The sequence below is a fragment of the Coenobita brevimanus genome, chromosome 77 (assembly GCF_032717465.1).
Source record: "Coenobita brevimanus isolate Jiangsu-jjx chromosome 77, ASM3271746v2, whole genome shotgun sequence".
In the NCBI taxonomy this organism is placed as follows: Eukaryota; Metazoa; Arthropoda; class Malacostraca; order Decapoda; family Coenobitidae; genus Coenobita; species Coenobita brevimanus.
The window spans coordinates 8,563,295-8,635,383 of NC_137030.1; the positions used below are offsets into that span (position 1 = coordinate 8,563,295).

At 40.9% G+C, this 72,089-nt stretch overlaps 1 protein-coding gene across 1 annotated transcript; it reads right to left on the reverse strand.

The window, feature by feature from the left end:
• Positions 1-5,000: 5,000 nt before the first annotated feature.
• Positions 5,001-24,301, reverse strand: LOC145408444 (uncharacterized). Its single transcript, XM_080279172.1, has 4 exons — positions 23,145-24,301; positions 17,167-18,683; positions 15,248-16,089; positions 5,001-5,478 (listed from the first exon to the last, which is right to left on the reverse strand). The coding sequence occupies exons 1-4, from the start codon at positions 24,245-24,247 to the stop codon at positions 5,293-5,295; spliced, it is 3,648 nt and encodes a 1,215-aa protein (XP_080135298.1). The 5' UTR covers positions 24,248-24,301; the 3' UTR covers positions 5,001-5,292.
• Between the last annotated feature and the right edge of the window lie 47,788 nt (positions 24,302-72,089).

The window sequence follows — 72,089 nt, forward strand, 5'->3', positions numbered from 1 at the left end:
AATCATGTTTTTAGTGTATATAAATGATATAAACAGTAACACTGGAAATGAGAGCTATCTGAATATGTTTGCAGATGATGCAAAAATACAAAGGAGAATTACTAGCACAGACTCTTGTAGGGAGCTACAAGAAGAATTAAATAAACTTCATGAATGGAGTAGTACATGGCAAATGGAATTCAGTGTGGACAAGTGTCATGTAATCAAGTTTGGTAAAAGTGGAAAAAGACCTGATTGGGATTATAAGTTAGGAAATAAAACCCTATACACATCAGAAAGAGAGAAAGACCTAGGTGTGATTATCAATAACAGACTATCTCCGGCTGACCACATCAGCAAGAAGGTACGGAACATATATACACTGCTTGCAAATATGAGAATAGCATTCACATACATAAATGAAGACATGCTAAGAAGGATAATAACATCATTCATTAGACCAAGCCTGGAATATGCATCAGTAGTCTGGAGTCCTCATCTCAAAAAGCATATAGACAAGATTGAAAAAGTTCAAAGGGCCGCTACAAGATGGATACCAAGCTTAAGGGACCTAAGCTACGAAGAAAGACTAAATAAATTGAATCTACCAACACTACAGGAGAGAAGGAAAAGAGGTGACATGATAATGCTATATAAGTGCATATCAGGGAAGGAGAAAATAGACATAAATGATTACTTAACATATGGAGAAGCATCAGCAAGAGGACATTGCAAAAAACTGCATAAGAAGAGAGGTGATAAAGACGTAAGGAAATTCAGTTTCCCAAACAGAGCAATTGATCAGTGGAATGCACTGCTGAATGAAATAGTGTGTGCCAAAACAATTCACAAATTTAAGGATATGTACGATAAATATGGTTTAAGACACGGGACAGTACGAGCTTGACTCATTCCTGTAAAGATACAATTAGGTAAGGTAAGAACACACACACACACACACACACACACACACACACACACACACACACACACACACACACACACACACACACACACACACACACACACACAACCTGATAATAACAGTGATCCAGTTTCCCAACTGAACAACACAGTCCTCAGCATGTTTAACTGAAGTTTGCATAAATTCCCACTACAGTATTTGGCGTACTGACTTTAATCCCACATACAGTACAGTCACTACTCGTTATACGTTGATTCAGTAAACGATAATTCGCTACAACGATAACAGAAAAGTTCCACCCCAAAATCCGATTTGCGATGAATTTCCCGCCATAACAATATTGCCCTCGGGAAATTTTGTACGAAGCGCCAGGCACACGCAAGGCAACAATCACTTGTCTTAGGCATAGATGGCGGCCCCAGCATGCAGAGCATTGTTTTGGTTCAGTTGCGGTCCCGCCACCCCTTCAAAGCCCTGTCTTTTCCACTTGTTTACGTGTGCCCCCCTGCTATCGTCACCTCTCAGCCAAGCATCGTGCTACAGTAGGCCTATACATTGTGTAGCACTAGGCCAACATTACTCAAGTGTGATTGTTGTGTTGTTGCAATGATTTACTGTACGTGAGCAGTGCTGGCTGTATTGGTGTGATAGTGTTTGTTTTGGTCTTGGAGACAACTTGGACCGACACAGGAAGTGATTAAGGTGGGTTGTCGTTTTTTTCAGCCTGGGTAGGTGACTTTGAGAAGTTGAGTTGACATAACCCCCCTTTTATAATATGTTTCAATCTCCCGATTTATGATAAAATCGTTATATGTTGAGGTATGACCTGACGTAACCCCATCGTATAACGAGTAGTGACTGTACAGTATTTGATAATGACAGTGGCACACTTCTCTTCAACCCTTTGACTACTAGGATATGGCTTGAATGTTTAAATTTGTTAGGTTTTAGCCTAAGTACTGTACAGAACTTAAAGATTCCATAGCTAATGAAGATCAATTTTAATCCATATAGTACCTAAGCTGAGTTTTTAAGGTCACTTGGTATTCTGTAAATAGTGTCCCCCCTGAAAACTCACAAGAAGGCATCTTACAGTGTTGTGTGGATGGCTTAGTCTCCTGTATGGGCAATGGTATGGCACTATCAAGCATCAAAAGGGTTGTGAGAAGCAGGAAATAAGTAAATGATGCAGGGTGAACAGGATAATACAGGCATACCCTGGTTTAACAATGTAATTGGTTACGTAAAACCTGTTAATAATGATAATCTATCTGTCGTATATTGGGGTACTTTTAACATGTAAAGCAGTGTGGTGTGTTTACCAGCCTTGGGTTTCCCCCCAAACCAAGCCCAAAACCCACCCAAATGAGCCCAAAAACAAGTTTAAAGCCAATCTAAATGTCCTAACAGCTGTCAGGGAATTTAACCTAAGCCTAACACCTGTAAATAACTCACTAAAACCAATAAATAAAGTCTGAAAATCATCAAATATGTCGGGAAAAAATCAAGCTTAGTAAACTGTATCCCAATATGACAATGTTTCCCCACCTATGGCTAAAATACATTAATCTAAGTCTAAAAACAGTTTATAAATCAACCTAAACACAATTTTAGACTAAAATATAATAAAAATCGGTTAAAAAAAAATTAGTTAAACTGGGGTTTGGTCATCATTAGGCGGGGTGTGGTGGTATTTCTATCCCCATCGTTAAGCCAGGGTATTGTATCTAGGGGTATCGTATATCGAGGTATTTCTCTACTGTACTAATAGAGCCATATCTGAAACACTGAAGAAATCTTGTGGTGGAGTGTAAGAATGTTATATATCAACCACTTTGCATAGAACGATGCACCAAGGCCGTACGGGTTATTCAGATTGTTCCTAACATTTTGACAGCCTGAATTTCTTGCAGATGAACAAAATCATATGGTGTCATCCTGAATGAAATACTGTATGCAGGATTCTTTCCTCTTCCTTCTGTCTGTGGGTGACTGTACACTGAGTAACAAGTCAAATGGCTTCCAGTATGCCAGGAAACCATTTACTATGCTGAGTGGTAACCATATAACCAAATTATGGTGCGTGGTGGTTTAGTGAGTAGTTAAGGTGCTCCAGTCAGATTGAGCCGGTGCAGGTTTACATCCAGGGGGTGGTTGGGGCTTATTGCTCGCGTAATGCCAATCAGGGGTGAGGGAGGCTGGTCACTCTCATCTTAAATGTCAGGACCAACTTGCCTAGCCCTGGGTTTCTATGCTTCTCATGGGGCAACATAGGATTGGATGATGAATGGATAGATGGATGATGGAGACTCTACAGTAACAAAATGATTAGTGGAAAATGTGTCCATAGAAATGACAGTAATATATATAACATGGTACTCATATAGCACTGTAGTCATAGTCACATTAAAAACTTTCATAACAAATATACAGAATATGATGCACTGTACAAAGGTGTAAACTTAACCTATTCAGTGTAATGATAAACATTTATTTTTTATTTTTGCTGCTACCAGATCATTTAATTTAACTTAGGAGGGCACCCTAATAGCAGAGGGGTAAGTGAAATCCATATGTAACCTCTCCAGCTCAAAAACCTATCCTTAAAAAAAAAAAAAAAAAAAAAAAAAAAAAAAAATGGAGATAGCAAGAATAAAATGTCATTGGATCGAAAGGGTTACTAGATTCTTAACAAAGCTGAATTACCCTAATAATATACATCTGTGTTGTATATTCTTATAACTGTGAGAGAGAAATGGCTTAGTCTAAATACTCATATAAAGACTAGTTTAATGATAAAGAAATAGTACAGTACTGGACACTGTATTAATTATGTACAGTTTTTTATTGCTATATTATTTCAGTTGAGTTTATACCTAGTATTTAAAAGGGGTGGATAGGATGCAGATATTGTATGGGAAAAGGCAGACACAAAAGCTGAAGCTTTGATCATCATCATCATCATCATCATCATCACACAATTTCCCCCAATGGAAATGGGTGGGTAGGGTTCAGAAATTTGGAAAGGTAAACACAGAAGTATGGATAACTGTCATCATCATCATCATCATCATCATTGTAATCATCATCACCCAGTTATTCACCATTATGAAGGGGGTGGGTAGGACTGAAAAACATGAACATGTGAAAGCAATAGTATGGAATTCATCATTGAGTTACACCTATATAAAAAGGACTGGGTAGGATGCAGGTAAAGGGACAGGTAAATACAGAAATAAGCAATACAGTAATATAATCTCTGTAAAATTGTACAGTATATCATAAAGCTTTGTTACCATTATAATGCTAAATACAATTCCTGCAATGTCTGGAACATGTACTGTACAGTATTTGCCACATCATCCTGTTGTCTAAATTCTGTATATATACTGTACTCATATCCAACCAGGATTTTGTTGTAATTCTCTACATAATCTAGATGGACTTAGGGTTTATTGGTAGCTATATTGTTGTGCCTGAATTTAACTATACTATCTGCACAGTCACCTCAGTATAAATCAAGGATGCATTCTAAAATACATTATCATAAGTCTCATTCCCGGGACTAGCACATACTATCAAATGGATAAGGCTGAAAATCCACTTTGTGTGGAGATGATTCAGCATTAATAGAATTTGTTCTGTAATATATCTGAGACTTGATAGCAATAATAAACTTAAATACAGGCTTCCTATAACAAGAAGTAACCATACTGTACTTCCCTTCTCAGAAGCACAAGCATTCTTACACATATAAAATGACCTATCCCTTACTTTTCAGCATGTGTTGTATGGTACATTGGTCTGTCATAGTGCCAGTGGGATGCTGGTTGGGCTCCACCATGAGATAACTGACCCTGTTAGGCAGAATTATCCATATCTTTTATGTTGTTGACTTGGTGGTATAGTTGGGTAATCAGTAATCTTCCCAGTTTTGTGTGATGGTCTCTTACAATCAGTGAAGCAACCAATTTCATTCACTCGGGTACCGTATTGGTATGTCTTGGATGGATCGACCTTTCTGCATTGAACTGACCAGGCAACAGGAAAAACTTGCAGTTTCCTGACTGTACTGTGCAAAGGAGGCAAGAGGAATTGGGGTTTGATTCCTTGGGTACAGAGCATATGAAACCTTTCTCAAGGCTGAAATATCACTTGCATTGGTAAACTATGGCAAGCTAATATTTATAAGGCACAGAAATTAAGATTTTCAAGTACTTCATTCAGTACTGTACAGTGGTATAAATTACATAACTTTCATATATCATGCATGGAGCTTATCACTTTACTTCTGCAAATGAATTCATGGTCAAGATATTCTTGTAAGTGAAACACTGTTAGTATGCTAACAAAAGGGGCTACTTATTATTCAGTATCACTTCCGTTAGTTAATTTTTTATCTTTGGTGGTGGTGGTCGTGGTGGAGGTGGTCGCTTTGGAGGTGTGTTGGCGGTGGTGGAGGGTGGTGTTGTAAGAGAGGTGGTGGAGCCAGACCCCCCTTTGGTAAGGCTGGACATTGATGATCCCCTGGATAGGCTCTCTAGGCTCTCATTTCGTACTCTGTCTTGAGCATTCTGTAAGTTAGGAGCATTTGAATAAATATCGTAGTAACAACTAATAATACAGTACAGTACTTGTAATACTGTAATACAGTATTTCACTGGGCATGCTATTTTCTTGTGTTTTCTCTTTGCATTGTGGTCCCTACCTCATCCTACCATTAAGTGAGGAAAAAATGGGGATTTTTCATCATCATCATCATCATACTTCCTAGTAAGGCAATTTTTAAAACTCATTTTTTCATAATTCTTTTTATATATATTGTTACATAGCCTATGATTTCATCATCCTTTGTGTAATTCTAACGTACAGTATGCTGCATGTTTGATCACGAGCGTGTTCTACCTCACTCCCCCCCTCCTCCCTTATAGTAGAGTAAGTCGTTCTTTCTGTTGTTCAGAGCAGGATTGTCAACTCTTTGTCCCCATGGCTTCATTTGCGCGTCCTTCTTACAAGTTGTATCAAGCTCTGCCGGCCCCTATATAATGAGCTCAGTCTCTGCATTAGTGCCACTTAGATCTACTCCTCATTTTGCTCACATCTCTGTCCTCCCCTGTACAGTTGTTATTATTGTGAGTGCTCAGGAAGTCTCCAACCATCTAGCAGCTGTGTAATTTGAGTATAAGTGTTATTACATTTTGTTCTTGTACTGTATAGCATAAGGTGTTGATTCGTAGGCCTAGTAAAGTTTTTGTAATTCATATTGTCAGCCAGTGGTAATAATATTTTGTATCTGAAATAATATATCATGCATTCACTGAGTATTATCTGGTTTTCTCATTTTATCAGGGCTGACTTATCTACATTCTTTTTGCTCTCTTTCTTTCCCTTGTACTTTGTCTGTCCAAACCCTCTGCATTTTACTTTCATTTAGTTAATTTCCTCTCTCCACTGTCTGGTTCCTGCGAGTCACTGGCATTGGCTCCAGGGTAAAAGATTTTTACTGCCTAAGAAATCTTGATGAACTTTGGTGACGAAGCAATGGCCCTCAGTTCCGTGCAGCCCTTAAGTGGGCAGGGGGTGCTAAGAATCCCACGGTGTAGAAATAAGTTCATAAATCCAAAAAGAACCTTAAGAATAGGAAACTGGAATGTTCGAACTCTCAATCAGGCTGGTAAAATGGAAGAACTTATTTCAGTGTTCAAGGAATACAAGATGGATATTTGTGCTCTTACAGAAACGAGGTTGCTTGGAGTTGATAAAATGAATTTGGAAGATGGTATTACTATGTTGGTTTCTGGTAGGAGTGATGGAAATCATTACCAAGGAGTAGGCTTACTGCTGAGTAGAGATGCTTGCAAGGCACTATGTGAGTTTGAACCAATTAATGAGCGCTAGCTTTATGCTCGCTTAAAATCTGACCATGGTAATATCAGTATGGTTGTAGGGTACGCTCTGACAAATGTGGCTGCTGATGAAATGAAGGATGACTTTTATGAGAAGCTGCAGGATGTAGTGAATAGAGTGGCAAGACATGATGTGTTAGTTTGCATTGGTGATTTTAATGCGATTGTTGGCAGTAGTAGGGATGGCTTTGAAGATTGTATGGGTAAGGAGGGTGTTGGTATAAGAAACGAAAATGGGGTGCGACTTGCAAGCTTTTGTTTGGCAAATGACCTTATCATTGGTGGAACTATCTTTGAGCATAGAAAAATACATAAGACTACTTGGATTTCACCATGTGGTAAATATTGTAACCAGATTGACCACATTGCAAGTAGCAGAAGGCATAGAAGTTATTTGCAAGATGTTTGCGTAAGGAGGGGAGCAGATATAGGTAGTGATCATCAACTTGTTGTGTCAAAGATTAAAATAAAACTTAAGAGAAACGTTAATGGTAATTGTACAGGAGGTAATAATTATGATTTTGATGAGCTGAGAAGTGATGAGAGCACGAGGGAAAAGTTTCGGTGCGAATGTAGAAACAGGTTTCTAGTCCTGCAGACTTTGATGGAATCTGAAGACAATGATATTAATCAAATGTGGAGAGAGGTAAAAGAGGTTTTGCATGAGAGTGCTAAGGTTACTATTAAGAAAAAGGGAAAAGCGAGAAGGAAAAAGTGGATGTCAGATGAAACATGGAATGTAATTCAGAAAAGGAAAGAGGCTAAGTTAAGAAGTGAAGAATAACATGTTGATGGCCAGGTAGTTGAAGTACTTAGAGCAAAGTACTGGAGTTTACATTCTGAAGTAAAAAGACTCGTTAGACGTGATAAGAGGAGACTATATGATGAAAAGGCGACAGAGACAGAAATTAAATTAAGTAAAAATTGACGGGCAGAGCACAAGAGTAGCGTATCAGGCCATAAAGGAGTTAACTGGGACTGAAAGGAGAAGGAAGGAAATACCTGTACGAGATAGAAATGGTAATTTGATGACTAAAGATTTGGATATAAAAGGAAGATGGAATGAGCACTTTGAATCTGTTCTAAATAGACCAATCCCAGCTGAAAAGGACATTTTGCCAGCCGAGAGAGATTTGCAGATAGAAACAGGGGATATAACTTTGGAAGAGGTAGCAAAATCTATAAAGGAGTTAAAGAATTTTAAGGCTCCAGGTGAGGATGGAATATTCCCTGAAATGCTTAAGGTGGAAAATGACGAGTTGATGAATGCGCTTTTGAAACTTTTTAATGTGGCTTGGGATAATGGTTGAATTCCAGAAGAGTGGAAAAGTGGAGTGATTATAAAAATACCAAAAAAGGGAGATTTAAGTGTGTGTGGCAATTGGAGGGGGATAACTTTGACACCTGTAGTTGCAAAAGTCTTTTCCAAAATCTTGTTGAATAGAATAGAGCCAGTAATTGATAAAATTTTAAGAGAAGAACAAGCGGGATTTAGAAAGGGTCGAGGTTGTAATGATCAGATTTTTATTGTAAGGCATCTAATGCAACAAGCTAATGAGATGAAAATGCCACTTAACATGTATTTTGTGGATTTTGAAAAGGCGTTTGATAGTGTTTCACGTGGAGCTATGTTGAAAATTATGAGATTCTATGGTATACCAGAAAAGTTTGTAAATATTATTAGAAGCCTGCATGAAGGTACTTTTTGTAAGGTAATGGTGGGTGGTTCTTTGAGTGATCCATTTCAAGTTAGGTCAGGAGTGATTCAAGGAGGAGTTCTTTCGCCATTGTTGTTTGTTTTGGTTATGGATTATGTTATGAAAAAGGTTGTAAGGAGAACAGGTGCAGGAATTAACTGGACAGAAAATAAGAAGCTGATGGATTTGGACTATGCTGATGATATTGTACTGATTTGTGGAAGTATTTACGAGATGCAGAGGGTGCTCGATTGTCTGGTGGAGGAAGGAGAAAAAGTGGGATTGGTAATAAATTGTGGAAAGACTGAAATTATTAATATGAACGTGGAGAACCAAATCGATTGTGTAATTGGGAATAATGTGGTGAAGAATGTAGAAAACTTTAAATATCTGGGAACGATTGTATCATCTAATGGATCATTAAACAATGAAATTGAGGAGAGGATTAGACAGGCTTGGCAAGCTGCTGGAATGTTGAAATCTGTTTGGAATAATAATATGCTTTCGGTACATACTAAAGTGAAAATTTACAAGTCCATGGTTAGACCAATTTTAATTTACGGGCATGAGTCATGGTACAGTACAATTGCAACAGATCAGGAAGTATTAGGATTTGAGAATAAAATACTGAGAAGGATTCTTGGGGTAAAGTGGCAAGACAGAGTTACAAATGAAAGACTAAGGGATATTACGAGAGTGGAACCAGTTAATGAATATGTGAGACTGTCTCGCTGGAAGTGGCTGGGGCACATATACAGAAAAGAAGGTTGTTTAATACAGGATGTGCCAGAGTGGATTACTAGAGGAAGAAGAGGTAGAGGTAGGCCGAGGGAAACCTGGTTGAGGACAATGAAAAAAGAAGCAGGAGAGGAGTGTTGGTGGGACCTGAAGGAGATGGCAAGAGACAAGTATTGGTGGAGAGAGTTCATTGAGGCCCTATGCATCCCGTGGGGTGCCACAGGAAATGATTGATTGATTGATTGATTGACTTAGATAAATTTACTCTTGCTAATTTCGTGTTAATAGAGGCTATTGCAGTTAACCATATATTTAACCTGTTTTTTGCCATTACATTATCCTTATGAGTCCTGAATGTTTAGTTGTTAGCATTAAACTTTAACTTGTAATTTTACCTAACTCTTTTGTTTTGAACCTGGAACTTTACGGGACAGTAGAGATTTTTAGTATTCTCACTTAAAGTGTACATTATCTTTCTCTGTTCCGTAACAATATATATATAGATAGATAGATAGATAGATAGATAGCCTCTTTCCCACATACGGGTGGGGTGAGGTAGGATCCAGAAAATAAGAGAGAGAGAGAGAGAGAGAGAGGCCTAATGGACCCCATAGTCATTCATGAACCATTAAAGCCCTTGGAATCCTGATTCCTCCACAGGCACACCACTTTATGCACAGGCACTTCATAATTACCTGCCAGACAAAGTCAACTCTATGAATGTCATATTAAAAGGGGTTGCTAAGCCCCTGTCATGCACTTCTCCATACAGAATTCATGCAACAAGTTTGGTCCCATGTCATTTCCCTTGCCTCATCAGCCTCCATACTTTTATTTCTCACGCACTTATTTTTTACCACATCTATCCACCTGCTTCTTAGCATACTATGCCTCCTGCCACCCTCAAACTCACATATATCCTTTCCACCACCCCTTTTATACACATTATCTCCATATGTTCATACCTTCTTAGAGTGCTGTATTCAACTGGGTTGTCCACAGACTTTCTTATTCCACATCATTTATGAATCACATTATTTCCTATCGTATATGCTCTCCACTTTCCACACGCATTTCTCAATAACATCACCATTGCTCTAACTCTTGACTTTCATTTGCATGCCACACCATATGTTTCTCTGGACACAAACTCTTCATGCAACCCTCTTCCAGCCACCATAATTGGACCTTTGTTTAATATCAAGCCCTTCACATCACCAGACACCTCCCTTCCCTGTGCCACACAACATTCCACTACCTTTGCATGTTTACCATTCTTTTTTATGACTGCACCTGCATACTTAAACTCTCACACCATTCCAAATTTCATTCCATTCACCACAACATCACACTGGGAGTCAATCTCTCTCTCTCTCTCTCTCTCTCTCAATGCTCATCACTCCATTCTTATCAACACATACTTTCCAACATGTCACCTACAAACATCAACAGAATTCTGTACCAGTCTGTAAAGCCGTTATTCACTATTAGCATGTAGCAACGCATCATCAGATATACTGCTTTCCCTAGACAGTTTTATTTACAGTAAACCTTCACGGCAACAAACCGCAATATAGTGAATATTGGATTTTATGAACACCAAGCCCACTGAACAACTGAACAGTTCATTGGGTAAACAGCACCAATGTTCATTAAATGTGGTGCATCACTCAACCTTTCCAAATGCCTTTGAGCCTGCTAAACAGTTTTTTTCGTTATAATGTACATTATCTGTTAAATGTGGTGCATCACAGGGCCCTTTTGAATCACTCACATGTGGGTGACTCAGAATACCAGTACCGTTACCAAAGTTAGAGGCAGTTTTTCCCACCCACTTGGGCTAGGTTGGAGATCTGCTTGTGGAAATAGGTGACAGGTTGGGCTATTTTGGGGCCACTTCTGGTTGACCAGGGGAATCTGGACATATGTACTGTATTGCATGTGACTGGCCTGTCTTGGTGCATCTTTTGTTGCTTCAGACAACCTTGTGCATGTCTCATGTCTCTTGACTGTGCCAAATGTTTTCCCATTGTAATTGTGAAAAATGGCTTTTAGTCAGAATTCTCCAATCCCCTCCTTTTCTGAAAAGTCACCAGAAACCATCTTTGCCAACAGTGATGATGAGTGACTGGCAACTCAGTGTACAGTCTACAAGATAATCAGTAATGTAAGCAGTGTACAGCTATCTATATACATAAAGGTACAGTGTACAACACATGTGTTTCCTACTCTTTTTACTCCAACTTGGCCTGAAATTGACCTCTCCCCATCGTGATTGTTGAGTTGTAATAACAGACTAAAGTAATACAGTACTGTACTAGTCATGTAGAAGTTCTGTGACACGGACGTCAATTAAACTGCAAAAGGGCGAAATAATTGGTCTGGTTAGTGTAAAATGGGAATAGTTTATATTTTAAGTACAAGAATATGCTGTTTTACCTGTTAATTTTCAAATTTGCTTGAAGCCCCTTCTCAGATAAAAATAAACTTTTGGCTTTAATGAACCTGGCTTCCTGCCAGTTAGTCTGTTATAGTGAAGGTTTACTGTAGTTTATAAATACTGTAACCGTTTTAGTGAAATATTTTAGAATGTTATATTCAACTTAAGAAAGATTATTTTACTCAGCTCATAGGAGACATGTCATACTGGACAGGTCAGCTAAGACCCTCATGAACTTTCCTAGGCAAGTAAAATTGTGTAGGAAGACATCATTACATCTTTGTAGTGAAGGGATTGATGGCAGAAAAGAACATTAATGCCTTCAGCCTGAGGACATAATCTACAGTATATTTAATCTTGCTGTCTCGTTACAACCTTATCAGCTCAAAATAAGCTTTTGGAGCTGAAGAGGTCAGATGTAGCTTTTATTAACCCCTTCACAAAAAGAGATCTCCCTGACTACCTTTACAGCCTGTCAGTCATCTGGAGGTAGCATGAATAAACCAGAAAAGATGGCATCATAGATAAAGGGATACAGTGAAAGATGTCATCAGAGTGAATGGGTTAAAATGAAAAACTGACACCATCACTGTGAAGGGCTAATGGCAAAAGGGAATGTGGAGAATGGTGGCTTATAACAAAGACTTGGTGTATTTACTTATTCACTGTTTATGTATGGTCATGTGAGGGAGTATTGTGGACTGAGATCCCAGTGGATGAAAAGCATGTTCTGCATACACATCAATTCTAATCCCTAAGAGGCCGCTGGAGGTTGTCTGATAACATCATGCCGCAAAGGATGTAGGTCAGTCACTTATTGTTGAATATTCTGGGCCATGGTACATGTACTGTATTTTAGGTCCTGGCTCCGACACCTCACCATGGCAGTATGGGACAGGATTTTAATTTTATTGACTGCTTCTTTTTAGTGGTTAGCATACACTTCCCAGACAGGGGTGAACAGTTCTGTGGTACTATACACATTAAACCAGTAACTTTTTAATAATTACTGAAGGGGAGCTGATTGTTAGGATCAAGGCCCTGATGGGATATTAATACGGGTCAAGGGACACTGCTATGCAGTACAATACAGGGGATGCCTAACTTTGAAGATAGTACAGTACTGTAAATAAACTGGAAGTTATGGGAGTTCACATATATACCGGGTATATATATATATATATATATATATATATATATATATATATATATATATAGTGGTAGGTGGGGGCACTCACCATCCACTCACTCGATGTATTACTGCTCTCGGGTGTCTGCTCTTTCCTCTCTTCCATCCTTCTTTCCTTCCATCCTCTTCTGTCTTTCTGTCCTTCATTCTTTCCTTTTCCTTCTGCCTACAGGTGACTTTACACTCCCTCTTCTGTCTTTCTTTCCTTCATTCTTTCCTTTTCCTTCTGCCTGTGGGTGACTACACTGAGTGACAAGCCAAATGGTTTCCTGTACACCAGGAAACCATTTACTATGCTGGGTGGTAACCATATAACCAAATTTTGGCACCTGGTGGTTTAGTGGGTAATTATTGCTCTCCAGTCTGATTGAACCGGTGAAGGTTTTATCCAAGGGTCCAAGGGGTGGTTGGGGTTGATTGCCCATGTAATGCCACTCAGGGATGAGTGAGGCTGGTCACTCTCATCTTAAATGTTGAGACCAACTGCCTAGCCCCGGGCTCCTACGCTCCTCTTGGGGCAATGTAGGATTGGATGATGGATGGATATATATATATATATATATATATATATATATATATATACCAGTATATATGTATATATATACTGCATATACCAACACACAGTACTGTATATAAAAGATGCATATTCAGACCTGTATGTCTATATTTTGTTTAGTTTCTTTTCGTTTATAAAGGCTCCAAAATGCTTGCATGCGCCGGCCTTGGTCACCTAATGGCAGCTTCTCATCCTGTTTGATCTCTGGCAGCCTCCCTATTCAATCCCTTATCCATGAGGCCACACTCTGTGACCTCATCAAGTCATTTTTGGTTTGCCACTTGCAGCTCTACATTCACACTTCTCACTTTCTGCACCTATTTGTCATCCCCCTTCCTCTCCACATGCCCAAACCATCTCAATCTACCTCTCCTCATCACAACACCAGTACACTCCTGTCTTGTCCTTCTTCTCAATTCTTCCATCATAAACCTAGCCCCCCAGGCCTCACATTCTAGGATGCATTGCACATCCATGTAATCATTGTAATTTCTGTATGTTTGAGCCTGTGAATATCCTCTTCCTTTACTGCCTAGGTCTCACTACCATACAGTATTACATTCCTAACACATGCCACATACAAAGATCCCTTTGCATGGAGGGAGAGCCCTCTCAGTGTCAGGAGAGGCAACAGCTCCCAGAACTTCATCCAACCTCTTCTCTCTGTAGTCACAGAGCCAGTTTCAGCCTTGCCTCCAGCACACAACATTCTTCTTAATAACAAAACTCTTCTACACAATCAGGAAATCCATCGGCAAGATCTTTCCTTTCAACACCTGACAATCTCCACATGCTCTCCCCGACACACCACACATATGAAATCAGCATTATCTTGCTGTCTACCTTTAGTACCACTACATCTTTTATGTGCCCACTTATCACAAGCACTGCATAAGATGGAATTACTTTCCACACCCTTGTGGCAAACTGCACATGGCCACTCTCTCTTGACTTTGACAGTACTGCCTCCAACCGTAGATACCATCGCCTTTGTTTTATCTATACTTACTCTCATGCCTTTATTCTTTCCTCTTTCTTCTGTCCATGGATGACCCTACGCTGAGTGTAGGTGCTCCAATGGGTAATTAAGGTGCTCCAACTGGATTGAGCCTGTGCAGGTTTATATCCAAAGGATGGTTGGGGTTTATTGCTCATGTAATGCCACTCAGGGATGTGTGAGGCTGGTCACTCTCATCTTAAATGTCAGGAGCAACTTGCCTAGCCCCTGGCTCCTACACCTCTCATGGGGTAACACAGGATTTGATGATGATGATACTCTTATGCCCCAACATGCTTGCATGCACTGGTCTTGGTAACCTAATGGTGGCTTTCCACACTACTCGATCTCTGACAACTTCCCTATTCAGTTATTATCCCTGAGGTCACACTCTATGACCTTGTCCCTGTCAATTTTTGGTCTGCCTCTTGCAGCCCTACCCCTAACATTCACACCTCTCACATTCCATGTCCAGTTGTCATCTTCCATCTTCACAACGTGCTCTCACCATCTCAGTCTACCTCTCTTCATTACTATACTAATATGTTCAAGTCCCATCTCTCCCTTCAACTCTTTAGTTACAATCCTTCCCCCTCCCCCCCCTTCCCAGCCTCTCATTTAAGGATGCACTACACATCCGTCTAGTCATTATCATTTCTGTATATACATTATAAAATGTAAAACTGAATGTGTGTGTGTGTGTGTGTGTGTGTGTGTGTGTCACCATATATAAAGTCAGAATTAAATAAATCAGATGTACAGTATGTAAGTTAGAGCTTTGCAGTATCTGTAACCAACCACTGTACTTGTAGTGCATTACCTGTCCTGGCGGTGGTGGTGCCTGTCTCTTCTTCTTCCCTGTACGGCTTCTGTATGTTGGTGGGAGTGACGCCCTTGGACCATCTCGCACCAACTGACTCTGAGCCCCAACATTGTAGCTTTGACGAATTTTGGAGTCTCGCTGGAAACTTTCATTCATGGAGTCCTCTTCATTGTCATCATCCTCATCAAAGGGGTTTGTCGATGCAGTTGTGTTGTGTGTTCTTGTTGAGTTCATTGAAGATACTGAGTCATTTAGTCTGGAAGATGTGGTGAAAGTGTTGTTTTGGTTGCTGGTGGATGTGATAGAAGAGCTGCCGAATTTAGCTGGGGATGATGTTCTGTCTGGGGTGAACTCTGTCTCCTCCATATCCTCATCTTCGTCACTTTCAAATGGATTCTTGCTGATAGTTGGTGGTTTTGCAGGGGTGGAACTTGTAGATGCTTTTGTTTGTCCAGTTTTGCTTGCTGGTTCACTAGAATTTGTAGTTATGGTTGTTTGGTTATTTCTGCTAGCTGGTTCACTTGTCTCTTCATCATCATCGTCACTGTCAAATGGATTGTAGGGCACTGTTTTTCTTGGCACTGGGACTGGCATTTGTGTTGGCTTGGTGTCCACAGTTGTTTTGGTGTCTGTGGCTTGTGCTTCCTTTGTGGTCATCCCTAATTGTGCTTCAGGTTTTCTTTCTTCGTTTCTTTCCTGTTCGTCCTTAATTATCTCCTCTTTTTTGCTCTCTTCTTCCTCATCATCCTCACTGTCAAATGGGTTGAGAGAGATAGATTTTCTTGGCTTGGGAACAGGATTGGTTGTGGGTGCATTGCTGGCTGCTGCTTTGCTCTGAGCTGAAACGAGATTTTTTTTTTTTATTAATAATGGTCTTTTTACTCAGAAAATGTGTATGTATTATGTACAGCTATACTTTATATCTTCTCGAAAGTGTTGAAACCTAAGGCAGTTGTGCTAATTAAATCCTTTATAATCAGATGGGCACGAATCTTTTTCACTGTTTCAGAACTACTGATTGGTGAGAGTACAGTAACTGACTGATTGTATTTCTTTAGTATGTTCTAAATGAGAAGTGATTGAAATGTTATAATGAACCTAACCTCATTATTTGATAATAGTTCACATCCATATTGGTATATGGTACACATAAATGATAACATGCCATGAGAAATTACAATAATTCACTTTGGTGCCTTGCTTCCTCCTGGGAACCCCCCTAGGAGGGGATGGCCATGACAGAATAGCCTCCTTGCATATTTCTTTTATGCTTTCACCCCTCGTCCTTCCATCACACCAGTATTTTGTTCCACTATTCTTCTACACCGCACAAGGTCTTATTCTTCCAACTGTACCCTTGTCCTTAGTACCCTAGTTTGTGCATTACTGCATATGTCTGTATTATCTCAGAGTATTGTATTCCTTTTTATCCTTTGACCAATGTTACATCAGACTCCTGTATCCCTCTCATCCATTCTATAGTTTTCATTATAATATTGATTACTTTTGTCATCAGTTTTGGTATTGCCTGTTGTCTTTGAAAAATGTGGTATCTACAGCCAACCTAAAGAGTTTTCTGTCACTCACTGGTCAGGTTTTACTCACATAAGAGGGTTCTAATGAGCACTTTTTTTCACAGAGAAAAATAGAGAGTGAACCAGTGTACGCACTATTGTTTATCTCTGGCAGTGATCTATAAATCCATATCATTGGCACAAATACATATGATACATACATACATACATACATATTCATAAACAACAGTCAGGGAATCAAGTATCGTCCTAAGAGTGGTAAATACACTGCAGAGATGTTGAACCACATGCAGGATGCATCAGTTCAGTTTGTTTTTAAACAGTCTGTACACAGACCTGAAAAGATACACTATAAATAATACCATAATATACTGTACTAACATGATGAGTTTAGTGCGTGAAGAGATCTGGCAACTGGGACAGGAGGAGCACGTTTATGTCGTTTTGGAGCTGAGGGTGATGCAGGCAGTGACCCACCCATAGCTGCTTGTGCCCTGCCTCTCTCCGTTTGTTTGGTTGTCAGGGATGTGTTTGATGCGCTGGATTCCTTCCCCAGACTAGAGTCGCTTGAATTTAGTGCATGAGAGTTGGTGGTGAGAGGGGAAGGGGGTCTATCTGGTGCATGGGTTACTTTCAGTGTGGGACTAGATGTGCTGGCATCCTTTGATAGTCCTTTGTTACTGCTTAATAGTGAGGTACTGCAAGCATTTGATTCAGTCCCGCTTCTCCCCCTTAGTCTCCACCCATCAGAACTTTCCCTGGCACCTGTGGCACAATTGTTGACATCTGCAGGCAAGGAAGATCCAATCTTGTTGCTTCCAGATCCAATTCCTTTGCCCGCCAATCCATTCCTGTAGCTTGATGACCCGAAAATGTAATTTTTGTTTTTAGGAGGAAGAGGAGGTTTGTCTGTTTGGGTTTCTGTGAGGTTCTGTGGTATCACTGGTGTTTCTGGACTGTTTTCTGAGGTTTTAGTGAAGTTTTCATTAATCTCCAGGGTTTCTTCTTTAGATTCTGTCAGATCTGCTGGCTTCTTTTGGACCTCTGTGTGGTTCTCATTGGTTTCCTGGGAATCTTCAGGCTTTTGTATTATTTCTGCAAGGTTTTCTTCTTGCTGTGTGTCTGTGATAGCTGATGATTCTTTATCAGTTTGCTTTCCCTTGGGGTTCTCTTCCATTATGACTTTCTCTGGTGCCATGTCTGTTATAGCTGGGATCTTCTGTGGGGTTTCTGTTGGTGTCTTCTGCTCAATTTGACCAGATGTTTGGGCACCTTCTGTTACAACTGAACTTTCTTCATTTTTTAAGTATTTATTTTCTTCTTCTTTGGTTTCTGTCACATCGTTTGAATCCGCTTTATCCTGTTGGCTGACGTTTGTTACAACAAAGTCAATTTTCACATCATTTGAGTCTCCTTTATCATCTGGTGACATGGCTGGTTTGTCTTTGAGGGAATGAGCCTGTGAGGGCTCTGTGGGTTCTACAATAAACAGTTTATTTGGTACTTCAGAGTCACTTTGCTGTGGATAACATAAATCTGTTTCTTTCAACCTGTCGCCATTTTCCTTACCATCCTTTTGTTGGGGTTCTTTATCTGTTTTATTCAATCTCTCTATACTTTCTTCCCTTTGGGTCATTTGGGGGGAATCTTTAGTCACAGGGCTTTTGGTGGTGCCTTGAATCACGTCGTTCAGTGTCTGTTCACCATTTATATTCCCATTTTGAGACAGATCATTTACATTTGAAGCTTGCATGATCAGTTCCCCTGCTCCATATGAAAAAGTTCGCTGAGGCTTCGGTGGAGGTGTAGGAGCTCTTTTTTCAGTACTCCCAAAGTTTTCAAAGCCGATTCTTGCCTCTTGCTGAATATGGCTGGTTTCCTCCTGGCCACTCACATCACTGGAAGACAGAGAGAGCTTTAGTGATGATGGTTGAGGTTAGGTTAGTCACTGGAAGATAGGGAGAGGTTTAGTGAAGATGGTTCAGGTTAGGTTAGTTGAGGGAGGGAGATTGTGTGTGTGTGTGTGTGTGTGTGTGAACTTCATTGATGACTGATAATAATGGTATACAGTAATTATAACAATGACAAAAATAGTGATGATAATTACAGTACTATTTATGAATTAAAAAATGTTGATAATAACTAGAATGTCCTTGAGGGCTGAGATGGGGACCAACCATTTGCTCAGGGTAGATTTCTTTTCACTCTAGTGATTCTGTTATATCTAAAGTTACGCTAGTTATAGTTAAGTTATAAACCTACAAAAAAAAATTAAGGGTGAGGAAGGTGAGAAGTGTTAATATTGTGGGTGGGGTTATGAGGGGTAGACCGAGAAAGACATGGGACGAGGTCATTAAGTATGACCTCAGGGTTAGGGGACTGAACAGGGAGGCTGCAATGGATTGTGCAGCATGGAGAGACGCCATTAGGTGACCAAGGCCGACGCATGCAAGCATGTTGGAGCCTTTAAAAATGAAATGAAATGATATGATGTCAAGGCTCCCAAAAGTTAGAACCCAAACAGACATACACACCAAACACAAACATGACCAGAGGAAAAAAAATAACCAATTCACAGTGCAAGCAATAAATACAAGTATACAGTTAATCATATTGAATTTTACTACTGCTAATACTATAATAATTACATATCGATATTTTGTACAGTACTGTACTGCAAAAACTGTTCCTTCATCAACGACAGAGTTAGTCATTATCGTCATTATATACAGTATTACTATCATCATTGTCTATAATATTGCAGTTATAATTATCATAATCTGTAATTATAATCATCATTATTATTTACAGTATTGTAATCATTACAGTATCGTCATTATCCACAATACTGTTACTGTGATTTTTATCGTCACGTACAATACTACTACAGTCATTAACACTTATCTACAGTATTGAAAATTCCAGATGATTTTATTCAGTTAAGGAGATACCTGTTTGTGAAGGGGTTGGAAACACACCGCATACCCTTCAGCTGTTTATCTTCTGCTTATTCCTGCTGTCTCCAGACGATTTTATTCAGCTTCATGGAGACCTCGTAGTGAAGGGATTAAAAGCAACCTTAGTCATCCCCTTTCAGTATTACAGCATTTTGACTGGATGATGATGATGATAATGGTTTATTATTATTATTATTATTATTATTATTATTGCATCGGACGTTTATTCACAACCCTTCATCGCGTACAAATTTTCCTAGTCAGTTCACTGGATAACTTTGTCTCCATAACAGCTGTAAGTTGACATCGTTGTTTTTCTGATTATATCGCTTTGACATTCATAGTTATTTGTTTGTGGAATACAGTATTTGGCAGCACTATGAGTGAAGACAAACACATACAAGCATTTCTTCACACAGTCTGGTTCATATTAATACGCCACGAATTCTCGCGGGTAACCATGTTCTCTTGAGCTCCCTGCATAAGCAAGTCTGGTTATCAGGTGAATATTATTATTTATTACCGTACATCTTGGTGTGTGTGTGTGTGTGTGTGTGTGTGTGTGTGTGTGTGTGTGTGTGTGTGTGTGTACAAAATAGCTCATACAGTTTTGATTGTATTCTAGCCAAACCCGATGGAAAGCCAAGGGGTAACCCTTTTTTTTTTATAACAAGATCAAAGACATGGTTAGGTTATAGTTTGAACTGTCAGCTTAAACCGTTTTAATTCTATAATGACCAAACTTAGTGAAAGGATTGAAGGTAAAGGAGGAATGGAGTAAACCCTGAGAACAACAAGGCAGTGGCCAAGGTTACAGGGAAAGATTAAAGTTGGACTGTGTGTCTGTGTGTGAAGAAAATAACTAAAACAGTTTTAATTTGAGTTGGACCAAACTTAATGGAAGGGCATAGTGTCAGCTCAGGGGATGACCTGTAGTTTTTTAGAATGTCAAAGATCAAGGTCACAGGGCAAGATCAACTAAAGGTTTTATCTGATTTAGACCAAGCTTATTGGATGGGTTGGGAAGGTGAGGTTAGAATAATTCGATTATAAAAACAATGAATTAATTTAAGAGGAAAAGTAAAAGATGGTCACAATAGTCAAAGGTCAAGGTCACATGGCAAGGTCAGCTTAATCAGTTTTTATCTGATTTAGACCAAACTTGGGAAAGGTTCAGGGTAATGCGAAAATGGAGGATTCTAACTGGAACTCAGTTAATATCAAGGTCACAAGGTCAAGCTCAAAATCACATGGAAATGTCAGTTATAAGTTTATACTCGATTTAAACCAAACTTTGTGAGACGGTCCAGTGTACGGCAAGGACACGTGGAGTCGATTTTTGGAACAATTGGTCAGTGGTGAAGGTCGCAGGGCAGGGGTCAACTTCAATTATTTGGGTCCGATTTGGATGTAACTTGGTGGAAGGGATAAGGCCGAGGCAAGAATGATGTTATCAGACTTTTAGAGCAGTCAGTCCAGAGTCCGGGTTATAGAACAAATCATATGTTTAGCCCTTTGACCAACAGGAGGACGCGAAAGTCGAACTGTATTGTGAATGTTCCTTGCCTGTTTGTTTATATGTATTTTTATTTACTATCATTTGCTGCCGTGAGTCATGTATGGAAGGGTAACGATAAATAACACGTGGTTAGCTTAATACATACTTAAAATAACCATAATTAGCGATAGTTTTTGACTACAGTAATAACCCCTCCAGTCCGTGACGTAACATCTGCGCTGGTCATTCTTCTGTTTCTACGTACTGTAGTAACCTAACTAGCTAGAACTGCCATAACCTTAGTAAAATCATCTGGTACAGGGAGAACGGAGTAATTATTATTATTATTATTATTAATGATGTGAATGACAAATTTATTACATATGGTTAAGGGATTTCATTTTATCCAAAACTAGTGTAATTTCAAAGACTTCTGGCAGGCTAAATTAAATCGTCATGTAGCCACTAGAATAAAAGGTAACAGCCTGGTAAAAAGCTAAATTTATTGTGAAGAAAATGGGCCCGGTTAGTCAGTCACTCCTTGAGGATTTTGGCACACGAGGTTTTAGTCCCTTATACAGTGCTTTCCCTACGCTCCATCTTACGGCTCTTCTCTGGGATTTTTTTTTTTTTTTTACTCGTTTTTCACTAGTTTAAAAATATATAGAGCAATAGAGAGTAGCATTATAATAGTGTGGTGGACAGGGTAGAGTGATAGTTGATTGGTTGTGTGGCGTCATGGTGGTGGTAGTGGTGGTCATGGTTTTTAGGCCGTTGTGGTTGTGGTTGTGGTTAAATTGATAAGGGTGTGGTGGTGGTGGTGATCATTGTGATGATAATTGTAGCGGTGGTGATGGTAGCAGTGGTAGTGGTGATGGTGGTAGTCGTTGTGGTGGTAGTTCAAGGTGATGGTATTATTAGCCTTTTACTAGATGTTGTGGTAGTGGTGTTGATGGTGGCAATGGCGGATGTATGGTAGGGAGTGTGATTGTTGTGGAGGGGGTGTGATAGTAACTGGAACGTTTTTTTTTTTTTTTTTTTTTTTTTTTTTTTTTAATGTGTCCAACTCTGGGCATAGGCTTCACAGCCTGCTGTCAAGGCCCAGTAGTCCTCCTACATACCATACACCTCTCTACATGTCACCACTTCGGCGCTAACACCCACCGTCCATATTGAATACATGCTAGGGCTGTCTCATACAGGACTGGTGGTTGTGATTTGATAGCTATAGTGTTAGTATTAGAAAACGATAGTGGTAGCGATTGTGGTAATGTTGGTATATTAATGATGGTAGTGGTGGTTATAGTGATGGTGGTAGCACGAGTATAGCCGCTGGTGATATTGATGGTGGTAATGGTAGTCGTAGTAATGGCGGTAATGATAGTTGTAGTAATGGTGGGGGAATATGATGGTGTTTGGTGACAGCAATAGTGGCAGTGCAAGGGGGAAAGTAATGGCAGGCTGATGGAAGTAGTAGCAATAGCAGTAGCAGCAGTAGTAGTAGTAGTAGTACGGTAGTTGGTGAAACGAGGAGGGAGGGGAGAAGCAGTGGTGGTGGTAACGCGTGGTAGTACCAGAAGTAACGACTGGTAATGGTAGTATGGTAGAAATGGTGGTCGCGATGGTGGTAGTATGATAGTGGCAGATTGGTGACGCGTGCTAGCAATAGTGGTAGTTGGGATGGTGGTAGTGGTGGTGGTTGACACAATCAGAAGGTATTGTTGCTGAATTGGCTCAAGTTGTAGAGGGAGAGAGAAAATATTTAATCCCGAGAGAGAGAGAGAGAGAGAGAGAGAGAGAGAGAGAGAGAGAGAGAGAGAGAGAAATAGTTTTTAATCCATAGCATTACACTAAACCTTAATTACAATTCGTATTTTTTCAAAGTGACGTAAATACATTCTTACCCTTCGTTTCGTGTTTCCACATTTTTGCGTTCATTCCAACATTCCTTCGCCTCTTCTGCTCTTTCGTTCATTGTCGTGTCACTAGCCACTGTGTCTGCTTTTGTTTCTTTGTTTATCGTTGTATTGCATGTTTCACCGTTCTTGTTAGCATCTGTGAGTTCATGCTTTGGAGTGATGTCAGAATGTTTCGTAATGGCTATAGTTGTTCTTTCAGTTTCTTTCTGTTTGTTTTCATGTACACTCGTTTTCTCTTCCAAATCTTCATCAGTTGTATTCTTTTCACGTTCACTCTTTTCTAGATTAGTTAGTTTCTCGTCACTTTTGAGTCTTTGTTCGTCAGTTTCGCTGTTTCTCTCACTTTGCTTCGTCTCTATTCCATTTGCGCTTACCGTTGTTTCCAGTTTCGCCTCAGAATCCCTCGTATTTTGAATCGAATTTAAACTTTTTGAATTTGTAACCGGCTCCTCTCCATTGTTCTCCATTACGTGTTTGCCGTTAACTGCGTCACTAGGGCTGCTTTGATGTTGATTTGATTGCTGTTGTAATCTCTCTTCTTGTCCCGTTTCCTGTTCCTCTTGTTTTTGTGCCTGTGACTGTGTTTTGGTCATATTATCGGGGGTTAGACTGTTATCCGGGATTTTATGAGTTCCTACATCCGGCCTGCGTTCGTCTGATATTCTGGTATCCAGGTTAACATCGGTTACTTTCACACTCTCCTCTGAATTTGTTTCCAACCTTTTATCCACACTGCTTACTCTCTTTTCCGGACTCTTACTATCTTCTTTGATGACCTTTTCTGGACTCTTGCTTGTCTCTCTGGTCCCTTTATCCGGATTTCTGCTCTTATCCTTTTTCTCTGGGCTCATTTTACTCGTCGCCATTTTTCTGAGTGAAGCGAACTTTCTGGAGAAACTTGGGGACTTATCTGACTCGTTCTTCCTCTCCTTCGTCTCGTTTTGGTCATCCGTTTTCAGTTGCTCCTCTCGGCTTATTTTTCGCTTTGGATTATCCCGCCATTTCTCCTTCTCTGTGTTTTCCCCGTTCTCAGTGTTTGAATCCTTGTGTTGCTTGTGGTGAACGTGTTTCTTGGCCCAGCTCAGCATTTCCAGTGTTTTGTCAATGTTGGCGGTTTAGGAAGGACTGTAATGGAATACAATTGGAAGTTCTTTGGTTGCTTTGACTTGGAGCCAAGTACTGTATTATCTTCAGTGTTGCTGTACGTTTTTTATTGTATAAATTTTCAAAATACCGTACTTTTATCGGAATTGCTTGTATTTTGTTTCTCTTTACTTTTTTTTTCCTCTACATCAGATTACTCGAATCTTGGTTTCTGTAATATATTCTTTCTTGGTGATTTACTTTCTAAAATAAATACAGATTTTTCAGACTTTATTTGGGTTTGTGTTATTTTCTGCGATGATGTTTGAGAATAATGGGTTCGAACAATTGCTGATTCCAGACAGTCGTTTGCTCCTGTATTTCACAGTTTATATCACTTGAGTTTCTTTTAGCTCAATTTCGATCACCGATTTCTGTGTTACAGTAGCTACTTATAATTATTTCCTCATGCAGTAGTTTCTCTGCCCTAATAATTGTTGTTAATATTTTATAGTTTCATGCAGCTTTATTTTGTACAGCTTAAAATCGGTAACTTCTTGTTGTCTCCTACGGCCTGTTAGTACAAATATTAAAGATCTTGTTACTTTACTTCAGTATTTCTGAATTACTGTAATGTGTTATAGAATTAGTAACATGATTTTACTTCACTCAGTAATATCTTCAGAATGCTATGTGTAATACTATTTTTACTTGCAGACTATACATCTCACCAGACCATGTTGAGTAATGAGCATGTAACACTATTTCCAATGAATAAGGCTATATTAAAAACCCTATAACGCTCTGCACATTATTATATACAGTTAATAATAAAACATTCAACTTGTGCTGAAATGTGGCACTAGGTTAGAATTGATGCGTAGGAAAGGAAGCACACGTGGTTGACTGTAAATTGCAGGGATGGTGGGTGGGGCTTGCAGTTGTGGTGGGCGTGGCTTGGGAGGCTGCGAGCTTCGTCACACATACTCGCTCTCACTACATCTGTGGGTCGGAAATGAGTTAGTGGGTTATATATATATTGATTTTATTCTACTTGCTTATTATTATTATTATTATTATTGCTGTTGTTATTTGTTATTATTGCATTCTTTCTTTTGTTGGTATTTACATGTCTGGTATTTTTGTCGTATTTGTGCAACAGTTTACAGTTAGTGAAGGATTTTGTTCACTGTTCATTATTTCTGTATTTACATGTGTATTTCTATTAATTACTGTAAACTGTTTCCTGCATCAGATTCAGGTGAGGTATATGCATACTCTGTGTTGGGGTAGGAAATGAGTAAGGGGATAGTGCTTTCCGGTTTCTTTTATTACTTTACTATTTGTTAATTTTTGTTTTATTTACAGTTTAATTTTATATTTGGTTATGCAGTGTTATAGTGGTATTTGACTGTGGATTGGAAGAGTCTAGTACAGTTATAAAGCATTTTACTTTCTTGATTGCATTATTTTATCGGTGTGTGTAAATTCCTGCAGATGACAAATCGGAAGTCTGTCTATTGCCAGACGCCTTAATCCCGTAAGGGGTGGCCTCAAACAAATCCCCTCCATGTCCCGTCACCCACAATTTCATTGCCCTTTCCCCTGCTCACAACCCCCTCTCATATACCTCTCCCCATCATCTCATCCTCAGCCTCCCCCTCCCTCTCCTCCCCTCTACCTCACTCACATACAGTCTCCTCGTTAGTCTCTCACTCCATCCTCTCCGCATGGCCAAACCACCTCAGTGTATTTCCTAACGCTTTCTATCACATCCACACCACAACGCTCCTGCACTTCCTCATTTGTCAGTCTCTCTCTCCATGTAATTCCACATGCTACTCTCAAATAACTAATTTCCACTGCTCTCACTCTTGACTTCTGTCCAGCAAGGTCCAAGCTTCACATCCATCCGTTAGAGAATACTGTCAGGCAGCGACCATTTTACTTCCATGCTCACTTCCCTGTTCCTTATCAGTGCTTTCAAAGAACCAGCAACCTTTCTTCCTTGTTGCACACTTTTAAGCACGTCATCCTCTAAACTTCCACCCTTACTCATCACATCGTAAAAGTACCTAAATGCACCCACATTTTCCAATTCCTCATCATCCAACCACTATACAATCAGTTACTTCATTTTTCTTGAAGATCGTAACTTTATTCCTCTTTGCATGATTCCGTTTCTTACACACTCCCGAAGTCATTCACCGAGCCTTGCAGTTCCCCTTCGTCTTCACTTAACAATACTGTTGCTAAATATTATGTACAAAGTATTGACATAATTCTTGTATTACTACTGCAGGATTAATAGTATAGTTGATCTTGCTGAATGATTTATACAAATTTAACCCTTACATATTACAAATATTTCCAGACGATTTTATTCAGTTTCGGAGACACCCTTTGTATTGAAAGTCAGTGTCTGTCTAGTCTAGTCTCCTCAGTTGAACGAAAACGTCTGGGGAAAAACTATATAAAAGCCATTGAATTGAAGAGGTTAAAGACATTCGTTTATAAAAAGGTAGAATTGTTGATGTTCGTCGTTTTCTAAGTGGTTTGGAGATTTCGTAACATCCACTCTTTAGCGATTTTTTTTTTCTCAATATATTAGATCACGGTACTGTCTTGTATGTTGAAAACGATGTCGATATTGGAAGAATTTTAACTTACAGCTGAATGTTGAGGTGCAGTATGCTAAATAAAGCGCTAATGGGGAGATAGTACCTGGTCTTATGCCATGTGAGTCGTATTCTTGTCGGCATAGAAGAATTCGTAGCGTCTCCTGTATTTCTTGTCTTTCTTTTTTTTTTCTTCCATAGTACACCTTTATATTCTCTTGTATTTATTATTATTATTTTTTTTAAATACCGAAATAGTTTGGATCGGTAACAGAAATGCAGGATGTTAATGTACAATATAAATCGCCAAGGAAGAGATGTTAGGAATTCTTCAGAGCCGCATCATCTTATATGTAACACACACACACACACACACACACACACACACACACACACACACACACACACACACACACACACACACACACACAACCTCTGGATCTTCACGCCCCCCAGATTAAGAACCGCTGCTATAGAGTTCTTTATTAGTGCCCAAGTGGAGGCGTGTGAGGATGGTGGAAAAGGACTGCTGAGGCTAGTACTAGGGATCTGCCAAACTGAATATAGTGTTTTGGCAGTAGAAAGAATAACACATAAGACGTTACTGTAGGGCTTCTAACCAGGTCACTCTCCTGAACTGAATAAAATCGTTAGAAGGAAACAATAATTTAATATATAAAGCACAGTTTGTATGTATGTACAGTGTGTGTGTGTGTGTGTGTGTGTGTGTGTGTGTGTGTGTGTGTGTGTGTGTGTGTGAGAGAGAGAGAGAGAGAGAGAGAGAGAGAGAAAGAAACGTCACGACATATTTCCTCCAAACCACAGGCTATATTTAAAGTGACATGGAGGCTTCGTGTAAAACCTTTTCCTTAGCGGTTTGTTTTGTTTAATGTACCTTAACAGCTTTTCCCATGCTTATGATGCCTTTTTATATGAATATAGTTTGCGTCAGTAACAAACCAGAGGAGGCTGAGATGCAGTGTGTGCCAAGGAGTGTAGGTCACGGCGTCACTTCGGATATTTCCTTCAGGTACGGCAGGAAATCAATTGCTTATGATCTGCTTTGTTATCCCGCTGCCTTATCCATAAGCTGATGACGTCACAATAGCTCTTCCGGAATTATCAGCTGAGTGGTTTTATTGCGGTTAGATAAGGTTGGGGTTAGTGTGATAGATTTGAAAATAAAGGTTTGAAATTGTGGATGAAAGGGGGAGTGCTATGTTACTATTGTGGTTAACTTTCAGTAACGTATAGTTTACTTCATACGGGAAATACTGCAATAATCACGTGTAATACATGTTAGTACCTATAAAGTGATTATATATATATATATATATATATATATATATATATATATATATATATATATATATATTAGGGTGTCTCAGGATATGTACTAACTTTATCTGGTGAATCCTGAGATCATTCTTTGACAGCGATTCTCAACGACTCAACCTTTTGTCCAGTCACACCCCATTTAACCTCGGCCCATATATCCCCCCCTCCCCACTTCCTGCCTTCATCATGCTAAAAATCTCTTCCTGAATTAATGTTGTTATTCTTGATGCCCTTCCGCAAAGCCATTATCATATTTTTCTGCGAGAAAGGGGGCAGTCGAAGAACGTTTATATAACTTGGTGCTGGAGCCGCCTGGTTTGGTGCCACCACGTGAAGGTGTTCTCCTGCACCGACCCCGTTCAGATAATAATAATAATAATAATAATAATAACAATAACAACAGTAATAATAATAATAATAATAATAATAATAAATAATAATAATCCTGTTTTGCGTTTAATTAATTTGTAACTAAAACGAGTACACATAAGCCATTCAATAGCACACACCACATTAAAAATCCTGATGCTGATGGTTTGATGATTTTGAATGCGCGGCCGTGTGTTGGGGAGGACGAGGCAGATCACCACAGTATTATTATTATTATTATTATTATGAGAGGAACACAGGAAGTGTCCTTACAGAGATACTTGTTTATGGATATCGTTGGAGTAAAGAAAATAAACACTAACAACAATTACAAGAGATCACAAAAACCTTCAAGTGGCCAGAAACACCACCACATGTTCATAAATACCACACCATGATCATAACACCACATGGCCGTGAACACCACCCCATGGTAATTGGTACTACCACATGGTCAGTAACATCATCATAGTCAAAAGCACCACCACACAGTCAAGGTTATAAACGGGACAACATGGTCTGTCATACACATTACCAAGTAGTCATGAAGCATCACTAGGTCATCAACACAACGTCATCAAACATCTCCACAAGGTCATAATCATCAAGACAAGCTAATTCGTTATCATAAGCACACAAATGGTCAGGAAACAGTATCTCATCATAAACATCAAATCAACACATGTATGTTCGTCATCGTGTTTGTCATTGAAACACACACACACACACATACACACACACACACACACACACACACACACACACACACACACACACACACACCAATTTGCAATAATTCAATTTACAGTCTTACCGATAGTTATTGATTGGTTCACATATTTAAGCATCAGTGAGGCGAAGAAACAAGTATGTGAATGCGAGAGACAGGAAGCTGTTGGTTTGGGACATGACAAACCTACTGGCACCTGAAGGTGTAAAGTTTCAAATAATGGTGGGAATCACCGGGTATATTTATGTACTGAGTAGAAGGGAAACCAACCTCTTGATGCACTAACTTTAATAATTGGGGTGTGGTCCATCTTGCAGTATGAAGACTTTTTTCGAAACAATCAGGTCAGAGAGAGAGAGAGAGAGAAGGTGATCAGGCGACAGACAGTCGAGGAATGAAACCAACTTATTACACGGGTACAAAGAATAATGAGCTTTGAAGGTTGAAGCAGAGACGGAATAGTAATACTGAATATAAATCAGTGTTTCATTGACACACACACACACACACACACACACACACACACACACACACACACACACACACACACACACACACACACACACACACACACACAGGTCACTTTTTTTCCCTCTGGATCCTCGCATCCTCTGCAATTGTTCACACCTCCTGGAGGGGGCACCCCCCTGGTTGAGAACCTCTGTTTTAAAACTTACCGGTAAATGTATAAGAACACATGATGGATTTGCAATGGGTATGGAATATAGAGCATTTAAAATTGATCGGTAGTGATGGGAGATATCCATTCCCACCCTTTTTGTCAGCCTCTGTGCCCTTCATTGCTTTATTTCTCATTTAAAAATTGCAACAGAGTAAAGGCGCAGTGGTTTCCAACCTTAGAGTCACGATAAGTGGGTTTACTTAGCATTTTTTTGTAGGGTTGGCAAACCCTCAATATATCAAAATATTATACGTGTTCAGGTCCCGAATCCTAAATGTTGCCAGCTTTTATTTTTTTTCTGTTGAAAACCAGTATTTGTTTGATTCTCAGGCACATGAAGTCATTGTATACAGTGACTTGACGGTATTACAATAAACTGGCAAATTTTGTACTTGCGTATTACTCTGATGCAGTTGTTTACAGCTAAGCTGCTAATCCTGAATCATACGTGTCTCAGTTGACAGCCAGTCTGTTATTCCAGGCGTTTCTTATGCAGTGGTAGGATACAAAATGTTTATCTTCTTTTTCCAAGTTAATGTATTTTTACGTGTACTCTTAAAATGACCCAAATTTAATAGAATAAAATGAAACCATGCTATCATTGCCTTCTTAACTTACAAGCCTTTTCTACACAGTCAAATGATAGGTAAAATGAAACTAACAAGCGGTGCCAAGACACAGCAAACCCGGTAGTCATTTTAGTTCTGACGTTTAATTATAACAGGATATGTAGTCAAAGATGTCACGTATCAAATTTGGAGTAAACCGGGCGAAAATTGACGATTTTATACCCATTAGAAGCTTTAGGCCCAACCCACCTGGCATTGACCCCCCTGCCGCTAACTGGGGGGGTGACCCCCCTGGTATAATGAGGCATGTTATAGGATGCAGATTTGAAAGATGCATAATTAAGTTTTGGTTTTATGTCGATGTGACGAGTTTGAAAGGAGTTATGGCGGGGGGAGGGGGGAATCTTTACATTTTGGGGGGTCTACAGCCTGGGCGTTGACCCAATTTGGCCCCAAATGTAATCAGGTGATCAGGTCATAGCCCAGCATCCCTGTAATTTTAATCATAATCGCACCGGTAGTTTTCGCATAAAGTTGTTAAGAGCCAGACAAACAGACAAACCGAGTGAAAACAATGCCCGTCCCCGAACTCCTCCGGGGCGGGGATGGGTAATTATGTATGTCCTTTTCCGTTTTTCACCTTTAAAAAAAAAAAAAAAAAAAAAAAAATGGAATGGCGGCCATGGTGTAAAGTACAGCCGCCTACATAAGCTCTGTTCTCCGTCCTTTTCCCCAGTGGGTCACAACGTATTCTGTAGTTAATAGGGGGCACGGGTGGCTTAATGGTAGAGCATCAAGCTCGTACCGGTAATCGGGGGATTGCGAGTTCGAGCCTCGCCCGGGACTGCCGTGCCGGGAGTGGTAGCGCGCTCCTGTAACTAGCGGGGCTATATGGCCATAGTTGCCTTGCTCGGGGATTAAATCCTTTTCTGTAGTTAATAGTAACAGTACTTAAACGTAACTGTTTAACTAACCAGGCAGATTATAATGGTTACTTGCAACTTAACCCAGTTTAATACGGTGTTATGGGTTGCTGAAGGTCACGAAGAGGAACGGAGCTTTTGCAGGCAACTGTGTATGATGGGAATAGCAAAGAAAAAAAGATTGGGAAGTGCCAGTACAGAGGCAAGCAACTGCGGATGGATATGGATAACTGCCCCCATTACCACCAGGCAAGTTTAAACCATCATTTTGTTTTCCATAGCCTTGGCGAATCCATCTTGGTGTATGTTTATCGAATATTTATGTCCTTTAATGGCCTCTGGTATCATCAGTTAGAGTTATAGTATTTTCACCTTAACTTGGCACAGATTTTCCTCCTTTTGCAGCTTATTTCACGGAGCTCAGAGGCCCCCCCCCCCAAAAAAAAAAAAAAAAAAAAAAAAACTTTTCATATCACTTTTTCGTGACTAGCTTGATATTCTATTATTATTATTTATTTTATTACAGCTTAGCCCAGAATATAAAGAGATGGCACTTTTAGGCCAGGTCAGGGTAGAAGGAGTATAGTATAGAACATCACATTCTGGGACGCCGTATATTACCGTAAGTGCTACATTGTATTTTTCTGCTTGACTTCTTCAGTGTGAGATTACCATAAAATAATGTGATTGCTTAACTGATATTACCACAGTACTAATAACGGTAATTGAATTTTTAATAATAATAACTAAATAATAATAATAATAATAATAATAATAATAAATAATTAATTACTACTACGTTGTCATTGTATTGTGGAGTTGTGAGAGTGAGGTGAGGCCAGGTGCAGGTGAGGTGTAAGACGATACTCCACACCACACTGCCACAGAGAGAGAGAGAGAGAGAGAGAGAGAGAGAGAGAGAGAGAGGGAGCTTATCAGTGAGACCTTTCCGTCGGGCAGTTATGAGTATACTGTAGGGGCTACCCTTGACACTCCCGCCATTTTGTTGTTGGGAGAGAGAGAGAGAGAGAGAGAGAGAGTATACTTGGCATACTGTGTACAAATATTCTGTGTGTGTGTGTGTGTGTGTCACCCAAGCGAATGTTGGAACATCACATCATGCTGTGGACTCTTTAACACACACACACACACACACACACACACACACACACACACACACACACACACACACACACACACGATACCAAAGCAGACAGACCATCATCTATGTTTAACTACAGAATATAAATAAAAAAAATACTCACTACTATTCCCATAACAATAAAAGTAAATGTTAAATGTGTTAATGTTAATAAAATAAACTTACTGCACTGCCATGACAAGCCAGAAGGGATGTTTGTGAGAATGGCTGTGGTGGTGGAACGTTGTGGTGGTGGTGGTAGTGGCGTGGTTATGATGCTGGTGATTGTGGTGGTGGTGGTGGAACGTTGTGGTGGTGGTGGTAGTGGTGTGGTTATGATGCTGGTGATTGTTGTGGTGGTGGTGTTACTGTAGTGGTGGTGGTGGTGGTAGTGGCGTGGTTATGATGCTGGTGATTGTTGTGGTGATGGTGTTACTGTAGTGGTGGTGGTGGTGGTGGTAGTGGCGTGGTTATGATGCTGGTGATTGTTGTGGTGGTGGTGGTGGTAGTGGCGTGGTTATGATGCTGGTGATTGTTGTGGTGGTGGTGTGGTATTAGTGTGGTTATGACTGGTGATTATTGTGGTTGTGGTGTTAGTGTAGTTGTGGTGGTGGTAGTGGTGTTGTGGTTATGATGCTGGTGATTGTTGTGGTTGTGGTGTTATTGTAGTTGTGGTGGTAGTGTTGTGGTTATGATGCTGGTGAACCCTGTGGACCGCAGACCAAGGTTGCTTTTAAATCGCAGTCCACCATCCTTCTTCCGGGGGATAGGGATGGGATTGAGGGATTTTTTTTTTTTATAACCGGGCAGCTTCACCACCCAGTCATAGATGCCACCGCGTGAAGGCGTCCCTCCATCACTGACAGGGTATAATAAGAGAGTACAGCCACCCATTTAACGGCGCTATAGTTCTTTAATCTTCACTTGGCGTAGATTGATGTCCTCGTGTAGCATATTTAACGTAGCTCAGTGACATCAATGCTACGGCTCTACATCCCTTCCACAACAACACCTTTCTTGACTACGATCACATTCTAGTGCTATTCTATTGTGGTCACTCAGTAATTAAGATGGAGAGATGGCACTTTGAGGTCGTTAGAGTGAAGTTAAAATTGCATGGTTGTATCAAGAGTAAAATTAGGCTCATCGCACTGAAGAGGTTAATGAAGCCTTTGTAGATGGATGTTGTTTAGCCTTTTCGTGACGAGGACTCTGCCCAAAGCTAAATTAAATCGGGATAGCAAGAATGAATTAGGGATATTTTTCTTACCCCTTCTGTCTGCTGGTGACTTTTTTTTTTTTTTTTTTTTTTTTTTCCCCGACTTTGGGTAGTGTTGTTGCCACACGATTTTGTCCAATTTACTTCATGATTGGTGTCTCTAACTCCTCTGTTTTGAAGCGTCTCGTAAGCTAAATAAAACTGTCTTCAGATAGCAAGAATAAAATATGAAAAATCACAGGATGGAAGTAGTTAAGGGATTTAATTTATTCTGAGATCCGGAAATAAATGAAAAAAAATAAAAAAATAAAGGAAAAATACTGATTACAACGCGTTTGACGGGATTGGTCATGGGACCCGGGACCTGTTGTGTGTTGATACGGGGGACACGTGTATAGTGGCCTAATGCGCCAGTCGGGATGAAAGTCAGGTGGTGAGTGCATTGTTTGCATCCATAACAAGTGTCTTACACTAGTTATCGTCCCCTATACCCTTTAACACCATCGCCCTGGCCACGTATATCCAACCAGACAGTTACTGTTCACCTCAGGAAGTACCCCCTCATGGCGAAGGGGTTAGAACAAGTTTCCATTAACCCCTTTACCTACGATGCGTGGGACGACCCGGGAGGGGCAAGTGCCTGCCTGCGGTTGATGGGTCAGCTCGGCCAGACAGATCAGGGTTGATTAAGAACAACAATAACGAAAAGTTCCGTAGGAAGCTGTGACGCCCACGCGGAAGCCAAACCTCATATTCCCTGTATCTCGCCGTGGGAAGGCCCCTGGCCCCTGGTGAGGCGCTGTCTGCCACAAGGAGGCTCCAGTTGCCTACATGGTGTATGTACTGTGTTGTACTTGTTGGACGGACCTACTAAAGCAGTTGCTTACCTCAGGTCAACAGGTTTGCGCGGCTAGAAACACCTGGGTTAACCAATAGCAACACCCACGAAGGATCTCCCCCAAACTGAAGTCAGTCAATTGTCAGTCAGAAGAATTAATCAAATAGTAGGTTATCGTAATGGTGGGGTTAAAAGGATTGAGGTTTCTATCAGCTTAAAATCGTCTGATCTCAGTGAAAAAATATTTATGTGACTCTCCTCTAAGCGTTAAACTGAGACTGTGATTAAATGTTGTGTAGTGTAGCCTTGTGTGTCAGGTTGGTACAGTACACGTGCCAAGAGTCAGCGGTATTCTGGCATTCGTGCTGGTCACCGTGGATGAACCCACACATGAGGGTTCTGGCACGGGCACATCACCTGACAACGCTCTACCCTTCCATACCCACACAAGTCCTGTGCATCCCACCATGGTACTTATCTCTCAGTCTGCTTATCCATGTATCTGTCTGTCTGTCTATCTGTTGTATATTCCCGTACATGCAGTATATTATATAATGGCGGTGTAGATGGAGAGGAGGAGACTATATATATACAGATATTGTTTGTGTGTGTGTGTGTGTGTGTGTGTTGATACAGACGTCACTGCTAGGGTGAAGGCTGTGTAAGCGAGAATCTGACCCCTGACTGACCCAACCCTCCCACCTCTATCTGTGTTGATCTTCCGCCTCCCTTCCCCTCCTTCCCCAACCCTTCCCACCTATAACATAAAGTAATGGTGGGGGGGGGGGATAGGAGGGTGGGACAGAGAAACGACAGAGAGGGTGGGACAGAGGACAGTGGTAGTGGACTGGATTGGTGTAGGTTAGGTTGTTTGGTGGTTGTGGAGGGCTGCTGCCTTGTGAGTGTCATAAATTTAGGGGCAGAGCAGATGCTGCCCTTCCCCTCTCCCCCCCCCCTCTCTCTCTTCTCTCTCTCTCTCTCTCCCCTCCTCCTCCTCCTCCTCCCACCCCTTTTGACCCCTGCCCTCTGAACCCCAGTCGATATTGATAGCCACGTCTCAACTACCTCAATGCTCTCACTCACAAGGCACCCATATACCTTGCAACGCTGGGGTTCATAAGAGTTGAGTTCCAATTTTAGTACTCTTATCAACACCAGCCCCATCAGTCCGATGATGTAGTTTTCCTTTTATTCTTGCTATCTCCAGACGATTTTACTCAACGTAGGAAGGGCTGTAGCTAACCCCTCTAGTTCTAAAAGTCTCCCCTAAGCTGAATAAAATAGTAGCAGGAATGAGTAGTGCGTAATCGGGGTGAAGTGGTTAATCCATTGAACCCGGGGCTGTCTCTCTTTTCAGTCTTACCATCTCCTGACGCTTTTCTTCAGCTTAGACTCATCGACAGGGGGAATAGATATAGCTAGAATAAATCCCTTCAGTACGAGAGAGGTCGGTCATGTAAAAAAAAAAAAAGTGTGATAGCAAAATGAACGATAAATGACGTTACGCATAATCAGTGGCTTTCTACTGTACATAGCCTGAGTCGTCAAAATGGATGGTGACTGCATTTTTACACCAGACAGTCTTTGTTATTAGTCAGGGATGTGGTTCAGAATAGAGGCTGTAAATAAGGGAAAATTGTCACGTCAACTTTCCGGTAGGTATGGGATTTTAGTATGCAGTTATTATTTAATTTGATGAAGCCGCTTAATGTACGAGTGAAGTTTGAGGTAGTTTATGTGACGGCCCTCGCATTCATCATTATTACTGTTATCATTATTATTATTATTATTATTATAGAATGCTGAGTAAATGGATGTATGACCCATATCATAGGGCACTGGTTTGGTACCGTATTTCTAGGGTTTCTTATTCCTGTTCCTGGATTTCGCGCATTATTATTGTCATTATTATTATTATTATTAATATTATTATCATCATCATTATTATTATTATTATCAATGGCTACATGAAGGCGATTTGTTTGTGGCCACCCCTTACGGGATTAAGGCGTCTGGCAGTAGATAGATTATTATTATTATTATTATTACTGTTGTTGTTGTTGTGGTGGTGGTACAAAACTGTTGCGGCGACCAGCTCTGTTTGGCAAAGTCCTCAAACAGTGGAAAGTTTAGCTCCCTCCCCTACTCTCCCCTCTCAAATCGCCTTCAGCAAGACGCAGAGAATACGTGGGGGGGGTTGCTTCATCCCAGTCCCGAGGGAGATGGCCACCGCATATCAAACGAAATTAAAAATGAAAACTACAGTCACACACCTTCCCAACTCCATACCGCTTTTTGTCGTGGCTGCTTCCGGGTGCATGTCTCTCCGTCCATTTGGGTCTAAACTGTTAAAGCCTTACTCAGAAACCTAGACTGGAAAATACTGGTCATATAAATTTAGTTACACGTATGGAGGTGGTGGGTCAAAGGCAGGATCGCTGGAGTTTGTAGGAAGGAAATATATCCCGAGTGGGCTGTTGGTCCACGTCCCTGGGGCATTTTAGTTCCAGTGTTATTGGGTTAGCAGTAGAGTAATATACTTCTTAATAGTGTTGCTGTTGTTTTGACCGTAAAATTAAGACTTTCCAGTGACAACCACTCGATATATCTTACGTTCTGACAGGTATACCAAATGAACGGATCTTGAATTTGACTCTCTCTTGTATTGTTTTTTCTTGGAACGGTTTGCGGGCTCTTGGTCTTCGGCTCCTTCTTCCTTGCATAAAAAATAAAAAAAACTAACACGAGTATAAATAAGTGATAAACAAAATAAAACCTGCTAAGTATGTTCAAGTCAAAGACGGTGCATGTGTATCCCAGCTAGAGTGATAGGTTGGTCAGTGTGACATTTTAGCTGTTTCAATCCCATGGCAGTTTTTATTCTTATTTTCCAACGATTTTATTCAGCGTGGGGGAGACTTTTGAAACTCCAAGGGTTAGATGTAGCCTTAAGTAATTCATTGACTACGAGAGTTCTTTCCTAACTTCAAGAAAGTCGTGTGTAGTTTTCAAAAATAAGAACAATACGTCATCTCAGGAGAAAAAAGAAAATTTAAAAAAAGCTGCCAAAGATAACCCATGTAAAAGCACTTGTGTCAATTTAATCTTACGGTGACTAACAAGCATCAGAAGAGTGCTATGTTGGTCAGGGTGGCGTGTTATCTTTACGGGAAGTCACCTGTGTATCTCTCCCTTGATAACGCCTTAGTAACACCAATCATGCTTGCACTCACTGGGAAAATATTTACTGTTTCATGTATAGTATTTTATTTTCTGTAAAGGAAGGAATACTTGGGTTTCTGTGATATTATTGTTACAGAATTTGGTCTTTTGTTGCATTATTACTGAAGGATGATCTAGTTTAATTCATCGTTTTGCTTGAACTAAGTCACTGGTACATTATTCATCATTATCATCATCCTAACCCTGTTCTCATTTACTGTATGCATGTTGTCGCAATCTCTTCCCTCGTATTGGTAATGTCACGATAACGCTAATACGTGAAATATGAAATGTTTTTATTTTATGTTAATGGCTAACTAGCATCTGTGTGTGTGTGTGTGTGTGTGTGTGTGTGTGTGTGTGTGTGTGTGTGTGTGTGTGTGTGTGTGTGTGTGTGTTTTCTCGATGGTCGTATTTTTAGTTGCTATCCTCTTTGATTGATATTCCTGCTTTATTATTTTCACTTAATGATATAGGTATTATTATTATTATTATTATTATTATTATTATTGTTGTTGTTCATGTTGTTTGCTATTACCAAGTTATCTGTATTACCGTCAAATTGTAACAACTACCAATGAAATTATTATTATTATTATTATTATTATTATTATTATTATTATTATTATCGGTCGCCTTTACAAGGCGGAACGATATTTTTGCCCGCCTGTGTGTGTGTGTGTGTGTGTGTGTGTGTGTGTGTGTGTGTGTGTGTGTGTGTGTGTATGTATGTGTGTGCCCCCATTATATCTCATGAACGTCTTGAGCTATCAACATGAAACCTTCAGGGTATCAAGATATGGCTAAATCTTGGCCGAGTTCGAAAATGGGCACTCGGGGTCTAGGTCAAGGTCATCAAAATGGCTGCCAGAGGTCAACTAGTTTTTATCACCCACCTTTAACACCATTATATCTCATGAACGGCTTGAGCTATCAACATGAAACCTTCAGGGTATCAAGATATGGCTAAATCTTGGCCGAGTTCGAAAATGGGCACTCGGGGTCTAGGTCAAGGTCATCAAAATGGCTGCCAGAGGTCAACTAGTTTTTATCACCCACCTTTAACACCATTATATCTCATGAACGGCTTGAGCTATCAACATGAAACCTTCAGGGTATCAAGATGTGGCCTAAATCTTGGACTTGGTCATCAGCATATTCTGGCGGGCGATTAGTATTCGGCTTCCGAATGATTTTCTTTCGTTTTTCTTCTTCTTCATCTTCTTAGGACTACTACCCGATTACCTGTATTGCCATTATATTGAATCAAACAATGAATAATAATAATAATAATAATAATAATAATAATATTATTATTATTATTATTATTATTATGTTTACTACTACTCGAGTATCAGCAGTACCATCATACTGAAAGCAGTTAACATATTGTTTATTATTATTATTATTATTTATTATTATTATTAACCCACATACAGTACACATTCCACACAACATTCCTTGGCATATTAACCCATCTGGAGTAGGATGCAAGTTTATTTAATCGATCATATTTTGTTGGTCCCTCTCTGCGCTACCCCTCAGTGTGTTTACATAATGCCGCACCCTCACTGGCTGGCGGAAGCGTGGGTCTGAGCGCTGAGTGGCCGCCGGGGAGTTGGGCCTTGATGCTGATTGGCTGGAGGCTTGAGGTCGCTTAGGGAGTAATATTTTGGCGCCAACTTGAACAGTGCCTTTGTTTCGAATATTAAAATTTCATCGTGCTTATTAATGATCTGGTTGTTATATGGGCTTGATGCTGATTAAGGGTAGAGGTCGCTTGAGTACTAAAATATTTGGCGCACATTCCAACGGTGGTTGGGAATGTTTGTTTTATTAATGATTTTCTTATATAAACTTGATACTGATTGGTTGGAGGCTTTAAATTGCATAGAAGTTAACATTTGGTCGCGAGCTGCAAGCTTTTGTGTAATTCACCGGGTCGGTCAGGATCACTAGATGGTCGTGATCGTCAGCTTTTACCCTCCCGGAAGGGAGCTGAGAGCTCATATAGTCCGATCTAAGGGCAAGGCTGTGACCTTCACACACGCACACACCCGTCCCCTTGCTCAAGGGGGACAGTAACCACCCACTTCGTCAGTGAAACTTTTCGCAACCTGAGCGAGGCGCGAACTCCCGTCCACCAGTTGGCAAGCGAGAACGTTACCACTGCACCAGCGAGCGGTGTGTGTGTGTGTGTTTGTGTGTGTGTGTGTTTGTGTGTGTGTGTGTGTGTGTGTGTCCGACTCTGGGCATAGGCTTCACAGTCTGCTATCAAGGCCCAGCTGTCCTCCCACATACCATACACCTCTACATGTCACCACTTCGGCGCTAACACCCACCGTCCATATTGAATACATGCTAGGGCTGTCTCATACGGGACTGGTGTATTGGTATTAGCGGGGGTATTTTTACTTGTCGGCGGGTCTTCTGGTAGATCAGTAAAGCCTGATTTAATGAAATTCAAATCCTTAAACTGTTCCCTGCCCTAGCCGGGATTTGAACCTGGGTCCGTTAGAACTGCAGGCCACCTCACTACCGACTGAGCCACCGCCTTCCCCCATGTTTCTTAAGTATATCAATGTTTGATCAGGAATGGATGGATTTACCGATGATCATGCACCTTGTTTGCTGGAGGCTTGAGGTCGCTTAGGGGTTGAGATTGTGGCGCCAAATTAGAGGGTGTCTGGAAAGATATTTTTAGGTTAGGAATGGATGGTGTTATTGTTAATTGGTGTTGCATGGGCTTGATGCTAATCGGGTGGAAGTACAGGGTCGCATAGAAAGTAAGAATTTGACGCGAATTTTAACGAGTTGCTTTGTTTTGATTTTATTACATTTTGGTGTCTTAAGAGTCTGTGAGTATGATGGAGCGAATTTGAAGGGGGGGGGGGGACTTTGTTCAGTTGGTGTATTTGGAGAGTGTGATTAAAAGTGGATGGTTTTGTTAATGATGTGTATATCTATATTTATCTATATATCTATATATTATAATACACACACACACACACACACACACACACACACACACACACACACACACACACACACACACACGCAGGGTTTCCCGGGAGGAAATGGCATAACTTCAGGAAATTGTAGATAGGGAATTCTAAGCAAAAAACGTTATATGAACATGTGTTCAAATTGTAACCATTACGGAGCTAGTCACTGATGACCTTATGGACGAGAATGAGTTCCTAATATGCCCATAAGGTCATCAGTAACAGCAGGGCTGTAGCAGTTGAGATTTGGACACATGTTCATGTAATATTTTTTGCTTTGAATTTCCTCATCTATCATTTCTCAAAGTTATGTCCTTTCTTCCCGGGACACCCTGTATATACTGAAGTCTCGGATAAGATTTTGGCGCAAATATCAAATGTGGTGTGTTCACTTATTATATGGACTGACAAAATTAATATAGGCTGGTAGGCCTCTCTCTCTCTCTCTCTCTCTCTCTCTCTCTCTCTCTCTCTCTCTCTCTCTCTACATAAGCACTTAGGGTACTGTAACGTACATGAAGCATTTTGATATTAGAGTCATCCTGTGCAGATATTATTTTTGTTATTTCTTTGTACTCTAAAAGTACATAAAACTGCAAAATAAAGCATGTTACATAGCCAAGGGTGCCAACGTAAGGGGCCAAAATTTTCCGGAAAAATTTGCTCATCTCTTTAACAATCGGACCACAGTGGCGCGATACGATTATTTTATTTATTTATTTGTTTATTTATTGTGAAGTGTACTGTTATTTAGGGAGGGATAGTTTTTACGATGATATTGTTTGAAGGTTAAGATTTCGGCACTAACTTCAAAGGTGACTTGTTTTCATTTATATATTTTGGACATTTGATAACCGTTATTTTATACATGATTATCTTTTAAAACTGGATACGGCCAATCTTATAATCCTACATAACCCCCTCTGGGACGTTAGGTATTCAGGGGCAGGAGACAGACCAACGCCCGTAGCAGCATTTTAGGCCTACCTTAAACAAGAAACAAAAAAGAAAACGGTCTCGTCACCTTCAAATTTTCGAACCGCCGTCTGTGCCACCCAAGCCCCTCCACCATAGGCCTGTGGGCGTGTAGGGTGTAAAAGTACTTAACATCTTCACTGCCAGGACGCATTGTATTAGTTTACTTTTGCCCTCACCAGCCCCTACGCCTCAACTTAGGACAAATCTGTAGAGTATATGGACACTTGTAGGGCCACCTGTCGAAAGGATAAATAAAGACTAGGACCCCCATTCTCGTCGATTTAAGAAGCTCCCTAGCACCTCTTCATTAGCGATTTATTTCTGGATACGTGTAGTTAATATTACTTTGTACCTGTATGTTATTTTTGCCGAGTATGGTGGTAATTGAATGGTTTAATTGATGCAGATGATAGGGAGCACTAATGAGTTAAAAAAATCGCTTAGGAAGAGGTGCTTGGGGGCTTCCTTACCTGACTATATTACGGACATATATCTGGCTCCTTCATTCATAGTCTCCAGAGAAAAGTAAACTCGTCAGGTTGTGGGAATAGAAAATACAGGTCATGGGATTGAAGGGGTTAAATGAGAGAGAGAGAGAGAGAGAGAGAGAGAGAGAGAGAGAGAGAGAGAGAGAGAGAGAGAGAGAGACTTATGACCGGCAGGGAAAAAGAAGCACTGTGCAGTATTGGAAAGGGCGTGGAAATTTTATAGGAAAGAGTGAAATGAAAACCTTATAATTCTTATCGCGTAAAGCCTGCTGAGGGAGTAAGTGGTAAACAAAAAGAGATGGGAATAAGTAAGAACAGATGCAGGAGGGAAGGGAAGAGTTGAACTTGATGGAAGAGGAGAAAGTGGAAGCTATGAAGGGAGGTTGTGAAAGAAAAAAAGAAGGAAGAAGGGGAAGGAAGAGAAGAAAATGACAAAGGAAGAAAGAAAAGATACGGAAAGAAGGAAGAGGAGTAATGAAGATAACATTAATGAAGAAAGAAAGAAGAGGAAGAGGGTATGGAAAGAAGGAAGAAAAGAAAAGGAAGTGGAAAACAGGAAGAAAGAAACCTGTAGCGAAGAGAGGAAGGAAGGATGGAGAAAGAAGAGACAGAAAGGAAGATAGAAAAAAGAACGAAGAGGAGAAAGGAAGGAGGGAAGAGGAGAAGAGAAGGACGGAACGGAGAGAAGGGAAGGAAGGAACGGAGAGGATAAGGGGAGGAAGGAAGAGGAGAAGAGAAGGAAGGAACGGAGAGGAGAAGGGAAGGAAGAGATGTGAGAAAGGAAGGAACGGAGAAGAGAAGGGAAGAGAGAAAAGAAGGAATGGAGAGGAGAGAGGAAGGAAAGAACGAGGAGAAGAAAAGAGAACCGAAGATAAATAATAAAACGAAGGTAAATTAATAACGGAAACGGAATAAATAAAGACCCAATAAATACCCAAAGTGATATAACGAAGGAAAATAAAGGATAAAGGATACACTAATAAAGGAATGGGAAATGAAGAGAGGAAGAGGGGGAATAAATCGCTAAAGTGATGGAAATGAGGAAGGAAGAGCATTACGGGAAAGGCCAGACCCTCCCTTGCTAATGTACCATGGAGGAAATGAGAGAGAGAGAGAGAGAGAGAGAGAGAGAGAGAGAGAGGGAAGGGAGGGAAGGTAGAAATGGGAGGGGGAGAGGAGGGGAAGGTGGAAGTGAGAAAGGAAGGTGTGGAAATAAAATAACAAGGGAGTGAGAAAGAGGGAGGGTGGACAGACAGGGGAGAAGGAGGAAGAAAGGGAGGGAGAGGAGATGGGGAGAGAGAAGAGAGAGGGAGGGAAGAGTAGCAGAGGGGGAGGAGGTGGGAAAGGAGGGGATGAATGAGAGAGAGAGAGAGAGAGATGAAACAAGGAAGCAAGCAATAGACTAGAGGAAGGAGGAAGGAAAACAAGAGGTGGGTAGGTGGGGACATGGGGGTCAGAGAGAGAGGTGAAACAAGGAAGCAAACAGTAGTCTAAAGGAAGGAGGAAAGAGAGATGAGGGTAGGTGCCGGTGTGTGGATGAGAGAGAGGTGCCTTTATCTGATTTCATGTAGGCTTAACAAAACTTGCCATTGTCTGTTGTTTATTTGTGCTTTTGTTTACGTTGATAGGAAATTAGTTGTTTTTGTTTATTTGTGTATTTACTGGTGAAGTGGCGTTATTTATCCAGTTCATTCTCTCTCTCTCTCTCTCTCTCTCTGACCCCCATATCCCCTCCTACCCTCCTCTCTTTCCTTCCTCCCTTCTCCAGTGCTTGCTTCCTTGTTTCATCTCTCTCTCTCTCTCTCTCTCTCTCTCTCTCTCTCTCTCTCTCTCTCTCTCTCTCTCGTGGTCAGAACATCTCTATCCCTTCTCACCCCAGACGGTTTTATTCAGCTGAGTGTGAGCCATATTGAGTGATAATACCGTCACCTTTACAGGAATATTCTTAGGTTGTCACATGCTACCACTTGGGCACCAATACTCACCTTCTGTGCTCGAATATGCTAAGGCTGTCATGCTCCACACACCACCACTCGAGCACTAAAACACACTATTGATGTGATATGCTAGGGCTATAACATGCCCATCACATTCCACCACTTGGACATTAATACTCAGTGCGTATTCTTTGATGTGCTCCGACTGTCCAATTCACGGCACACACCACCACTTGGGCACCAACATTTCTGCTGTACTATGCCAGGACTATCATATTCACCACACATTTCATAGCTTTAGCACCAATGCCCACTGTCTTTAGTATGCAAGGGCTGTCTCACTGTAGTAATGAGGAACACCAGAGATGATAATTTTGACTCCCGCTGTAATGAACATAGCGGTATCAAGGAACGTTCTTGCTACCAACACGGCAGGACTGAGACAAGCGTTGGTAGGCCAAGGCTTACCACTACTCATGCCCTCACACTGTTTGGTGCCACGTCAGGGATTTAAACTCATGACTGATTCACACCTCACTGTTGTGTCCACAAGGCTGTAGGGCCTGCACACTGTTGTAAGACAGATTGGAAACTGCGTAGATTCATGTATACATAGATACAGACGGAGAGGACAGCAGGATATATATATATATATATATATATATATATATATATATATATATATATATATATATATATATATATATATATATATATATATATATATATATATATATATATATATATATATATATATATATATATATATATATATATATATATATATATATATATATATATATATATATATATATCGGTAAGTGTGGGTAAAGAAAAAAAGAAAAAGGTCGTGAGAGAGAGAGAGAGAGGGAGGGGAAGGAGAAAGGAAGGAAAGAAAGAGGGTAAGAAGGGTGGGGAGTCGTGGGAGGGCTTGAATGACTCACCAATACTCTCTCTCTCTCTCTTTCTCTCTCTCTCTTGAGAGAATGTGAGGTTGGAATTTTCATGTTCGATAAACTGATGCGAGGTGAGAGAGAGAGAGAGAGAGAGAGAGAGAGGTTGGAATTTTTATGTTCGATAAACTGATGCGAGGTGTGAGAGAGAGAGAGAGAGAGAGAGAGAGAGAGAGAGAGAGAGAAAGAGAGGTTGTGGAGAAACAGTAGGCAGAGAGAGAAGGGGGAGGAGGAAGTGACGTAATCGCCTGTGATAAAAAGATAAGAAATATTGGCTTTATAATCTGCCACGCGCATAGTTAGATAGATAAGTAGATAGATAGATACTAGATGCACAGAAGCTGATAGATTAATTACGGTGTGTACTGAAATGGAGTGTCAGATAGATAGATAGATGGGTGGAAGTAGATAGATAAATGGATATATGTATATGGATTATGACAGATAGACAAGTAATAGATAGATTCCGTATGTATATAAACAGATAGATACAAAGACAAATAAGGAGACTGATGGATAGATAGATATTTTAGGGTAGATGGCCATACGGGTGAACAGATAGATAGATAAATAACCAGGAAGATTATGGGGCTGGTAGATAGATAGATAATTAGCTAGGCTTGTAGTTAGGAAGATTGATAGATGGATAGATAGGCAGGTAGGTAGGTAGATTTATAGATGGGTAGATAGGCAGGTTGATAAATGGATAGATAGATATAGGTAGGTAGGCAGGCAGATAGACAGATAGGTAGGTAGTTAGTAGATAGCTAGATAAGTAGGTAGGTAGGTAGGTAGATAAAAACAGAGTAAGGGTTCGTGGAAAAGGTAAGGGTCGATACTGATTGTGTGTGTGTGTGTGTGTGTGTGTGTGTGTGTGTGTGTGTGTGTGTGTGTGTGTGAGAGAGAGAGAGAGAGAGAGAGAGAGAGAGAGAGAGAGAGAGAGCGATGAAACAAGGAAGCAAGCACTAGACTAGAGGAAGGAGGAAGGAAAACAAGAGGAGGGTAGCTGGGGACATGGGGGTCAGAGAGAGAGAGAGAAAGAGAGAGAGGAAAGTGTCGTGAAGGAAGGGAGAGGAGAGGGAATGAAGGAGGGAGAGAAAAGGGAGGATGAGTGTGAAGAAAGGGAAAACAAGGAAGGAAGGAAAGAAAGGGAGAAAAATAAGGGAAGGGAGAGAAAATATGAGTTAAGGAAAGGGACGGAAGGGGAGAAAGTGAGAAAGCAATAATATTAAAGGGAGAGAGAATTGAGGAAAGAAGAGAGAGAGAGATGGAGTGATAGAATGTAAGAAGTGGGTAATAGGAAGCCGTACATGTTGGGCTTAACTCTCTCTCTCACCCCTAGGAGAGAGAGAGAGAGAGAGAGAATGGAAAATGTGAAACTACTATTTTTTCATCTTATCCTAAGCACATTTTTTCGTCCTTTTGCAGCTTATTTTACGTAGGTCGTTAAAAAAAGATGGTGCTACACCTGTATGTCCATTCCGTAGCACTTCTTCGTGACTACCATCATAGTCTAGTGTTAATGTATTGTTAGAAGTTAAGTATTCAAGGAGGAGAGGTGGCAATTTTAGGCCAAGTTAAAGTGAAGAGAGTATATTGCAATATTAATACCATCACCCCACTGGTATAACTCCATTGATCCAGGCTTGGCATATTTCCTACAAGATTTACTTCTTGCCACTCTCCTCTGCTTCATACCACTCTCCTCTGCTTCATGCCACTCTCCTCTGCTTCATGCCACTCTCCTCTGCTTCATGCCACTCTCCTCTGCTTCATACCACTCTCCTCTGCTTCATGCCACTCTCCTCTGCTTCATGCCACTCTCCTCTGCTTCATGTCACTCTCCTCTGCTTCATACCACTATTCTCTGCTTCATGCCACTCTCTGTTTCATACCACTCTCCTCTGCTTCATTACCACTCTCCTCTGCTTCATGCCACACTCTCCTCTGCTTCATGCCACTCTCTCCTCTGCTTCATGCCACTCTCTCCTCTGCTTCATGCCACTCTCTCCTCTGCTTCATGCCACTCTCTCCTCTGCTTCATGCCACTCTCTCCTCTGCTTCATTACCACTCTCCTCTGCTTCATGCCACACTCTCCTCTGCTTCATGCCACTCTCTCCTCTGCTTCATGCCACTCTCTCCTCTGCTTCATGCCACTCTCTCCTCTGCTTCATGCCACTCTCTCCTCTGCTTCATGCCACTCTCTCCTCTGCTTCATGCCACTCTCTCCTCTGCTTCATGCCACTCTCTCCTCTGCTTCATGTCACTCCCCTCTGCTTCTTACCACTCCCCTCTGCTTCATGCCACTCTCCTCTGCTTCATACCACTCTCCTCTGCTTCATACCACTCCCCTCTGCTTCATGCCACTCCCCTCTCCTTCATGCCACTCTCCTCTGCTTCATGCCACTCTCCTCTGCTTCTTACCACTCCCCTCTGCTTCATGCCACTCTCCTCTGCTTCATGCCACTCTCTTTTGTTTCGTACCACTCTCCTCTGCTTCATACCACTCTCTCCTCTGTGTCATACCACTCTCTATACCACTCTCTCCTCTGCTTCATACTACTCTCTCCTCTGCTTCATACCAATCTCCTCTGCTTCAAGCCACTCTCCTCTGCTTCATTCCACTCTCTTGCTTCATACCACTCTCCTCTGCTTCATACCACTATTCTCTACTTCATGCCACTCTCCTCTGCTTCATACCACTCTCTCATCTGTTTCATGCCACTCTCCTCTGCTTCATGCCACTCTCCTTTGCTTCATGCCACTCTCCTCTGCATCATACCACTCTCCTCTGCTTCATGTCACTCTCCTCTGCTTCATACCACTCTCCTCTGCTTCATACCACTCTCTCATCTGTTTCATGCCACTCTCCTCTGCATCATACCACTCTCCTTTGCTTCATGCCACTCTCCTCTGCATCATACCACTCTCCTCTGCTTCATACCACTCTCCTCTGCTTCATACCACTCTCCTCTGCTTCATACCACTCTCCTCTGCTTCATACCACACTCCTTTGCTTCATACGTCGTACCATTTTCCTGCTTCATGCCACACTCTCCTCAGCTTCATGCCACTCTCCTCTGCTTCATACCACTCTCCTCTTCATCTCTGCATGTACAATTGCCTTCAAAAGTTCTGTTCCTTTTCCTTTTCCTTTACAAGCCCATGGCATTATAATAGCATTGGTAGTTTATAGGAGTTAAGTAAATGTAGATGTGTAAAATAAGCAAGTAAATGTGTAAAATAAGCAAGTAATTGTAAGAAAGCAAGTTAATGTATAAAATAAGCAAGTAAATGGGTAAAATAAGAAGGTAAAGGTAAAATAAGGAAGTAAATGTGTAAAGCAGGTAAATATGTAAAATAAGCAAGTAAATGTCTAAAATAAGCAAATAATGTGTAAAATAAACAGGTAAATATGTAAAATAAATAAGTAAATGTGTAAAGTAAGCAAGGATATTATGGTGACATCTTGACACATAAACTTAACTAATATGATGTTCTAGGTTATTGAAGGTCACGAGGAGGAACAGAACTTTTGCAGGGCACTGTACCTCATCACTGTTTGCTGTCTACACGCGCTCTCTCTCTCTCTCTCTCTCTCTCTTCACCACCACATCTATGCCCTGTTCACTTTAAATAGGCTTAAAATTGCCATCTCTTATATCCAAAGCTGTGCCTAGAGATTAGCACTAGAATAAGATGCTAGTCACGAAGAAGTGCTGTGATGATGGAGAACAGCAGCCTGGTCTTTTTCTGCCACTAAGCAACGGGAAATAAACCAGGCCTAAAATCTGGGTAAGATCTAGGAGAAAGAACCATACTCTCTCTCTCTCTCTCTCTCTCTCTCTCTCTCTCACCGCTGTGCTCTCCTTATTCACAGTCATGTTTGTTTTCTTTTTTCTTCTCAATCTGGCCCTTATTGTGCTTTCATATGTTTGTATTCTCTCTCTCTCTCTCTCTCTCTCTCTCGCTCATTCCAAAACATCTTCACATTTTCTGAGTAGTTTACATTCATTTTTCGTCTTAATTTACCGTTTAACATTTTCTTTCATTTTATATATATACATTTTTTTTTTTTTTTTTACATTTCCCCATTATTTCATCAGAACTTCTTTGTTGCATTCGCCTCCACATCCCACCAAGTAATTCGTTTTCTAGTATAGTCCGTCTTGCCTAACTTGGTTCAGATTTCCTCCTTTTGCAGCTGATTTCACGTAGCTAAGACAGTACTACGGCTTTATATTCATTCCACAGCACTTCTTCATGACTAGCACCATATTCTAGTGTTGATCTCTTGTTACCGCTCAGCATTCATGACGGAGAGAAGGCTATTTTAGACCAGTTTAAAATGACGAGAGTATAGGCGACCCAGTACTCCCAAACCAAGTATTTCCTGATCCAAACAAACTGAAGATCTCTTTTTTTAAACACATATTTCAATTTGGAGGAAGAACAAGAGGTATGGGAAGTTTTTATACTCTCCCTTCGCTGTCCTTCATGGGAAAAGAAATCAATCACAGTTCTGATATGGACGTAATCGTGTGGGGGGGGGGATCCGGGGAGGTGAGTCTCCGCCATATTTACCATCGGTTTCCTGTCATACCGTTTTTTTTTTTTTTCCCAGGAAGAAAGATTTTTTTTTTTGTTTTTTCCGTTTTCTCGTCCTTCGTAAAAAGAAAAGAAAGAGAAAAGAAAAAGCCTCATGCTAAACGTTCTCTCATAACTAAGATAAAGAAAAATCAAGAGACAAGAAAAGAAAAAGCTTCATAACTTTCTTTCGTAACTAACATAAAGAAAAATCAAGAGGTGAGAAAATTCCACACTGTCTTGTCTCTCCTGCAAAAGCAAAGTAGCGTTACGAGAGAGAAGTGATCTTAAGTTTGTTCGAAAAAGACGTACTAATATTGTAACCCTTCCCTGCAGAAATAAATTAGTGTCGAGCGATATTTGATTGTAAAAGTGACGAGCGATATTTGATTGTAAAAGTGACGAGAGAGATTAGATTGCAAAAGTGACGAGGTGCCGGTACTTAAAATGTGACGAGCGATATTTGATTGTAAAGTGACGAGCGATATTCATTTGTAAGAGTGACGAGAGATTTGATTGTAAAAGTGACGAGAAATATTTGATTGTAAAGTGACGAGCGATGTTTGATTGTAACAGTAACTAGAGATATTTGATTGTAAAGTGACGAGCGATATTCGTTTGTAAAAGTGACGAGAGAGATGTGATTGTAAAAGTGACGAGCGATATTCGTTTGTAAAAGTGACGAGAGATTTGATTGTAAAAGTGACGAGAGAGATTAGATTGTAAAAGGGACGAGATACTTAAAATGTGACGAGCGATAATTGTTTGTAAAAGTGACGAGAGATTTAATTGTAAAAGTGACGAGAGATATTTAATTGCAGTAGTTACGAGAGAGATTTGATTGTAAATGAGTGTAAATCCTATGGTTGTGTGTTGATCAGGAGGAGAGAGAACCATTTTACCTAGTTCTGATTGACATATGAGGCTTCGTGTCACCATTTCCTTCGCTGTTTATTCTAGATATTACACTTAAACTTTCTCTTGCGTGTTTTTTATGCCGTTTTAATAGCTATAATGTTTGTATCAGTATAATGCAAAAGGATAGTAGGGTACAATATGCGGATTAAACAGCAAAGGAGGAGTTGCTGAGGTATAATTTGCAGAATAAACAGCAAAAGAGTAGTTGTTCAGGTATAATGTATGGAATAAACAGCAAAGGAGGAGATATTGAGGTATAATTATGGACTAAACAGCAAATGAGGAGTTGTTGGGGGTATAATGTGCAGAGTAAACAGCAAGGAGGGAGGAACTGTTGAGGTATAATGTGCAAAATAAACAGCAAAGGAGGAGTTGTTGAGGTAAAATGTGGAGAATAAACAGCAAAGGAGGAGTTGCTGAGGTACTGTATAATGTGTGGAGAATAAACAGCAAAGGAGGAGTTGTTGAGGTATAATGTGCAGAATAAACAGCAAAGGAAGAGTTGTTGAGATATAATATGCAGAATAAACAACAAAGGAGTTGTTGAAGTATAATGTGCAGAATAAACAGCAAAGGAGGTGTTGTTGAGGTATAATGTGCAGAGTAAACAGCAAAGGAGGAGTTGTTGAGGTATAGTGTGAAATAAACAGCAGAGGAGGAGTTGTTGAGATATAATGTGTGGAATAAACAGCATTGAAGGAGTTGTTGAGGTATACTGTGCAAAATAAACAGCAAAGGAGGAGTTGTTGAGGTACAATGTGTGGAAAAAACAGCAGAGGAGGAATTGTTGAGGTATACAGTAATGTGAAGAATAAACAGCAAAGGAGGAGTTGTTGAGGTATAATGTGTGGAATAAACAGCAAAGGAGATGTTAAGGTATAATGTGCAGAATAAACAGCAAAAGAGGTTGTGTTACGAAACCAGCAGTCACTCAGTATACGAATTATCCTGCACAGAGACCCACACAACCTAAAGCCAACCCCCTCACTACGAGAGGTCACTGCTTACCAGAAGGGTGAATTTTTCAAGAATGTAGTAAATAATAATAATAATAATATAATAATAATAATAATAACAATAGTAATAATAATAATAATAATAATAATAGTAATAATAATAATAATAATAGTAATAATAATAATAACAACAATAGCAATAATAATAACCGGTAATAATAATAATATAATAGTAATAATAATAATATGTTTTTTTTGTCCGACTCTGGGCAAAGGCTTCAGGGCCTATATCTCGTGAGCAGTAGCCTATCCCAAGGCCCAGTAGTCCTCCTACACCTCCACATGTCACCACTTCAGCGCTAACACCCACCGTCCATATTGAATACATGCTAGGGCTGTCTCATACAGGACTGGTGTATTGGTATTAGCGGGGGTATTTTTACATGTCGGCGGGTCATCTGGTAGATCAGTAAAGTCTGATTTTATGAAATTCAAATCCTTAAACTGTACGCTGCCCCAGCCGGGATTCGAACCTGGGTCCATCAGGACTGCAGGCCGCCTCTTTACCGATTCAGCCATCGCACTCACTCAATGTAGTGCTGTTCTCGGGTGTCTGCCCTATCCTCTCCTACATCCTTCTTTCATCCTTCTGCCTACGGATGACTTAACACTCCCTCTTCTGTCTTTCTTTCCTCCATTCTTTTCTCTTCCTTCTGCCTGTGGGTAACTCTACACTGAGTGACAAGCCTAATGGTTTCCTGTACATCAGGGAACCATTTACTAAGCTGGGTGGTAACCATATAACCAAGTTTTGGCGCCAGGTGGTTTAGTGGGTAATTACGGAGCTCCAATCGGATTGAGCCGGTGAAGGTTTATATCCATGGGGTGGTTGGGGTTGATTGCTCATGTGATGCCACTCAGGGATGAATGAGGCAAGTAAGGACCAACTTGCCTAGCCTCGGGCTTCTACGCTCCTCATGGGGCAATGTAGGATTGGATGATGAATGAAAATAATAGTAATAATAATAATAATAATATCATCATCATCGTCATCAGAACTTCGACTGGGAATTGAAACATGATGATGATGATGGTAATGATGATTATGATTACTGCTGCTACTACTACTACTATTACTATTACTACTACTACTACTGTCATCGTCGTCATCATCATCATCATCATCATCATTCTTCCTTCTAGGGCACTCAAAGATGTGGTGAGGCAGGATCCGGAAATTAGGAAAGAAAGGTCACACAGTCATCCATATGAATCAAGCCATCGGAATCCTGTCTCTATCTGTACTTTTTTTTTTTTTTTTTTTATACTAATCTATACTACTATTACAACTACTACTACGACGACTACGACTATACTACTACTATTACAACTACGACTACGACGATGACTATACTACTGCTACTATTACTGTTACAACTACTACTACTACTACAAATAATAATAATAATAATAATTACATAGCCTAGCCGTAAACTCCCACTCTCCACAACAACCTTGACCTAGAGTTTCACTAGGTAGCCATCGCGTTGTGGTTGTTTTGTTTACCTTCACTGCCATCTTCCTGTACAGTTGTTTTTGTTGTTGTTGCTTCCATGATTTTGGGATCAGTAATGGTGAGGGAATGAGTGTAGCACATCTGGTTGAGTGGATATTATTTTTATTTATATATTTATTTTTTAATTCTCTGGAACCTACCGCACAGTACCTCACTCTATCCTCGGGCGGGAAAAGAGACTGGAATGATACGGATGATGATGATGATGATGATAATAATAATAATAATAATGATGATGATGATGATGATGAAAAGGTCTGTCGTGCTGAACTGATTAATGAAGGGTGTATCAAACCCCTCCAGTCCTAAAAGTCCCTCCTAAGCTGAACAAAATCGTCTGAATGCAACAAGAATAGAATATAAATGCGTCTTTGGAGTGAAGTAATTAAGCCACTTAGTATCATGGGTCTCTATCTACTAACCACCTCCAGACGATTTTATTCAGCCCGGGAGAGACTGCACTGGAGGGGTTGGGTAGTCTTGATTAGCCCCTTCAATGCGATGGGCCTTTTTGAAGCTGAGTAAAATCGTCAGGTGGCAGTGGCAGCAAGAATAAACCATAAAGGAAGGCGACAAGGATGGGAAGGGTTAAGCTGAATAAAATCGTCTGGCGTTAGTAGAGTATGACACATCGCTTGGAAGTATGTACGATTGATTTCTCTCTCTCTCTCTCTCTCACACACACACACACACACACACACACACACACACACACACACACACACACACACACACACACGGCACCTTACATCCATTCAGTGTAACGAGGTGTCCTGTACATTATTCTAAGCACCCTCATCTCTCTCCTCTGGCCTATCCTTGTCACATACAATTGTCCTTGTTTTGTTCTCTGACGTTTATCATGTTCTGTCTCTGTGTTCTCATGTTCTCTCTTGTTTTATCATGTTCTGACTCATGTTTTATCATGTCTCGTTTTGTCATGTTCTGTCTCTTGTTTTATCATGTTGTCTTTTTTTTTTTTTATCATGTTCTGTCTCTTGTTTTCCTGTTATCAGTTTGCTTTGGGTCTGTGAGGTTTATGTTATTGCACAGTTATTAGCATTATTTGTGTGTGTGTGTGTGTGTGTGTGTGTGTCACTCATGCGAAGGTTGGACTATCTCATCGTGCTATGGAATATCGAGGTTGTATATATTATTTTCTCTCTCTCTCTCTCTCTCTCTCTCACACACACACACACACACACACACACACACACACACACGTCCCTTTCCATCTTTGAGCACAGCGTCACTCGAAATATTACATCATGTGTTTCCGATCCTTTCATTTCCCTTTATCTCATCCCCCTGGTTTCATGTCAGCACTGATCAACACAGGTCATGCCTAGTAATACATTGTTGGTGTGATATAAGCGTGGTATGAGTGTGGTATGGGCATGGCCTGGTTTAATCAGATCTCTACACTCTGGGGAACATCTACTGCTTATTATTCAGTTTCTTTATTCTCCTATCTTCATTCTTTCTTGCAAATACTCTTCAGGTTAATGCCATTCTCTTTTCTTCACCAAACTTCTTCACAATTCGTCGACTCCAATTGCTCTGAGGCCACTTCCCAAGACATTTTATTTTCTTTAATGGGATGTATGGATTCATAGGTCAGTTCATACATACACAAATTTTAGATCCTTTGTTCATGTATGTTAATTAATGATGATAATAGTTGGCACAGAAGAACGTTGGTGTAGAGTAGAGACCATCATGCATTCTCTAGGCAGTGTTGTCCGTTTAAGTGTTTTATCTACCAGGCCATCCATCATTCAGTCTTCCTTTACCCCATCAGAACCGTACTGGGCGAGGCTCATCATTCCTGACATTTAGGGCACGGGTGACCAGTCGCTCGGCCGTGATTGGCATTATGTGAGCAATAATCAAAGTCCACTCCTTGGATGTAACTGTGTCACATCCGGGTGTTGCGCCTTAACCTACAAAATCACCAGGCGTTCATTTGGTTGTATAGTTACCACCCAGCGAAGTAAATGGTTTCCTGGGTTACAAGAAACGATCTGACACCACTTAGCCTAGAGGGAAGGAATGGTGGCAACCAGGAAAGAGCTTAAAGTAACTAACCTAAGCAAACACACACCGCTCTTGTATACCTCCTGTTGCACGATATGGATAAGGCTCCTTTGTGACTCTAACCTGAATGCAATCGTCTGGAGGCAGCAAGAATAACATAAAGCAGATGTTGTCATAGTGGAGGGATAAAGACCGACGCAATGACAGGGCGATGTTCTAACGTGAATAAAATCTCCATCCCCTTTCAATTCAGGTGAGGGCCAGGTGTTGTCAGGTTAGAGAGTGGCTGGAACTAGAGTCGGTATCTTCTTGACAGACCTGGGCACCTGTCGCCACCTGAGTACTAAGTCGTGGTGGCGTGAAATAGGTGAGCTTTAGTAATGAGGTAGGATTGAGCCTCCTTGCTTGTTATAGTCCGTTTACCATAATTTGGCCCAGATTTTTGTCCTTTGGTTTAGGTAGTGCCGACTATCATCCACTCTCTTGATATGGTGCTGCCTACTTCTTCCTTCACCTTTATCACTCTTTATCAGTGTCTACCCTCTCTCTCTCTCTCTCTCTCTCTCTCTCTCTCTCTCTCTCTCTCTCTCTATTTCTCCCATCCTTCCTGCCACTTTTTGTTATTTTTTCCTTTCCAAGTGGCTCTACATTGAGTGATAAGCGAAATGGTTTCTTGTAAGCCAGGAAACTACAGTGCTGGGTGGTAACCATATAACCAACCCATACATGTTCCCTACATGTCAACAAGTGGGTTGGCGGAGGATTAGTGCCCCTGCCCGTAAAACAACTAAAAGACAATTGACCACCCTTTAGGGGATTATGGTGTCTGGCTGTATATAGTAATTTTCATTCATCAGTTTATTTCACGTAGCACAGAGGGAGAATGCAACAATACTGTGGCTCTACACCCATTCCACATCACTTCTCCATGATTAGCATCATATTCTAATGTTAATTATTGCATCAACTCAGTATCACTGGTGGAGATGGCAGTTTTAGACCAAGTTAGAGTAGACAAAGTATAGGCAATCCAGCCTACCATTCCGACTACACCTGGCCATCACCTCAAATGAAAGGGGTCAGATGAAAACAAATTGACACTAGTAACCAAGGAGACTCAGTACCTAGTAACTAAGCACCGAATATTGTGCAACTAAGACTTAATTCAGGTTTTGGGAGTGCCGTGGTTGCAGTAGGTAAAAACAGACAGTATAATAAGGACCGTAAAATCTGTGTAGTGTGTGTAAGTAGTAACTAAGGAGACTTATTCCTACCCCATAACTAAAGCTCATTTAATATCACGCAACCACCATTTGTTCAGGGTTTACGAGTGGTCCTGGTCCGTCTGGTGAAAATAGACCAGGTGTTGTAAGAGAAGGTGTGTGTAAATGTGTGTGTGTGTGTGTGTATATATATATATAATGTGTGTGTAAATCTGTAAATGTATAAATGTGTGTGTAAATGTATAAGTGTGTGTGTAAATGTATGTGTAATGTGTGTAAATGTATAAATGTGTGTGCGTAATGTGTTTGTGTAATGAGTGTGTAAGTGTATAAATATATGTATGTAATCTGTGTAAATGTGTGTGTCCTAAATCTGCCCATCGCTCCACTTGCCTGTATTCCTGGCACGTGGATGGTGGTGGTGTTGGTGCAAAGGCTTGGTGTTAATGCAGGCGTGGAGGTGGCGTCCCTCTTGTATAGCATTACCGTATAGAAGAAAGAAGGTATGACAGATGGATGGAGGTTGATGGATAGATAGAGAAATAGGTAGATAGATGGCTGGGTGGATATATAGGTAGGTAGATGGATGGATAGATAGGCAGGTAGATGGATGGATAGATAAATAGGTAGGTGGATGGATAGATAAATAGGTTGATGGGTGGATAGATAAATAGGTAGGTAGATGGGTGGATAGATAAATAGGTAGGTAGATGGGTGGATAGATAAATAGGTAGGTAGATGGATAGATAAATAGGTAGGTAGATGGATAGATAAATAGGTAGGTAGATGGATGGATAGAAAAATAGGTAGATAGATTGATAGATAAATAGGTAGATAGATGGATGGATGGATAAATAGGTATATAGATGGATAAATAAATAGGTAGGTAGATGGATAGATAAATAGGTAGATGGATGGATAGATAAATAGGTAGATGGATGGATAGATGAATAAGTAGGTAGGTGGATGGATAGATAAATAGGTAGATAGATGGATGGATGGATAGATAGTCATGGGTACGTCTTTCTTGTATATCATCAACAGGAAGGACTGGCTGACAGATAGATAGATGGATAGATAAATAGAGGTGGATAGATAGTCATGAGATAGATAGAGTGCGTCATTCTTGTATGTCATTACCGTCAACAGGAAAGTGGCTGATAGATAGATGGATTGTGAGGAAGGGATAGATAAATAGAAAGATAGATGAAGGGATAGGTAAACTGTCATAGGGATAGGGCCTGACAAGCTGGGTAGATGGATAGATAGAGGTAGATAGACAGATAGATAGTCATGGGGAAAGAGTGTCACGGAGATAGATGGATGGATAGATAAATGGAAAGGTAGATAGATAGATAGATATGACTTGCGTGGTGGGTGCGTCGTTCTTGCGTAACATTACCTCAAACGGGAATGACTGGCTGATAGATAAATGGATAGATAGACAGACAGGTAGATAGACTGACTGATAAAGGTCATAGTGTGTAGAGTGCGTGATGGTGTGATATAGAGGAAAGAGTGACTGACGGAGATGGAGATTGATGGGTTCGTAATAGATAAAGAGGTAGATAGATTGATGTACAGATAGACAGTGATAGATAGAGTTGTTGATAGTACGTGTGTAGGCAGGATACTTCACTATAGTACACGTCATTACCATAAGAGGAAAAATGGCCAACAGAGATAGATATACACGGATGGATAGATAAATAGAGGTAGATAGATATATGGATAGATAGACTAAGAGGTAGGTAGGTTACTAGGGTATGTATCTATTGTCTCATTACCATCAACACAGAATGGCTGATAGATAGATAGATAGATGGATAGATAGATAGTCATTGGGTATACAGTACTTGGTGCCGTGACGTGCATCCTGGGCGCCTTATTTTCGTATATCATTACTAACTAAAAAAAATGTAGCTGACAGATAGAAATTGATGGCTAGATAGATAAATAGAAAAGTGGATAGATGGATGGATAGATAAATAGAGGTAGATAGATGGATGGATAGATAAAAAGAGGGAGATTGATGAATGGATAGATAAAGAGGTAGATAGATAAATAGAGGTAGATAGGTGGATGGATTGATAGATAGATGAATGGATAGATATAAAGAGGGAGATAGATAGATGGATAAATAAATAGAGGTAGAATGATGGATGGATAGATAAATAGACGTAGATAGATAGATAGATGGATGGATAGATAGAGGGATGGATAGATAAACAGAGGTAGATAGATGAATAGAGGTAGATATATGGATGGATAGATAAGTAGAGATAGATAGACGTAAATAAGATTGATAGATAGAGTCCTAGGTTATACAGCACGTGAAGGATGGGTGCGTCGTTCCAGTTAAACCTTACCGTGAATTAGAAAGAAAAGCTGACAGATAGATAGTTTAGAGGATTAGATAGATATATGGGTAGATAGACTAATAGGTAGGGAAGTTAGGAAGTAGACGCTGTGACATGCATGCAGGGTGCGTAACTCTATATCATAACTACCAAGAGGAAAGACTAGTGAAAAAAAAATATAGAAGCAGATAGATGAATAGATAGATAGGCAAGGAGACAGATAGATTTATAGCTAAGTCTGTAGCGGGACAGATAGATAGATAGGTAGGCAAGGAGAAATAGGTAGATTTTTAGATAAGTGGGTAGGGAGACAGATAGAAAGGTAGGTAAGTAGATAGGAAAATTGAGACGTGGGTAGGTAGATAGACACAGATAGATAATTAGATAGATAAGGTGTGTTATTCTTGTATATAATTACCACCAACAGGAAACTGGGTGATGGAGAGAGACGAAATAGATGGATGGACAGAGGAATAGGGAAGGATAGTCTGTTCTCACCTGAAGGAACTGGACCACTCCCACAAATTGAGTACTAAATTGTGGCTGCTTGATTATGAGGCAGAAATGCGTCTCCTTGGTTACTAGTGAAATTAACCCTCCAATCTGACGACACCTGGCCATCAACAAAGGTGGGAGTGGGTAAGGATTTTCGCCAGAACAAACGCACTATAGATAGATATGGTAGATAGAATTATAGGTAAGATGCCAGGTAGATGCACTGAATAGGTAGATAGGTAGATAGTTTGATAGATAGAAAGGTTGATAGATAGGCAGGTAGGTGGAGAGACAGGTAGGTACATGGATGAATATTAAGGTGGTTAAACAGAGAGATGGAAGGATAGATTGATATATTATTAAATTTGTAAACAGACACGGGTAAAACGATGAGAGGGAGAGAGAGAGAGAGAGAGAGAGAGAGAGAGAGAGAGAGAGAGAGAGTAAAAATCAAACAAAGAAGGGTGGAGAGACACAGAGCATATGACAGGGAGAATTAGACCGTGGCAGAGAGAGAGAGAGAGAACAGTGTAAGAATAAAAGAAGGATGGAGATAAACAGAGTATATAACAGGAAGACGGACTGTGGCAAGGAGAGAGAGAGAGAGAGAATCAGACACAACTACAGTGAAAGAATCAATGAAGACTTGGCCCGTGAGAGAGAGAGAGAGAGAGAGAGAGAGAGAGAGAGAGAGAGAGAGTCAGACACAACTACAGTGAAAGAATCAATGAAGACTTGGCCCGTGAGAGAGAGAGAGAGAGAGAGAGAGCACATGACAACGACCACGTGATATGGGTAGCTAATTCAAACCGCCTCCTTACTTAGACCTTACAACGTCATCACTCAGGATAGCCACACACACACACACACACACACACACACACACACACACACACACACACACACACACACACACACACACACACACACACACGTGGGATTTACGATGTGTTTGTGTTCTATTTCTGGCAAGTGTACGCAACCTCGTTTTAATATCAGCCTCCCTGTCCTTGCGTCAGAACTTACTTTTAATCTTGAAGCCGATGACGTATCTGATTATTATTATTATTATTATTAGTAGTAGTAGTAGTACTAGCAGCCTAGTAGTAGTAGTAGTTGTAGTAGTGGTGGTGGTGGTGATATTATTATTATTGTTGTTGTTGTTGATGTTGTTGTTTCTTCATTAACCCCTTCACCACGAGAGACGCCTCCTGAAGCTGAGTAAAATCGTCCGGTGAAGGGCTGAATAGAGTGAAACTTACCGATGTCATGTAGTTCAGGGCGGTTTTGTCGGGAAGGTATACGCTTTTCACTCTAACTTGGCCAAAAATTACCATCTCCATCGTGAAACCTGAATGATAACCGTACATTAGCGCTAGAATAATATGCTAGTCACGAAGAAGTGCCAGGGAAACGATTTAGAACCTTAGCATTGTGTTTTTATGCTAATGAACTTCGAGAAATGAGATGCAGAATGACGAAAATCTAGTAATGAGATGCAGTTACGAAAATCTGAGCCAGGTTAAGGTGAAAGAAGTATAGCAAGCGTACCGTCCTTTGCCTACGAGCGAAGGGTATTCCCCATCATTTAACTTTCGTAATACCCGCCACCGTTAACTGTGAAGGACGAAAGGGTCAGGCAAGAGTTATGGTAACAAAGAAGTCGTAATGTACTGTGTTTGTTTTACCCTCGCGCGCGCACACGCACACGCACACACACACACACACACACACACACACACACACACACACACACACACACACACACACACACACACACACACACACACACACACACACACACACACACACACACACACACACAGCCTCATCTCCCTTTCCAAGATATCAAAAGTAGTCATTGGCTCATCCCCCCCTCTCTTTCTCTCTCTCTCTCTCTCACACACACACACACACACACACACACACACACACACACACACACACACACACACAGCCTCATCTCCCTTTCCAAGATATCAAAAGTAGTCATTGGCTCATCCCCCCCTCTCACACACACACACACACACACACACACACACACACACACACCTCTTTCACCACTTTGGCATGCAATGCTGGCACTCAACACAGCCTGATACGTACTTGACCAGCATGAGGAGGGATTAACTCAGTGACTCCATGTTCCGTCATACACAGTGGTACATAAAAATCCGCCAGTTCATCCCTTCAATCCCTTGCGATTTATTTATTTATTTATTTTTGTAAGTTTATCCTCTCTAGCACCAAACTTTTTTTTTTACTCTAGAAAAGACCTCGTACTGAAGGGGTTGAAGGCTGTGTCTAACCCCTCCTCTTCAGAAATCACTCCTAAGCTGAATAAAATCGTCTGGAGATAAAATAGGAAACTAGATTTTAAAAATGCAAAAAATATACTGGTACAAAAAAAAAGAAAAAAAAAAAGTAGATTCTTGGAGTGAAGGGTTTTATCAGTCATCATTACCTTATTCATTATATTTATCAGTTGTATTTTTTTAAAGAGTATAAACGCGGTGCCTCCTATGCCTCACTCAGCTGAATAAAATCATCCATCGTTAGCAGGAAAAGAAATACTGGAGTTGTCCCGAACTTGAGAGGGTTACAGTAGAGCTAAAGGTACCAGCATGAACACGGAAACTCCTATGACCTACCGTTAGCAGATTAAATAGTGTGGCGTTAGTTGGAAAAAAAGAATTGATAGAGTTCGAAGCTTGAGAACCCGTCTGACATGAAAACGTGTTAGCTACATGTTTTGCTTGCTATCTCCAGGCGATTATATTCAGGTCAGGAGAGACTTTTCGACCTAGAGGGGTTATCTACAGCCTTCATTAACCCCTTCGCTGGTAGAATGCTCTCGTAAGTTGAGTAAATATCGTCCGGTATAGTTCTTTCACCTTGACTTGGCCCAGATTTTCGTCCTTTTGCAGCTTATTTCAAATAGCTCAGTGACAGAGGATAATACAATGGCTTTTTATCGTTCCCATAGCACTTTTTCGTGACCAGCATATTTTTAGTGTTTATCTATTGTTACAACTTGGCATTCATGATGGAGAGAGGTGGTGCTTTAAGCCATGGTAAAGTACAGCAACAAGGATAAAATGCGAGTATACCGGTACTTGACGTAGCCATAGTGCGGTTGTTTTGACCTCACCACGATCTCTAACCCCATTCAGCTCAATGGATGGCCAAGTGTAGTCAGACTGGAGGGTCAATTTGATTAGTAATTAAGGAGACTCATTCTTGACCGATAACCACGAGTCTCATTGAATATCATGCCACCACGACTTAATATTCAAGTGGGAGTGGGCCAGTTCTGTTAGGTGAAGAGCAGACCGACTATGCACCCATCTAATGCAGTCCAGTTCATCCTAATTGAATCAAATGTAACCCGATATATTTTTGCCTTACCCAGTCAAGTCTAACTGCCCTAATAAGTACAGCTTATCCTTTTGTACTGTATCCTAATACCACCTGATCTGTTGCTACCTAATCTAATCTATCAGCCAATCAGTCTTCTAAATGTCACATGCTATATACCGTATTCACTCCCTGGAGGCGAGAAAAGCCCGCCCACTGATGCATCATTATCCAATCACAGGCCATTCATACTTCAGCAGGTGTTGGGTATGTGTTGCTGATTTGTGGGTGCAACTGCTGGTAAACTTTTTCTTCTCTAATATTTTAAACTGAATGCCATCATCATTTTTATCTGTTGTAATAATACTTGTTCTGGAAAGGATAGGAAGTGTTTGCTTAGAGGTGGAGTGGAAAATATCTATTTCTCTATAACCAAACATCATAATCCAGGAAAGGGTGGCCACAGACGAATCACCTCCTTATCAGTCTGTCCTTCACCATTAGGCTCCCCTCTCTAACTTACACCCGCCTTAGTCACACACCTATCCACCTCATCTGTCCATCTCATCCTCGGTCTCCCTCTTCCCCTCACTCTCATACTCTCCCAGTCAGTCTCTTATTCTCCAGTCTCTCCATATTATCACTTAGGCTTTCTCTTGGCAGGTAGCCGGCGGTAGCATGAATAAAATTATAATATGTCGCATTGAAGTAGTTGTTAGTGTTTACAATGGGGGAAGCCGTCCTATCTCTCTTTACGGTTTCTCAATTAGCCATACTTACTTGTGGTCTACTTAACCATATTTACTTAACCATATTTAGTTAACATAACCATATTTACATGTGGTGTCCTTAAATCTAATCTAAGTCACCTGACCTAAAGTAAGCTAACCCAGTCTTACCCAACCTGACCTTACCTGACTGTGACGACGAATTAACATTGTCCTCATCTAATCCAACCTATACCTAACTTGCCATGATCTCTCCTGATGTGATCTAAACTAACCTAGCAACCTCACCTCACCTCCTAACTTACCCTAATAACCTAACCTAACGTCACCTAACCTAACCTCACCTCACTTTGCCTTACCTCAACTCATTTCACCTCACCTCATCTCATCTCATCTCATCTCACCTCACCTCACCTCATCTCACCTCATCTCACTTAACCATGACAACCTTTTTAACTGAACATGACTGAACCAAAAAAAAAAAAATAAATAAAAACAACAACAACAGACTCTAACCTAATATGACGACTTAAGCAAACCTAACGAGCGAAACTAATTTACTTTTCTTCACCTGAGTAATATTTCACTTAATCTCTTGTTAAGTAGAAAGATTTGTGTGTTACCTTAATCCTCACACCTTCTCAGCTCGATCTGATCCAGCTGACATCATGTACTGTACCTTCTTGACCCCTCTCACCGTGGGGACAGCTCGGTTATTTTACTCATCCTAACGCCACACGATTTATTATAGCTGAGGTAGATATATAGATAGATGGAGGGATGGATGGATAAATCGGTGGATAGACATGCATAGAGAGAGAGAGAGAGAGAGAGTCATAGAAGTCTTAGGCTGTATTCTCATCGGTTAAGAAAGCTCCCTGACACGTTCTCTTGAGCTATTTATTTTATTATACCTTATTATCCTCTTCTGTGTTGCATAAATCCTTCCGATATCGTCATTCTCTGCATTAATAACGTACAGAAGGATAGTAGCCAGCCATATTTAAAAATAAATCTCTAAGGAAGAGGTGTTAGGGAGCTTCCTTAACCCACGTGAATACGAGTGTTAGTGTCATCATTACGTCTCATGCTAGCGACAACTCTAGCTTTAGATTCCAGCTAACGTCAGACTATTTTACTCAGCTAAAAAGGAATATACAAGGCTGTGAGAGAAATATTGCCACAAATAACCCTCTCCTGGTGGGGATAACTCTACTTTCTCATTCCACGTAACGCCAGACGATTTTATTCAGCTGAGAGTGGGTCATAGGAGCGTGAGTATTTTCATAGAAGCCTAAACTTTTACCTTGTCAACAGGTGAACACATTCTTTTATTCTGTTGTTAATTCTGCACCGTTAATTGAGTGACGTAGGAGATTAACACAGTCGATGGGGCATATATCAACCTATAGTTAACATTACCATAGTTTTTTACCTGCGTCGCTACTCGCAAGGTTAATGAGAGCAACGCGATCTTGTTTTTGTTGTTGTAGAAAAAAAAAAAAAACTTTGAAATAAATCGACACTGCACTGTAATCAATTATCCTGCAGCATTCATTTACACAGGACATACTTTAATGGTCCCTCCCCACCCCCACCACAGTAATTCCAGCTCATCTCATCCATTTCTTTGTTCACGAAGCTCATTCCTTTTCATCCACTGACATTTCAATTCATGGAGGGTGTTTAGAAGTAACTAACACTGCACTGGAGCCGGTAATCCAACAACACTCATCTACACGGGTATTACTTTCTCTTCCCAGCCCCACCACCCACCAAATTCTCAGCCTATCCCCCCCATTCCCTTGCGTATCACCACCATTTCTTGACCCCCTTTGATATTTTTATGGCTCGATGTAGGTCACGCGGTTGACGAACGCTTTTGTTATGATTATAATTGCATCACTTTAATATAAACAAAGTAAAAAAATAGTTAAGAAATATATTAATATGATGTATGCAGAAGTCTGTGCTAGGAAGAAGTGACAGTTTTAAAGCTTACAGTTCATTCACCTTGATTTGGCGGTGATTTCTTCATTTTGCAGCCTGTACCCCGTAGAAACGATGGCCGAATAAGCAATTAATTCAATTGTGCACCTCTATAGCACTTCATCCTGACTGATACTGTATTTAAATGTTACTCTTGTTACAGCTCAGCATTCAAGGAGAGACGGATAATTTTACGCCTAGTTAAAATGAACGGGGTATAGTTTAGCAGTGACTAGCCCCCCCAGCCAACTTTCCTCTTACCAACAGATTAGCCTGCTTTTGCGTAACATAGCTTATCTATTTATTAATCTAGGCTGAGCTAATCTTCCTGCCTACGCAATCCCCTTCTACCTCCAATTCAACCACCCATAACCTGACCTAACTCTCTTCCCCAGTCTATATTTCTCTTTGCCTGTGATCTATAGTCTCTTCAGGTGCAGCGTCTCCAGTTAGCTTGAAATAAATAATTCTTGGTAGTGGCCATATTTTGTTCATTTTTTAATGGCACGAGCAACTTTTTTTTTTTTTTTTTTTTTTTTTTTTTTTGCGGGCTTTAACCCACCTCTCTCTCTCTCTCTCTCTCTCTGTCACACACACACACACACACACACACACACACACTAAGAACCTAACCTTTCCTAATGATAACCTGACACTAACTTAATCTTAGCCAAGTCATCTTAGTCCTAACTTTATCACACAATCTAACAAACCTTCCAACCCTTTCTGCAATAACCTGACTCAACTTTACCTAACCATAGCAATAACCTGACTCAACTTTACCTAACCATATCCTAACCTAAATTAGTCCTAACCTACCTGTCTGCTTACCTGCCTGCCTACATACCTACCGTCCCACCTGCCAAAAAACCACGCCTACTGCTTTTTCTGCCTACCCACACCAACACCACTAAGCACATAGCACTTCATCACTGCTTCTAACATTTACCGTCTCTACCCTGTCATCCTACCCTACCCTACCTACCTACCTACCTACCTACTGAAATACCTACCTCCCTACTTGCCTACTTATACCTGCTTACCCACCCAGTATCTTCCAAAATATTTTAATACGTTACCAGCCTACCTACCTACCTATTTGCAGTCATTTTTTTCATCTGACGGAAGAGGACTACCAATCTGAGTACACAGTGGTTGCATGAAGTTTAGTGAGCCCTATATGAGCCAGGGATAAGTCTCCTTGGTTACTAGTCAAATCAGCAGTCCAGCCTGATTACACTTGACCATCAGCTTCCACGAAATCAATTAGGTATCCACGTCATATCCTAACTACACCTACACAGCACAGAGTGGTGTACGAGGAAGTACACCACTCATACCCTTCCTGTCACCACACCACCACCACCACCACCTTGACCCCTAACCTACTGTCTTGCTCTGTTATATGCTACACTAACGGAAGGTTTTTTTTTTTTTTTTTTTGGCTTGGGGTACGTGTTTTGTGGTTATATTTTGGGGACTGGAATATGTTTGTCTTTCTTAATGTATGAGGTATATTATTATTATTATTATAACACTTTCAGTATCTGTTTCAGGTGGGGGTGGTATACGTAGTGGTAGTAGTAGTAGTAGTTGTAGAAGTACTATACGTAGTAGTAGTAGTAAACCACCTTACCACTAACAGTTTATTATTTTCAGTTAACCTCCACCCTCACGCAAGCCAAATACATATAGACATGAGCCAAAACACCAGTATAATAATAATGATGATGATGATGATAAAATAATAATAATAATCATAATCATTATCATCATCATCATCATACAAAATGCCTAACCATAAACAAAATAAAGCCAACCTCTCTCTCTCTCTCTCACGGAGAGAGAGAGAGAGAGAGAGACACCGGATATAATGACCCTGACTCAGTCTTATAAAAACCGCGCATGTAGGTACATGCAGGTAAGAACACACACACACACACACACACACCTATAAAACACAAGTGGCCACAGGTAAACACACACACACACACACACACACACACACACAGTCCTGTAAAACACAAGTGGCCAGAGGTTACTAAAGAAAACAACACACACACACACACACACACACACACACACACACACACACACACAGATCCGGAAATACGAGGCAGTAAAGATATAAGGAAGTACATGAGTAAATTTCCGATAATCTCAGTTAATTCTTGGAACCAGCGTACGTAGTGAAAGTTATATGTTGCAGAAAGTCAGGTCAATTGAGGTGTATGTATGATGCAGTGGATGAGTAATAGGTGTGGAGATGATATGCTTAATTATGGAGAGACATAAGTAGGTGAAGGTTGAATTTTAACTACCTGAGGGGTCATAATAATAATAATAATAATAATAATAATAATCCATCCATCCATCATCCAATCCTACGTTGCCCCATGAGGAGCGTAGAAGCCCGGGGCAAGGCAGTTGGTCCTGACATCTAAGATGAGTGAAATAATAATAATAATAATAAGGGTAAATAATAATAATAATATTAATAATAAGGGTAATAATAATAATAATTATAAGGATAATAATAATGATAAATACTGGTGATGATGAGGATGAATAACAATGATAGTAATAACACTGACATCATCATCATCATAAAAATAATAATAATAAAAATAATAATAATATCATCATAAGTACTAACAAACATGGAGAAGACACACACACACCTGCACACAAACAAATTACAACACTCCTTACCTGGGTTTGAGTCACCTATGTTCTCATTAACCCCTTTCACTGTATCCACACCGTATTTCACTGTACCGACGGCCTACGGTGAGTGAGGGGGTTGTGGCAGGGTGTGTGGGATAGTGTGTGAGTGAGGGATTGTGAGAAAGTGAGAGAGGGAAGGTGATTTTGAGAGAGAGAGGGGTTGACGTGTTTACACCTCCGAGGTTGAGATTGGACTGACTTGCCGAAGTTGGTGCTATGAGTGTTTAGGTACCCCTCCCTCTCCTCTCTTCCCTCCTCTCTCCCTTCTCCCCTCCTCTCTCCCTTCTCCCCTCTCCCTCATTCCCTCCCCATCTATATCTCACCCCTACCCTCCCTCTTCTTCATTCTTTCCCTCTCCCTCTCCCTTTCTCCCTCTTTGCTTTCTCTTTCCTTCTTCTTTCCTCACTGCAGTCTCTCCCCTCCCTCCCTCTCTCCATGTCCATATATCTTTCCTCTTTATCGTCATTCTCTCCCTACTCCCCCCCCTTCCTTCCCCTCCCCTCTCCCTGTCCATATCTCTCCAGTCCTCTCTCTCTCTCTCTCTCTCTTTTTACATTCCTCTCCCTCTCACTCCCTCCCTTCATCGTCTTTCTCTCCACCAATCTTTCCCTAGTCTGTTCTCCATCACTTTCTCCTCCCTCGCCGTCATTCCACTGTCTCTCCTCTCTCACTCCTTCCCCCTCTTTCTCCTTTCTCCCTCCCTCTCTTTCTCTCCACTCCTCCCTCTCCCTGTCAAGCGATTCCCCCCCCCCTTGTCCTTCACCCTCTTTCCATTTCCCTTTCTTCCACTCTTACTGCTCCCCCTCCTCTCTCCCACTCTACTCCCTCTCTCCCTCGCTCCTTCCCCCCCTTCCCTCTCGCACCATATTACCAGTCTCCCTCTCCATACCTCCCCCTCTCTCCACCTCCCTTCCTCCCTTCCACACCCTGTCTGGTCACCACGCCCTCTCCCTCACACTTCTTGTCTCCACCAATCCATTCCTCCCTCTTACTCCTCCATACCCTCCCTCCCTCCCTCCCTCCCTCGTTCCTCCCCTTCACCCTTACCTCCCTTCCCCTCCCCTCCTGCCTCCCTCATTATCGCACCTCCTTCCCCCCCCCTCTCTCTCTCTCTCCCCTTGCTTCTTTCTCCAGTGTCACTCCTTCCCTTCCCCTCACTCCTCCCTGCCTTCTCATTTCCCTCACTCTTGCTTCCCACCCTCCTTCCTTATCATCTCCCTCGTACCAAGTCACATCCCGTGTCTCCCTCTCTTCCTCATCCTCCCTTCCCTCCTACTCTTCCACGTCTTTCCTTTATCCTTCTTTCCATATCTCACACCCTGTTTCCCCCCCTCCCTCCTCTCTAGTTTCACCCTCCATCCCCTTCCCTCCCCTCCCCTCCCTTCTTCCATTCCCCTTCCCTCTCCTGCCCTCCCCACTTCCCTTCCCCTTCCGTCCCCTCCCCTCTTCCCTTCCCCTTCCTTCCCCTCCCCTCCTCTCCCCTCTTCCATTCCCCTCCCCTCCCTTCTTCCCTTCCCTTCCCTTCCCCTCCCCTCCCCTCCCCTCCCCTCCCCTCCCCTCCCCTCTTCCCTTCCCCTCCCCTCCCCTCCCCTCATCGTCTCGCCGTTCTCCCCCGTCCCCTCTACCCTCCCTCAGACAGTTGCCAGATACCTCCAGTTTTCCAATACTTTCGTTCGATTTTCACTTACTTCCGTATACTTACTTATTTCGCCATACTTAAGACAAATTACGTACTACACCAATATATTCAGACTTTATGTACTGATTAGGGTGTTCTGTAGTGTAAAGTGTGTATGTAAGTGTGTCATGGTAGTGGATATACGTATGATTGGGTGAATGCGATTTATTTTGTTAAGATCGGATTTCTGTGTGGCATGTGGTGGTGGAGGAGAAGGAAGGCGAAGATGATGATGATGATGATGAGGGAGAAAAAAGATGAAGAGGAGAGGAGAGGTGGTGACGATGATGATGATGATGGTGTGGATGAGGATGAGGAGGGAAACGATGATGATGATGATGGTGTGGAGGAGGCTGAGGAGGGAAACGATGATGATGATGATGGTGTGGAGGAGGATGAGGAGGGAAACGATGATGATGATGATGGTGTGGAGGAGGTTGAGGAGGGAAACGATGATGATGATGATGATGAGAGAGGAAAAAAAAGTCATGAGGAGGGGAGAGGTGATGATGATGATGAGGGAGAAGAAAAAAGGTGAGGAAGAGGGTAGAGGTGGTGGTGATGATGATGATGATGAGGGAGAAAAAAGGTGAAGAGGGTAGAGGTGATGATGATGATGATGATGATGATGAGAGAAAAAAAAGATGAAGAGGGGAGAGGTGATGATGATGATGATGATGATGGTGATGAGAGAAAGGGAAAAAAGGTGAAGAGGAGGGGACAGGTGGTGGTGGTGCTGATAATGATGTGATGAGGGAGGTAATGATGGTGTTGATGATGAAGGAGGGAGAAAAAAAGATGATGATAGGAGTGATGATGATAAATAGAAGGAAGATAGTAAAAATGGGGAAGAGAGAAAGTAGAGGGGAGTAGGAAGAAGTGGAAGAAGATGATGGTAAGGAGAAGAGGAGGGAGAAGGAAGGAGAGAGGAGCGGTGGTGATCGTGGTGAGAAGTGGAAAGGGAAAGAAAAGTGGAGAGGAGGAAAAACAAGATGAGGATGAGGGAGAAAGACAAAAAAGACGACGACGACGACGATGATGATGATGATGATGATGATGATGAGGAGGAGGAGGAGGAGGAGAAACGGAACAAGATGATAATGATGATGATAAAAAGATGAAGAAAGGAGAGGAGGGGGAATCCAACGAGATTATTATGATGACGTGATGATGATGATGAGAAAAAGACATAGGACGAGGAGGAGGAGCAGGAGGAGGAGAGGTTGAAAGAAGAGGGAATGAAGATAAATGATTTCAAAAAGGAAAAAGATGAATAAAGAAAGGAAGGAAAACTGGTAGATGATGTCAGGTAATTGTACTCTCTCTCTCTCTCTCTTTCTCTCTCTCTCTCTTGTGGAACCCTTTCATTACGAGATGACGTAATTTTTCTTGCTATCACCAGCGACTGTTTCAACTTTGGGAAGGACCTCGTACACACACACACACACACACACACACACACACACACAGGTATTTTTATTTGATCAGCACAACTACCTGACGATTTTTTTACCTCTAGAAACAAAACCGTCTGGCAGTGAAGGGGTTAATGAAGGCCGAGTTTATATCCTACGGTTTCCCAAAGTCTCCCCTATGCTGAAGAAAATCGTCTGAAGATGCCAGAAATTATCATCATCATCATCATCACTCTTATCCTCTTCCTTTTCCTCCTCCTCCTCCTCCTCCTCCTCCTCCTCCTCATCATCATCATCATCATCATCATCATCATCATCATCATCACCACCACCACCACCACCACCACCACCACCACCACTGTCAACATTCTTATCCTCTTCCTCCTCCTCCTTCTCCTCCTCCTTCTCCTCCTCCTCCTCCTCCTCATCCTCATCATCATCATCATCATCATCATCATCACATTTTCCTTTCCTTATGAAATTGGCACATGAGGTTAGGATAATAATGATGATGATATGATGATGATGAATGATGATTTGTATAGCTATGGAGATGAATATAATAATAATGATGATGATGACCGGAAATTATGATGATAATGATGATCTGGACGAAAACATAAGTGTTGTGAAAAGCGAGTGTTGTAATGGTGAAGAGAGAGAGAGAGAGAGAGAGAGAGAGAGAGAGAGAGAGAGAGAGCTGTAGTGATGAAGTAAATAGAGGTGAGTGAACGTTGCAGCAGAGGATGTGATTAGTCTGGTAATGGTGTGAGCAAGTGTTGAAAGAGAG

Excerpts from the sequence above, each read along its gene's own strand:
- LOC145408444 (XM_080279172.1), bottom strand. The coding sequence starts at position 24,247 with ATGCTGAGCTGGGCCAAGAAACACGTTCACCACAAGCAACACAAGGAT. Across the intron at positions 16,090-17,166 it reads TCACGCACTAAACTCATCAT|CTCAGAGCAAAGCAGCAGCC; the intron begins GTTAGTACAGTA and ends ATCTCGTTTCAG. Across the intron at positions 5,479-15,247 it reads CACCACCACCGCCAGGACAG|AATGCTCAAGACAGAGTACG; the intron begins GTAATGCACTAC and ends CCTAACTTACAG.